The 71,798-nt window shown below is 48.2% G+C and overlaps 1 protein-coding gene across 1 annotated transcript; it reads left to right on the top strand.

Annotated features, from left to right (window-relative positions):
* Positions 1-12,777: 12,777 nt before the first annotated feature.
* On the top strand, positions 12,778-60,228 carry LOC148436234 (uncharacterized). Its single transcript, XM_088465164.1, has 10 exons — positions 12,778-12,926; positions 18,177-18,252; positions 18,369-18,466; positions 25,498-25,639; positions 37,467-37,505; positions 37,811-37,908; positions 38,072-38,171; positions 45,411-45,508; positions 45,672-45,771; positions 57,756-60,228. The coding sequence occupies exons 2-10, from the start codon at positions 18,222-18,224 to the stop codon at positions 59,420-59,422; spliced, it is 2,373 nt and encodes a 790-aa protein (XP_088321290.1). The 5' UTR covers positions 12,778-12,926; positions 18,177-18,221; the 3' UTR covers positions 59,423-60,228.
* Positions 60,229-71,798: the final 11,570 nt, after the last annotated feature.

Below are 71,798 nucleotides of genomic sequence, written 5' to 3'. Positions count from 1 at the left end.
ACACACACAGGCTGCTCCTCTCTATAGAACACACACACACACAGGCTTCTCCCCTCTATATAACACACACACAGGCTGCTCCTCTCTATATAACACACACACACACAGGCTTCTCCCCTCTATATAACACACACACACAGGCTGCTCCTCTCTATATAACACACACACACACAGGCTGCTCCTCTCTATATAACACACACACACAGGCTGCTCCTCTCTATATAACACACACACACAGGCTGCTCCCCTCTATATAACACACACACAGGCTGCTCCTCTCTATATAACACACACACACAGGCTGCTCCTCTCTATATAACACACACACACAGGCTGCTCCTCTCTATATAACACACACAGGCTGCTCCTCTCTATATAACATACACACAGGCTGCTCCTCTCTATATAAAACACACACACAGGCTGCTCCTCTCTATATAACACACACACAGGCTGCTCCTCTCTATATAACATACACACAGGCTGCTCCTCTCTATATAACACACACACACAGGCTGCTCCTCTCTATATAACACACACACAGGCTGCTCCTCTCTATATAACATACACACAGGCTGCTCCTCTCTATATAACACACACACAGGCTGCTCCTCTCTATATAACATACACACAGGCTGCTCCTCTCTATATAACACACACACACAGGCTGCTCCTCTCTATATAACACACACACAGGCTGCTCCTCTGTATATAACACACACACACAGGCTGCTCCTCTCTATATAACACACACACACAGGCTGCTCCTCTCTATATAACACACACACAGGCTGCTCCTCTCTATATAACACACACACACAGGCTGCTCCTCTCTATATAACACACACACACACAGGCTGCTCCTCTCTATATAACACACACAGGCTGCTCCTCTCTAGATAACACACACACACAGGCTGCTCCTCTCTATATAACACACACACACAGGCTGCTCCTCTCTATATAACACACACACACAGGCTGCTCCTCTCTATATAACACACACACACAGGCTGCTCCCCTCTATATAACACACACAGGCTGCTCCTCTCTATATAACACACACACACAGGCTGCTCCCTTCTATATAACACACACACACACAGGCTGCTCCCCTCTATATAACACACACACAGGCTGCTCCCCTCTATATAACACACACACACAGGCTGCTCCTCTCTATATAACACACACACACACACAGGCTGCTCCTCTCTATATAACACACACACACAGGCTTCTCCCCTCTATATAACACACACACACACACACACACACACACACACACACACACACACACACACACACACACACACACACACACACACACACACACACACACACACACACACAGGCTGCTCCTCTCTATATAACACACACACACACAGGCTGCTCCTCTCTATATAACACACACACACACAGGCTGCTCCTCTCTATATAACACACACACACACAGGCTGCTCCTCTCTATATAACACACACACACACAGGCTGCTCCTCTCTATATAACACACACACACACAGGCTGCTCCTCTCTATATAACACACACACACAGGCTGCTCCTCTCTATATAACACACACACACAGGCTGCTCCTCTCTATATAACACACACAGGCTGCTCCTCTCTATATAACACACACACACAGGCTGCTCCTCTCTATATAACACACACACACACAGGCTGCTCCTCTCTATATAACACACACACACAGGCTGCTCCTCTCTATATAACACACACACACAGGCTGCTCCCCTCTATATAACACACACAGGCTGCTCCTCTCTATATAACACACACACACAGGCTGCTCCCTTCTATATAACACACACACACACACACAGGCTGCTCCCCTCTATATAACACACACACAGGCTGCTCCCCTCTATATAACACACACACACAGGCTGCTCCTCTCTATATAACACACACACAGGCTGCTCCTCTCTATATAACACACACACACAGGCTGCTCCCCTCTATATAACACACACACACAGGCTGCTCCTCTCTATATAACACACACACACAGGCTGCTCCTCTCTATATAACACACACACACACACACAGGCTGCTCCTCTCTATATAACACACACACACACACACACACACAGGCTGCTCCTCTCTATATAACACACACACACAGGCTGCTCCTCTCTATATAACACACACACACACACAGGCTGCTCCTCTCTATATAACACACACACAGAGGCTGCTCCTCTCTATATAACACACACAGGCTGCTCCTCTCTATATAACACACACACACAGGCTGCTCCTCTCTATATAACACACACACAGGCTGCTCCTCTGTATATAACACACAAACACAGGCTGCTCCTCTCTATATAACACACACACACACAGGCTGCTCCTCTCTATATAACACACACACAGGCTGCTCCTCTCTATATAACACACACACACAGGCTGCTCCCCTCTATATAACACACACACACACAGGCTGCTCCTCTCTATATAACACACACACACAGGCTGCTCCTCTCTATATAACACACACACAGGCTGCTCCTCTCTATATAACACACACACACACACAGGCTGCTCCTCTCTATATAACACACACACAGGCTGCTCCCCTCTATATAACACACACACACAGGGTGCTCCTCTCTATATAACACACACACAGGCTGCTCCTCTCTATATAACACACACACACAGGCTGCTCCCCTCTATATAACACACACAGGCTGCTCCTCTCTATATAACACACACACACAGGCTGCTCCCTTTTATATAACACACACACACACACAGGCTGCTCCCCTCTATATAACACACACACAGGCTGCTCCCCTCTATATAACACACACACACAGGCTGCTCCTCTCTATATAACACACACACACAGGCTGCTCCTCTCTATATAACACACACACAGGCTTCTCCCCTCTATATAACACACACACACACAGGCTGCTCCTCTCTATATAACACACACACACACACAGGCTGCTCCTCTCTATATAACACACACACAGGCTGCTCCTCTCTATATAACACACACACACACAGGCTGCTCCTCTCTATATAACACACACAGGCTTCTCCTCTCTATATAACACACACACACACACAGGCTGCTCCTCTCTATATAACACACACACAGGCTGCTCCCCTCTATATAACACACACACACAGGCTGCTCCTCTCTATATAACACACACACACAGGCTGCTCCTCTCTATATAACACACACACACAGGCTGCTCCTCTCTATATAACACACACACACACACAGGCTGCTCCTCTCTATATAACACACACACACACACACAGGCTGCTCCTCTCTATATAACACACACACACAGGCTGCTCCTCTCTATATAACACACACACACACAGGCTGCTCCTCTCTATATAATACACACACAGAGGCTGCTCCTCTCTATATAACACACACACACAGGCTGCTCCTCTCTATATAACACACACACACAGGCTGCTCCTCTCTATATAACACACACACAGGCTGCTCCTCTGTATATAACACACACACAGGCTGCTCCTCTCTATATAACACACACACACACAGGCTGCTCCCCTCTATATAACACACACACAGGCTGCTCCTCTCTATATAACACACACACACAGGCTGCTCCTCTCTATATAACACACACACACAGGCTGCTCCTCTCTATATAACACACAGACACAGGCTGCTCCTCTCTATATAACACACACACACAGGCTGCTCCTCTCTATATAACACACACACACACACACAGGCTTCTCCCCTCTATATAACACACACACACACAGGCTGCTCCTCTCTATATAACATACACACATGCTGCTCCTCTCTATATAACACACACACACAGGCTGCTCCTCTCTATATAACACACACACACAGGCTGCTCCTCTCTATATAACACACACACACAGGCTGCTCCTCTCTATATAACACACACACACAGGCTGCTCCTCTCTATATAACACACACACAGGCTGCTCCTCTCTATATAACACACACACACACACAGGCTTCTCCCCTCTATATAACACACACACACACACAGGCTGCTCCTCTCTATATAACACACACACAGGCTGCTCCTCTCTATATAACATACACACACACACAGGCTGCTCCTCTCTATATAACACACACACACACACAGGCTTCTCCCCTCTATATAACACACACACACACACACACAGGCTGCTCCTCTCTATAGAACACACACACACACAGGCTTCTCCCCTCTATATAACACACACACAGGCTGCTCCTCTCTATATAACACACACACACACAGGCTTCTCCCCTCTATATAACACACACACACAGGCTGCTCCTCTCTATATAACACACACACACACAGGCTGCTCCTCTCTATATAACACACACACACAGGCTGCTCCTCTCTATATAACACACACACACAGGCTGCTCCCCTCTATATAACACACACACAGGCTGCTCCTCTCTATATAACACACACACACAGGCTGCTCCTCTCTATATAACACACACACACAGGCTGCTCCTCTCTATATAACACACACAGGCTGCTCCTCTCTATATAACATACACACAGGCTGCTCCTCTCTATATAAAACACACACACAGGCTGCTCCTCTCTATATAACACACACACAGGCTGCTCCTCTCTATATAACATACACACAGGCTGCTCCTCTCTATATAACACACACACACAGGCTGCTCCTCTCTATATAACACACACACAGGCTGCTCCTCTCTATATAACATACACACAGGCTGCTCCTCTCTATATAACACACACACAGGCTGCTCCTCTCTATATAACATACACACAGGCTGCTCCTCTCTATATAACACACACACACAGGCTGCTCCTCTCTATATAACACACACACAGGCTGCTCCTCTCTATATAACATACACACAGGCTGCTCCTCTCTATATAACATACACACAGGCTGCTCCTCTCTATATAAAACACACACACAGGCTGCTCCTCTCTATATAACACACACACAGGCTGCTCCTCTCTATATAACATACACACAGGCTGCTCCTCTCTATATAACACACACACACAGGCTGCTCCTCTCTATATAACACACACACAGGCTGCTCCTCTCTATATAACATACACACAGGCTGCTCCTCTCTATATAACACACACACACAGGCTGCTCCTCTCTATATAACACACACACACAGGCTGCTCCTCTCTATATAACACACACACACAGGCTGCTCCTCTCTATATAACACACACAGGCTGCTCCTCTCTATATAACACACACACACACAGGCTTCTCCTCTCTATATAACACACACAGGCTGCTCCTATCTATATAACACACACAGGCTGCTCCTCTCTATATAACATACACACACAGGCTGCTCCTCTGTATATAACACACACACACAGGCTGCTCCTCTCTATATAACACACACACACAGGCTGCTCCTCTCTATATAACACACACACACAGGCTGCTCCTCTCTATATAACACACACACACAGGCTGCTCCTCTCTATATAACACACACACACAGGCTGCTCCTCTCTATATAACACACACAGGCTGCTCCTCTCTATATAACACACACACACAGGCTGCTCCTCTCTATATAACACACACACACACAGGCTGCTCCTCTCTATATAACACACACACACAGGCTGCTCCTCTCTATATAACACACACACACAGGCTGCTCCCCTCTATATAACACACACAGGCTGCTCCTCTCTATATAACACACACACACAGGCTGCTCCCTTCTATATAACACACACACACACACAGGCTGCTCCCCTCTATATAACACACACACAGGCTGCTCCCCTCTATATAACACACACACACAGGCTGCTCCTCTCTATATAACACACACACACACACAGGCTGCTCCTCTCTATATAACACACACACACACACACACACACACAGGCTGCTCCTCTCTATATAACACACACACACACAGGCTGCTCCTCTCTATATAACACACACACAGGCTGCTCCTCTCTATATAACACACACACACACACAGGCTGCTCCTCTCTATATAACACACACACACAGGCTGCTCCTCTCTATATAACACACACACACAGGCTGCTCCTCTCTATATAACACACACACACAGGCTGCTCGTCTCTATATAACACACACAGGCTGCTCCTCTCTATATAACACACACACACAGGCTGCTCCTCTCTATATAACACACACACACACAGGCTGCTCCTCTCTATATAACACACACACACAGGCTGCTCCTCTCTATATAACACACACACACAGGCTGCTCCCCTCTATATAACACACACAGGCTGCTCCTCTCTATATAACACACACACATAGGCTGCTCCCTTCTATATAACACACACACACACACACACACACACACAGGCTGCTCCCCTCTATATAACACACACACAGGCTGCTCCCCTCTATATAACACACACACACAGGCTGCTCCTCTCTATATAACACACACACAGGCTGCTCCTCTCTATATAACACACACACACAGGCTGCTCCCCTCTATATAACACACACACAGGCTGCTCCTCTCTATATAACACACACACACAGGCTGCTCCTCTCTATATAACACACACACACACACACACACACAGGCTGCTCCTCTCTATATAACACACACACACACACACACACACACACACACAGGCTGCTCCTCTCTATATAACACACACACACAGGCTGCTCCTCTCTATATAACACACACACACACAGGCTGCTCCTCTCTATATAACACACACACAGAGGCTGCTCCTCTCTATATAACACACACAGGCTGCTCCTCTCTATATAACACACACACACAGGCTGCTCCTCTCTATATAACACACACACAGGCTGCTCCTCTGTATATAACACACAAACACAGGCTGCTCCTCTCTATATAACACACACACACACAGGCTGCTCCTCTGTATATAACACACACACAGGCTGCTCCTCTCTATATAACACACACACACACAGGCTGCTCCCCTCTATATAACACACACACACAGGCTGGTCCTCTCTATATAACACGCACACACACAGGCTGCTCCCCTCTATATAACACACACACAGGCTGCTCCTCTCTATATAACACACACACACAGGCTGCTCCTCTCTATATAACACACACACACAGGCTGCTCCTCTCTATATAACACACACACACAGGCTGCTCCTCTCTATATAACACACACACACAGGCTGCTCCTCTCTATATAACACACACACACACACAGGCTTCTCCCCTCTATATAACACACACACACACACAGGCTGCTCCTCTCTATATAACATACACACACACACAGGCTTCTCCCCTCTATATAACACACACACACAGGCTGCTCCTCTCTATATAACACACACACACACACACACAGGCTTCTCCCCTCTATATAACACACACACACAGGCTGCTCCTCTCTATATAACATACACACACAGAGGCTGCTCCTCTCTATATAACACACACACACACACAGGCTTCTCCCCTCTATATAACACACACACACACACACACACACAGGCTGCTCCTCTCTATAGAACACACACACACACAGGCTTCTCCCCTCTATATAACACACACACAGGCTGCTCCTCTCTATATAACACACACACACACAGGCTTCTCCCCTCTATATAACACACACACACAGGCTGCTCCTCTCTATATAACACACACACACACACAGGCTGCTCCTCTCTATATAACACACACAGGCTGCTCCTCTCTATATAACACACACAGGCTGCTCCTCTCTATATAACACACACACACAGGCTGCTCCTCTCTATATAACACACACACACAGGCTGCTCCCCTCTATATAACACACACACAGGCTACTCCTCTCTATATAACACACACACACAGGCTGCTCCTCTCTATATAACACACACACACAGGCTGCTCCTCTCTATATAACATACACACAGGCTGCTCCTCTCTATATAAAACACACACACAGGCTGCTCCTCTCTATATAACACACACACACAGGCTGCTCCTCTCTATATAACACACACACAGGCTGCTCCTCTCTATATAACATACACACAGGCTGCTCCTCTCTATATAACACACACACAGGCTGCTCCTCTCTATATAACACACACACACAGGCTGCTCCTCTCTATATAACACACACACACAGGCTGCTCCTCTCTATATAACACACACAGGCTGCTCCTCTCTATATAACACACACACACACACACACAGGCTTCTCCTCTCTATATAACACACACAGGCTGCTCCTATCTATATAACACACACAGGCTGCTCCCCTCTATATAACACACACACACAGGCTGCTCCTCTCTATATAACACACACACACAGGCTGCTCCTCTCTATATAACACACACACACAGGCTGCTCCTCTCTATATAACACACACAGGCTGCTCCTCTCTATATAACACACACACACAGGCTGCTCCCCTCTATATAACACACACACACAGGCTGCTCCTCTCTATATAACACACACACACACACAGGCTGCTCCTCTCTATATAACACACACACACAGGCTGCTCCCCTCTATATAACACACACACACAGGCTGCTCCTCTCTATATAACACACACACACAGGCTGCTCCTCTCTATATAACACACACACAGGCTGCTCCTCTCTATATAACACACACACACAGGCTGCTCCTCTCTATATAACACACACACAGGCTGCTCCTCTCTATATAACACACACACACAGGCTGCTCCTCTCTATATAACACACACACACAGGCTGCTCCCCTCTATATAACACACACACACACAGGCTGCTCCTCTCTATATAACACACACACACAGGCTGCTCCTCTCTATATAACACACACACAGGCTGCTCCTCTCTATATAACACACACACACACACACACACACACACACACACACACACACACACACACACACACACACACACACACACACACACACACAGGCTGCTCCTTTCTATATAACACACACACACACAGGCTGCTCCTCTCTATATAACACACACACACACAGGCTGCTCCTCTCTATATAACACACACACACAGGCTGCTCCTCTCTATATAACACACACACACAGGCTGCTCCGCTCTATATAACACACACACAGGCTGCTCCTCTCTATATAATACACAGGCTGCTCCTTTCTATATAACACACACACACAGGCTGCTCCTCTCTATATAACACACACACACAGGCTGCTCCTCTCTATATAACACACACACACAGGCTGCTCCTCTCTATATAACACACACACACAGGCTGCTCCTCTCTATATAACACACACACACACAGGCTTCTCCCCTCTATATAACACACACACACACAGGCTGGTCCTCTCTATATAACACACACACACAGGCTGCTCCCCTCTATATAACACACACAGGCTGCTCCTCTCTATATAACACACACACACAGGCTGCTCCTCTCTATATAACACACACACACACACACACACACACAGGCTGCTCCTCTCTATATAACACACACACACAGGCTGCTCCTCTCTATATAACACACACACAGGCTGCTCCTCTCTATATAACACACACACAGGCTGCTCCTCTCTATATAACACACACACACAGGCTGCTCCCCTCTATATAACACACACACACACAGGCTGCTCCTCTCTATATAACACACACACACACAGGCTGCTCCTCTCTATATAACACACACACAGGCTGCTCCTCTCTATATAACACACACACACACACACACAGGCTGCTCCCCTCTATATAACACACACACACAGGGTGCTCCTCTCTATATAACACACACACACAGGCTGCTCCTCTCTATATAACACACACACACAGGCTGCTCCCCTCTATATAACACACACAGGCTGCTCCTCTCTATATAACACACACACACAGGCTGCTCCCCTCTATATAACACACACACACACACAGGCTGCTCCCCTCTATATAACACACACACACAGGCTGCTCCTCTCTATATAACACACACACACAGGCTGCTCCTCTCTATATAACACACACACCCAGGCTTCTCCCCTCTATATAACACACACACACACACACAGGCTGCTCCTCTCTATATAACACACACACACACAGGCTGCTCCTCTCTATATAACACACACACACACAGGCTGCTCCTCTCTATATAACACACACACACACACACAGGCTGCTCCTCTCTATATAACACACACAGGCTTCTCTCTATATAACACACACACACACACACAGGCTGCTCCTCTCTATATAACACACACACAGGCTGCTCCTCTCTATATAACACACACACACACACAGGCTGCTCCTCTCTATATAACACACACACACACACACACACACACACACACACACACACACACACACACACACACACACACGCTGCTCCTCTGTATATAACACACACACACAGGCTGCTCCTCTCTATATAACACACACACACACACAGGCTGCTCCTCTCTATATAACATACACACACAGGCTGCTCCTCTCTATATAACACACACACACACACAGGCTGCTCCTCTCTATATAACACACACACACACACAGGCTGCTCCCCTCTATATAACACACACACACAGGCTGCTCCTCTCTATATAACACACACACACACAGGCTGCTCCTCTCTATATAACACACACACACACAGGCTGCTCCTCTCTATATAACACACACACAGGCTGCTCCTCTCTATATAACACACACACACAGGCAGCTCCTCTCTATATAACACACACACACACAGGCTGCTCCTCTCTATATAACACACACAGGCTGCTCCTCTCTATATAACACACACACACAGGCAGCTCCTCTCTATATAACACTCACACACACACAGGCTGCTCCTCTCTATATAACACACACACACACAGGCTGCTCCTCTCTATATAACACACACACACAGGCTGCTCCCCTCTATATAACACACACACAGGCTGCTCCTCTCTATATAACACACACACACAGGCTGCTCCCCTCTATATAACACACACACAGGCTGCTCCTCTCTATATAACACACACAGGCTGCTCCCCTCTATATAACACACACACAGGCTGCTCCTCTCTATATAACACACACACAGGCTGCTCCTCTCTATATAACACACACACACACACACACACAGGCTGCTCCTCTCTATATAACACACACACACAGGCTGCTCCTCTCTATATAACACACACACAGGCTGCTCCTCTCTATATAACACACACACACAGGCTGCTCCCCTCTATATAACACACACACACAGGCTGCTCCTCTCTATATAACACACACACACAGGCTGCTCCCCTCTATATAACACACACACAGGCTGCTCCTCTCTATATAACACACACAGGCTGCTCCTCTCTATATAACACACACACAGGCTGCTCCCCTCTATATAACACACACACACAGGCTGCTCCTCTCTATATAACACACACACACAGGCTGCTCCTCTCTATATAACACACACACACACAGGCTGCTCCTCTCTATATAACACACACACACACAGGCTGCTCCCCTCTATATAACACACACACAGGCTGCTCCTCTCTATATAACACACACACACAGGCTGCTCCTCTCTATATAACACACACACACACACAGGCTTCTCCCCTCTATATAACACACACACACACAGGCTGCTCCTCTCTATATAACACACACACACAGGCTGCTCCTCTCTATATAACACACACACAGGCTGCTCCTCTCTATATAACACACACACACACAGGCTGCTCCTCTCTATATAACACACACACAGGCTGCTCCTCTCTATATAACACACACAGAGGCTGCTCCTCTCTATATAACACACACACAGGCTGCTCCTCTCTATATAACACACACACAGGCTGCTCCTCTCTATATAACACACACACAGGCTGCTCCTCTCTATATAACACACACACACAGGCTGCTCCTCTCTATATAACACACACACACACAGGCTGCTCCTCTCTATATAACACACACACACACAGGCTGCTCCTCTCTATATAACACACACACAGGCTGCTCCCCTCTATATAACACACACAGGCTGCTCCTCTATATATAACATACACACACAGGCTGCTCCTCTCTATATAACACACACACAGGCTGCTCCTCTCTATATAACACACACAGAGGCTGCTCCTCTCTATATAACACACACACAGGCTGCTCCTCTCTATATAACACACACACAGGCTGCTCCTCTCTATATAACACACACACAGGCTGCTCCTCTCTATATAACACACACACACAGGCTGCTCCTCTCTATATAACACACACACACAGGCTGCTCCTCTCTATATAACACACACACACACAGGCTGCTCCTCTCTATATAACACACACACAGGCTGCTCCCCTCTATATAACACACACAGGCTGCTCCTCTATATATAACATACACACACAGGCTGCTCCCCTCTATATAACACACACACAGGCTGCTCCTCTCTATATAACACACACACACAGGCTGCTCCCCTCTATATAACACACACACAGGCTGCTCCTCTCTATATAACACACACTTAGGGGTTGCAGTTGGGGACTTTGGGGGGAAATCACTCAGCTACAGACCACAGGAAAATGGCTGCTGTGCAGAGCCCTAAATAGGAAAATGTATTAGAAGGACTCCAACAACATGGCTGCCAGGCTCCTGCACTGAGGACACATTCTGTAATTATTGATTACAACAACGGACCTCATCACAAGTCACTAATCAGGACGGCACATGCCAGTGAACCCTCTTTGTGTAGCTGCTGGGACGCGCTGTGGTAGATGTAGGAGCTGCGGCCGCCATTTTCCTGTGGTCCGTCCTCTGGTATCAGCTAGATCCCCTTCAATTTCTGTACCCTGACGTCATCGCGTGTGTCCCGGCTGTACCCGGTGCTGGAGGCTGCAGCTGTAACAGGTAACACAGGCCGGTCCCTGATTATTACTCTCCCCCTCCCTATTATTACTCTCCTCCTCCCTATTATTATTACTCTCCTCCTCCCTATTATTACTCTCCCCTCCCCTATTATTATTACTCTCCCCTCTCCTAGTATTATTACTCTCCCTCTCCTAGTATTATTACTCTCCCCCTCCCTATTATTACTCTCCTCCTCCCTATTATTATTACTCTCCTCCTCCCTATTATTACTCTCCCCTCCCCTATTATTATTACTCTCCTCCCTATTATTACTCTCCTCACCCCTATTATTACTCTTCTCCTCCCCTATTATTACTCTCCCCTCCCCTATTATTATTACTCTCCTCCTCCCCTATTATTACTCTCCCCTCCCCTATTATTATTACTCTCCTCCTCCCTATTATTACTCTCCTCCCTCTCCTAGTATTATTACTCTCCCCCTCCCTATTATTACTCTCCCCCTCCCTATTATTACTCTCCTCCCTCTCCTAGTATTATTACTCTCCTCCTCCCCTATTATTACTCTCCCCCTCCTAGTATTATTACTCTCCCCCTCCCTATTATTACTCTCCTCCCTCTCCTAGTATTACTCTCCCCCTCCTATTATTACTTTTCCCCTCCCCTATTATTACTCACCCCCTCCTAGTATTATTACTCTCCCTCTCCCTATTATTACTCTCCTCCCTATTATTACTCTTCCCCTCCCTATTATTACTCTCCTCCCTATTATTACTCTCCCCCTCCCCTATTATTACTCTCCCCCTCCCCTACTATTACTCTCCTTCCTCCCTATTATTACTCTCCTCCTCCCTGTTATTACTCTCCCCCTCCCCTATTATTACTCTCCCCCTCCTAGTATTATTACTCTCCCCCTCCTAGTATTATTACTCTCCCCCTCCCTATTATTACTCTCCTCCCTCTCCTAGTATTATTACTCTTCTCCCTATTATTACTCTCCCCCTCCTACTATTATTACTCTCCCCCTCCCTATTATTACTCTCCTCCCTCTCCTAGTATTATTACTCTCCTCCTCCCCTATTATTACTCTCCCCCTCCTAGTATTATTACTCTCCCCCTCCCTTTTATTACTCTCCTCCCTCTCCTAGTATTATTACTCTCCTCCTCCCCTATTATTACTCTCCCCCTCCTAGTATTATTACTCTCCCCCTCCTATTATTACTTTTCCCCTCCCCTATTATTACTCTCCCCCTCCTAGTATTATTACTCTCCCTCTCCCTATTATTACTCTCCTCCCTATTATTACTCTTCCCCTCCCTATTATTACTCTCCTCCCTATTATTACTCTCCCCCTCCCCTATTATTACTCTCCCCCTCCCCTACTATTACTCTCCTTCCTCCCTATTATTACTGTCCTCCTCCCTGTTATTACTCTCCCCCTCCCCTATTATTACTCTCCCCCTCCTCTATTATTACTCTCCTCCCTATTATTACTTCCTCCCTCCCCTATTATTACTCTCCTCCTCCCTATTATTACTCTCATCCTCCCTGTTATTACTCTCCTCCCTCCCTGTTATTACTCTCCTCCCTCCCTATTATTACTCTCCTCTTCCCTTTTATTACTCTCCCTCTCCCTATTATTACTCTCCTTATTATTACTCTCCCCCTCCCCTATTATTACTCTCCTCCCTCCCTATTATTTCTCTCCTCCTTCCTATTATTACTGTCCTCCCTCCCTATTATTACTCTCCTCCTCCCTATTATTACTCTCCCCCTCCCCTATTATTACTCTCCTCCTCCCTATTATTTCTATCCCACTCCTTTGTTATTACTCTCCACCTCCCCTATTATTACTCTCCCCCTCCCCAATTATTACTCTCCTCCCTATTATTACTCTCCCCTCCCCTTTTATTACTCTCCCCCTCCCCTATTATTACTCTCCCCCTCCCCAATTATTACTCTCCTCCTCCCTATTATTACTCTCCCCCTCCCCTATTATTACTTTCCTCCTCCCTATTATTACTCTCCCCCTCCCCTATTATTACTCTCCTCCTCCCTATTATTACTCTCCCCTCCCCTATTATTACTCTCCTCCTCCCTATTATTACTCTCTTCCCTCCCTATTATTACTCTTCTCTTACCTATTATTACTCTCCTCCTCCTCTATTATTACTCTCCTTTCTGTTATTACTCTCCCCCTCCTCTATTATTGCTCTCCTCCCGTATTATTACTCTCCCCCTCCCCTATTATTACTCTCCTCCTCCTCCCTATTATTACTCTATTTTCTATTATTACTATCCCCCTCCTGTATTATTACTCTCCCCCTCCCCTATTATTACTCTCCTCCTCCCTATTATTACTCTCCTCCTCCCTATTACTCTCCCACTCCCTATTATTACTCTCCCACTCCCCTATTAGTACTCTCCTCCCTCCCTATTATTACTCTCCCACTCCCCTATTATTACTTTCCTCCTCCCTATTATTACTCTCCCCCTCCCGTATTATAACTCTCCTCCTCCCTATTATTACTCTCCTCCCTCCCTTTTATTACTCTTCTTTCTTTTATTACTCTCCCCCTCCTGTATTATTACTCTCCCCCTCTTCTATTATTACTCTCCTCTCCTATTATTACTCTCCTCCCTCCCTATTATTTCTCTCCCCCTCCTCTATTATTACTCTCCTCCTCCCCTATTATTACTCTCCCCCTCTATTATTACTATTGTTGCTCTCCTCCACCCCTTTTACTCTCCTTTCTAATATTACTCTCCCCCTACTGTATTATTACTCTCCCCCTCCTCTATTATTACTCTCCTTCTCCCCTATTATTACTCTCCTCCCTCCCTATTATTACTCTCCTTTCTATTATTACTCTCCCCCTCCTCTATTATTACTCTCCTCCTCCCTTATTATTACTCTTCTCCCTCCCTATTATTACTCTCCTTTCTATTAATACTCTCCCCCTCCTCTATTAGTACTCTCCTCCTCCCCTATTATTACTCTCCTCCCTCCTATTATTACTCTTGTTTCTTTTATTACTCTCCTCCCTCCTATTATTATTCTCCTTTCAGTTATTACTGCTGGGAATGGGACATTATACAGTAACACCAGGGGATGTGTCTGGGTGATGACTGGAGAAGTGACTGCTGGGAATAGGACATTATACAGTAACACCAGGGGATGTGTCTGGGTGATGACTGGAGAGGTGACTGCTGGGAATGGGACATTATACAGTAACACCAGGGGACGTGTCTGGGTGATGACTGGAGAGGTGACTGCTGGGAATGGGACATTATACAGTAACACCAGGGGATGTGTCTCGGTGATGACTGGAGAGGTGACTGCTGGGAATGGGATATTATACAGTAACACAAGGGGATGTGTCTGGGTGATGACTGGAGAGGTGACTGCTGGGAATGGGACGTTATACAGTAACATCGGGGGATGTGTCTGGGTGATGACTGGAGAGGTGACTGCTGGGAATGGGACATTATACAGTAACCCCAGGGGATGTGTCTGGGTGATGACTGGAGAGGTGACTGCTGGGAATGGGACGTTATACAGTAACATTGGGGGATGTGTCTGGGTGATGACTGGAGAGGTGACTGCTGGGAAGCGGACATTATACAGTAACACCGGGGGATGTGTCTGGGTGATGACTGGAGAAGTGACTGCTGGGAATAGGACATTATACAGTAACACCAGGGGATGTGTCTGGGTGATGACTGGGGAGGTGACTACTGGCAATGGGACATTATACAGTAACACCAGGGGGTATGTGTCTGGGTGATGACTGGAGAAGTGACTGCTGGGAATAGGACATTATACAGTAACACCGGGGGATGTGTCTGGGTGATGACTGGAGATGTGACTGCTGGGAATGGGACATTATACAGTAACACCAGGGGATGTGTCTGGGTGATGACTGGAGAAGTGACTGCTGGGAATAGGACATTATACAGTAACACCGGGGGATGTGTCTGGGTGATGACTGGAGATGTGACTGCTGGGAATGGGACATTATACAGTAACACCGGGGGATGTGTCTGGGTGATGACTGGAGAAGTGACTGCTGGGAATAGGACATTATACAGTAACACCGGGGGATGTGTCTGGGTGATGACTGGAGAGGTAACTGCTGGGAATGGGACATTATACAGTAACACCGGGGGATGTGTCTGGGTGATGACTGGAGAGGTGACTGCTAGGATTGGGACATTATACAGTAACACCAGGGGATGTGTCTGGGTGATGACTGGAGAGGTGACTGCTGGGAATGGGACATTATACAGTAACACCAGGGGATGTGTCTGGGTGATGACTGGAGAGGTAACTGCTGGGAATAGGACATTATACAGTAACACCTGGGATGTGTCTGGATGATGACTGGAGAGGTGACTGCTGGGAATGGGACATTATACAGTAACACCAGGGGATGTGTCTGGGTGATGACTGGAGAGGTGACTGCAGGGAATGGGACATTATACAGTAACACCAGGGGATGTGTCTGGGTGATGACTGGAGAGGTGACTGCTAGGAATGGGACATTATACAGTAACACCAGGGGATGTGTCTGGGTGATGATTGGAGAGGTGACTGCTGGGAATGGGACATTATACAGTAACACCAGGGGATGTGTCTGGGTAATGACTGCTGGGAACCGAACATTATACAGTAACACCTGGGGATGTGTCTGAGTGATGACTGGAGAGGTGACTGCTGGGAATTGGACATTATACATTAACACCAGGGGATGTGTCTGGGTGATGACTGGAGAGGTGACTGCTGGGAATGGGACATTATACAGTAACACCAGGGCATGTGTCTGGGTGATGACTGGAGAGGTGACTGCTGGGAATGGGACATTATACAGTAACACCAGGTGATGTGTCTGGGTGATGACCGGAGAGGTGACTGCTGGGAATGGGACATTATACAGTAATACCAGGGGATGTGTCTGGGTGATGACCGGAGAGGTGACTGCTGGGAATGGGACATTATACAGTAATACCAGGGGATGTGTCTGGGTGATGACCGGAGAGGTGACTGCTGGGAATGGGACATTATACAGTCACACCAGGGGATGTGTCTGGGTGATGACTGGAGAGGTGACTGCTGGGAGTGGGATACTATACAGTAACACCAGGGGATATGTCTGGGTGATGACTGGGGAGGTGACTGCTGGGAATGGGACATTATACAGTAACACCAGGGGATGTGTCTGGGTGATGACTGTATCATTGTGTCAGGTTCCTATAAGGTGTCAGGATGTCACTGTCTATGTCTCCATGCAGGAGGGGGAGTATATAGAGGAACACAGGGGTCTGTACAAGGACGTGATGGAGGATCACCAGCCCCTCACATCACTGGGTAAGAGGAGACTGTCATTATTGTACAGGGGAGAGCAGGTATGGGGACCCCCTATATACACACCCCCTGATAATCACATATATACAATGTACTCAGTCACTGTGTGTCTCCCACAGATGGACTCAGTTACAGAAATACCCCAGAGAGATGTCCCCGTCCTCTTTATGCCCAGGATTGTACAGAAGAGAATCACAGGATCCCACAGGAGGATCAGGTAGGTGGGATTTAGTGTCTCGCCAATATACCAAAGTGACTGTCACTATATGATGTGTAGAGAAACTATATTGGTCCATAGGGTCCACAGAAATTACCTTGGGTATGTAGGTGGAGTGATCTAGGCACCAAACAAGCTCTCAGCTCCCTGGGTCCTCCTCCATACATACCCCGCCCCAGGCTACAGGCACTCAGTTTCTTCTGATTGGTGCAGGAGCACCATGCGGTCAGTGGGACTGCGGTAGTAGTCCCCAAACAAGTTTTTTTTTTTTCTCCGAGTGGCGGTGCGTGCTGACGGAAGGGAGACCTGAAGCAGCTTAGCGTCCGGATAGATGCTTGTGTCGTCGCTCCGTCTTCCCCCCCTGCGGGCCGCAATGCTGATGAGGGTGCTGGTGATTTCGGCGGACTTAAACAGCCCAGGACTGCAACCGGGAACATCGGGGATGCAGGTAAGAGTTTCCCCGCGGCCGCTGACGTGGAGGATCATGTGTGGCAGTCCGTGCCTCCGGCGATGGAGAAGCTGACGTGGAGGATCATGTGTGGCAGTCCGTCCTTCCGGCGATTGAGACGCTGACGTGGAGGATCATGTGTGGCAGTCCGTCCTTCCGGCGATGGAGACGCTAACGTGGAGGATCATGTGTGGCAGTCCGTGCCTCCGGCGATGGAGACGCTGACGTGGAGGATCATGTGTGGCAGTCCGTCCTTCCGGCGATGGAGACGCTGACGTGGAGGATCATGTCTGGCAGTCCGTGCCTCCGGCGATGGAGATGCTGACGTGGAGGATCATGTGTGGCAGTCCGTGCCTCCGGCGGGGGAGACTCTGACGTGGAGGATCATGTGTGGCAGTCCGTGCCTCCGGCGATGGAGAAGCTGACGTGGAGGATCATGTGTGGCAGTCCGTCCTTCCAGCGATGGAGACGCTGACGTGGAGGATCATGTGTGGCAGTCCGTCCTTCCGGCGATGGAGACGCTGACGTGGAGGATCATGTGTGGCAGTCCGTGCCTCCGGCGATGGAGACGCTGACGTGGAGGATCATGTGTGGCAGTCCGTCCTTCCGGCGATGGAGACGCTGACGTGGAGGATCATGTCTGGCAGTCCGTGCCTCCGGCGATGGAGATGCTGACGTGGAGGATCATGTGTGGCAATCCGTGCCTCCGGCGGGGGAGACTCTGACATGGAGGATCATGTGTGGCAGTCCGTGCCTCCGGCGATGGAGACGCTGACGTGGAGGATCATGTGTGGCAGTCCGTGCCTCCGGCGGTGGAGACGCTGACGTGGAGGATCATGTGTGGCAGTCCGTTCCTCCGGCGATGGAGACGCTGACATGGAGGATCATGTGTGGCAGTCCGTGCCTCCGGCGATGGAGAAGCTGACGTGGAGGATCATGTGTGGCAGTCCGAACTTCCGGCGATGGAGAAGCTGACGTGGAGGATCATGTGTGGTAGTCCGTGCCTCCGGCGATGGAGACGCTGACGTGGAGGATCATGTGTGGCAGTCCGTGCCTCCGGCGGTGGAGACGCTGACGTGGAGGATCATGTGTGGCAGTCCGTGCCTCCGGCGATGGAGACGCTGACGTGGAGGATCATGTGTGGCAGTCCGTGCCTCCGGCGATGGAGAAGCTGACGTGGAGGATCATGTGTGGCAGTCCGTCCTTCCGGCGATGGAGAAGCTGACGTGGAGGATCATGTGTGGCAGTCCGTGCCTCCGGCGGTGTAGACGCTGACGTGGAGGATCATGTGTGGCAGTCCGTGCCTCCGGCGGTGTAGACGCTGACGTGGAGGATCATGTGTGGCAGTCCGTGCCTCCGGCGATGGAGAAGCTGACGTGGAGGATCATGTGTGGCAGTCCGTGCCTCCGGCGGTGGAGACGCTGACGTGGAGGATCATGTGTGGCAGTCCGTGCCTCCGGCGATGGAGACGCTGACGTGGAGGATCATGTGTGGCAGTCCGTGCCTCCGGCGATGGAGAAGCTGATGTGGAGGATCATGTGTGGCAGTCCGTCCTTCCGGCGATGGAGAAGCTGACGTGGAGGATCATGTGTGGCAGTCCGTGCCTCCGGCGGTGTAGACGCTGACGTGGAGGATCATGTGTGGCAGTCCGTGCCTCCGGCGAGGGAGACGCTGACGTGGAGGATCATGTGTGGCAGTCCGTGCCTCCGGCGATGGAGACGCTGACGTGGAGGATCATGTGTGGCAGTCCGTGCCTCCGGCGGTGGAGACGCTGACGTGGAGGATCATGTGTGGCAGTCCGTGCCTCCGGCGATGGAGAAGCTGACGTGGAGGATCATGTGTGGCAGTCCGTCCTTCCGGCGATGGAGAAGCTGACGTGGAGGATCATGTGTGGCAGTCCGTGCCTCCGGCGGTGTAGACGCTGACGTGGAGGATCATGTGTGGCAGTCCGTGCTTCCGGCGATGGAGAAGCTGACGTGGAGGATCATGTGTGGCAGTCCGTGCCTCCGGCGATGGAGACGCTGACGTGGAGGATCATGTGTGGCAGTCCGTGCCTCCGGCGGTGGAGACGCTGACGTGGAGGATCATGTGTGGCAGTCCGTGCCTCCGGCGATGGAGGCGCTGACGTGGAGGATCATGTGTGGCAGTCCGTGCCTCCGGCGGTGGAGACGCTGACGTGGAGGATCTTGTGTGGCAATCCGTGCCTCCGGCGATGGAGACGCTGACGTGGAGGATCATGTGTGGCATTTCGTGCCTCCGGCGATGGAGACGCTGACGTGGAGCATCATGTGTGGCATTCCGTGCCTCCGGCGATGGAGACGCTGACGATGAGGATCATGTGTGGCAGTCCGTGCCTCCGGCGGTGGAGACGCTGAAGTGGAGGATCATGTGTGGCAGTCCGTGCCTCCGGCGGTGGAGACGCTGACGTGGAGGATCATGTGTGGCAGTCCGTGCCTCCGGCGGGGGAGACGCTGACGTGGAGGATCATGTGTGGCAGTCCGTGCCTCCGGCGGTGGAGACGCTGACGTGGAGGATCATGTGTGGCAGTCCGTGCCTCCGGCGATGGAGGCGCTGACGTGGAGGATCATGTGTGGCAGTCCGTGCCTCCGGCGGTGGAGACGCTGACGTGGAGGATCTTGTGTGGCAATCCGTGCCTCCGGCGATGGAGACGCTGACGTGGAGGATCATGTGTGGCATTTCGTGCCTCCGGCGATGGAGACGCTGACGTGGAGCATCATGTGTGGCATTCCGTGCCTCCGGCGATGGAGACGCTGACGATGAGGATCATGTGTGGCAGTCCGTGCCTCCGGCGGTGGAGACGCTGAAGTGGAGGATCATGTGTGGCAGTCCGTGCCTCCGGCGGTGGAGACGCTGACGTGGAGGATCATGTGTGGCAGTCCGTGCCTCCGGCGGGGGAGACGCTGACGTGGAGGATCATGTGTGGCAGTCCGTGCCTCCGGCGATGGAGAAGCTGACGTGGAGGATCATGTGTGGCAGTCCGTGCCTCCGGCGGTGGAGACGCTGATGTGGAGGATCATGTGTGGCAGTCCGTGCCTCCGGCGGGGGAGACGCTGACGTGGAGGATCATGTGTGGCAGTCCGTGCCTCCGGCGGTGGAGACGCTGATGTGGAGGATCATGTGTGGCAGTCCGTGCCTCCGGTGATGGAGGCGCTGACGTGGAGGATCATGTGTGGCAGTCCGTGCCTCCGGCGGTGGAGACGCTGACGTGGAGGATCATGTGTGGCAGTCCATGCCTCCGGCGGTGGAGACGCTGATGTGGAGGATCATGTGTGGCAGTCCGTGCCTCCGGCGGTGGAGATGCTGACGTGGAGGATCATGTGTGGCAGTCCGTGCTTCCGGCGGGGGAGACTCTGACGTGGAGGATCATGTGTGGCAGTCCGTGCCTCCGGCGATGGAGACGCTGACGTGGAGGATCAAGTGTGGCAGTCCGTGCCTCCGGCGGTGGAGACGCTGACATGGAGGATCATGTGTGGCAGTCCGTGCCTCCGGCGATGGAGACGCTGACGTGGAGGATCATGTGTGGCAGTCCGTGCCTCCGGCGGTGGAGACGCTGACGTGGAGTATCATGTGTGTCATCCCAATGAGCCTATACTCTAATATTATACTGTGTATCCCAACGCACCCATACTCTAATATTATACTGTGTATCCCAATGAGCCTATTCTCTAATATTATACTTTGTATCTCAATGAGCCTATACTCTAATATTATACTGTATCATCCCAATGAGCCTATGCTCTAATATTATACTGTATCATCCCAATGAGCCTATACTCTAATATTATACTGTGTATCCCAATGCACCCATACTCTAATATTATACTGTATCATCCCAATGAGCCTATACTCTAATATTATACTGTGTATCCCAATGAGCCTATACTCTAATATTATACTGTGTATCCCAATGAGCCTATACTCTAATATTATACTGTGTCATCTCAATGAGCCTATACTCTAATATTATACTGTGTCATCCCAATGAGCCTCTGCTCTAATATTATACTGTATCATCCCAATGAGCCTATACTCTAATATTATACTGTGTCATCCCAATGAGCCTATACTCTAATATTATACTGTATCATCCCAATGAGCCTATACTCTAATATTATACTGTGTCATCTCAATGAGCCTATACTCTAATATTATACTGTTTCATCCCAATGAGCCTATGCTCTAATATTATACTGTATCATCCCAATGAGCCTATACTCTAAGATTATACTGTGTCATCCCAATGAGCCTATACTCTAAGATTATACTGTATCATCCCAATGAGCCTATACTCTAATATTATACTGTATCATCACAATGAGCCTATACTCTAATATTATACTGAGCAATCCCAATGAGCCTATACTCTAATATTATACTGTATCATCCCAATGAGCCTATACTCTAATATTATACTGTATCATCCCAATGAGCCTATACTCTAATATTATACTGTATCATCCCAATGAGCCTATACTCTAATATTATACTGTGTCATCCCAATGAGCCTATACTCTAATATTATACTGTATCATCCCAATGAGCCTATACTCTAAGATTATATTGTGTATCCCAATGCACCCATACTCTAATATTATACTGTATCATCCCAATGAGCCTATACTCTAATATTATACTGTGTATCCCAATGAGCCTATACTCTAATATTATAATGTGTCATCCCAATGAGCCTATACTCTAATATTATACTGTATCTTCCCAATGAGCCTATAGTCTAATATTATACTGTCATCTCAATGAGCCTATACTCTAATATTATACTGTATCATCCCAATGAGCCCATACTCTAATATTATACTGTCATCCCAATGCACACATACTCTAATATTATACTGTGTATCCCAATGAGCCTATACTCTAATATTATACTGTGTATCCCAATGAGCCTACACTCTAATATTATACTGTGTATCCCAATGAGCCTATACTCTAATATTATACTGTGTCATCCCAATGAGCCTATATTCTAATATTATACTGTGTATCCCAATGAGCCTATACTCTGATATTATACTGTGTCATCCCAATGAGTCTATACTCTAATATTATACTGTGTCATCTCAATGAGCCTATACTCTAATATTATACTGTGTCATCCCAATGAGCCTCTGCTCTAATATTATACTGTATCATCCCAATGAGCCTATACTCTAATATTATACTGTGTCATCCCAATGAGCCTATACTCTAATATTATACTGTATCATCCCAATGAGCCTATACTCTAATATTATACTGTGTCATCTCAATGAGCCTATACTCTAATATTATACTGTTTCATCCCAATGAGCCTATGCTCTAATATTATACTGTATCATCCCAATGAGCCTATACTGTAATATTATACTGTGTCATCCCAATGAGCCTATACTCTAATATTATACTGTATCATCACAATGAGCCTATACTCTAATATTATACTGAGCAATCCCAATGAGCCTATACTCTAATATTATACTGTATCATCCCAATGAGCCTATACTCTAATATTATACTGTATCATCCCAATGAGCCTATACTCTAATATTATACTGTGTCATCCCAATGAGCCTATACTCTAATATTATTCTGAGCAATCCCAATGAGCCTATACTCTAATATTATACTGTATCATCCCAATGAGCCTTTACTGTAATATTATACTGTATCATCCCAATGAGCCTATACTCTAATATTATACTATATCATCCCAATGAGCCTATACTCTAATATTATACTGTGTCATCCCAATGAGCCTATACTCTAATATTATACTGTGTCAACTCAATGAGCCTATACTCTAATATTATACTGTGTCATCTCAATGAGCCTATACTCTAATATTATACTGTATCATCCCAATGAGCCTATACTCTAATATTATACTGTGTATCCCAATGAGCCTATACTCTAATATTATACTGTGTATCCCAATGAGCCTATACTCTAATATTATACTGTCATCTCAATGAGCCTATACTTCTAATATTATACTGTGTCATCCCAATGAGCCTATACTCTAATATTATACTGTCATCCCAATGAGCCTATACTCTAATATTATACTGTGTCATCCCAATGCACCCATACTCTAATATTATACTGTATCATCCCAATGCACCCATACTCTAATATTATACTGTATCATCCCAATGAGCCTATACTCTAATATTATACTGTGCATCCCAATGAGCCTATACTCTAATATTATACTGTGTCATCCCAATTAGCCTATACTCTAATATTATACTGTCATCCCAATGAGCCTATACTCTAATATTATACTGTGTCATCCCAATGAGCCTATACTCTAATATTATACTGTATCATCCCAATGCACCCATACTCTAATATTATACTGTGTATCCCAATGAGCCTATACTCTAATATTATACTGTGTCATCCCAATGAGCCTATACTCTAATATTATACTGTATCATCCCAATGCACCCATACTCTAATATTATACTGTGTATCCCAATGAGCCTATACTCTAATATTATACTGTATCATCTCAATGATGTCATACATTCTAACGTGTTATGTTATTCTGTGGTTTAATTAGGATGAATATTTGACTGAATTTAAGATAGAAGGTGAGGAGGAGATGTGTGTGACTGATATTAAGGTAGAAGATACAGAAGAGACGTATGTGATGGGTGATCAGCAGTGTAAGGAGGAGGATATCTCTACAGATATCAGCACAGGTGAGTAATAAACACTTATTACAGAATAGAGTCACATATTCTCCTTGTACAGTCACTACAGCAATCTCTTATCCTGCCCCCTCTTCTGTCACTCATGGTCCTCCCGATGCCGGGATGCATTTAGATATTGTGGTGCCCAGGACAAATAAAGAAGCAGAGCCCCGATCCTTCCCGTTACTCCCCCAGCTACTCTCTCATGGGATAAGTTGGACTAAGACTCCACAAGGCACCTGGACTCGGCCCCTCACATGCCATGCTTCCAGGAGGCCGGACTGCAGAACCCTCTGACCCGGCAATGAGAGCAGCAGTGCTAGTCTAGTGTGAGTCCCTACTCACCGGCCAGGCAGGAGCTGCACCATGCTTCCAGGAGGCCAGTCTGCAGAACCCTCTGACCCAGCAATGAGAGCAGCAGTGCTAGTCTAGTGTGAGTCCCTCCTCACCGGCCAGACAGGAGCTGCACCATGCTTCCAGGAGGCCGGACTGCAGAACTCTCTGACCCGGCAATGAGAGCAGCAGTGCTAGTCTAGTGTGAGTCCCTCCTCACCAGCCAGACAGGAGCTGCACCATGCTTCCAGGAGGCCGGACTGCAGAACCCTCTGACCCGGCAATGAGAGCAGCAGTGCTAGTCTAGTGTGAGTCCCTACTCACCGGCCAGGCAGGAGCTGCACCATGCTTCCAGGAGGCCGGACTGCAGAACTCTCTGACCCGGCAATGAGAGCAGCAGTGCTAGTCTAGTGTGAGTCCCTACTCACCGGCCAGGCAGGAGCTGCACCATGCTTCCAGGAGGCCGGACTGCAGAACCCTCTGACCCGGCAATGAGAGCAGCAGTGCTAGTCTAGTGTGAGTCCCTACTCACCGGCCAGACAGGAGCTGCACCATGCTTCCAGGAGGCCGGACTGCAGAACCCTCTGACCCGGCAATGAGAGCAGCAGTGCTAGTCTAGTGTGAGTCCCTACTCACCAGCCAGACAGGAGCTGCACCATGCTTCCAGGAGGCCGGACTGCAGAACTCTCTGACCTGGCAATGAGAGCAGCAGTGCTAGTCTAGTGTGAGTCCCTCCTCACCGGCCAGACAGGAGCTGCACCATGCTTCCAGGAGGCCGGACTGCAGAACTCTCTGACCAGGCAATGAGAGCAGCAGTGCTAGTCTAGTGTGAGTCCCTCCTCACCGGCCAGGCAGGAGCTGCACCATGCTTCCAGGAGGCCGGACTGCAGAACCCTCTGACCCGGCAATGAGAGCAGCAGTGCTAGTCTAGTGTGAGTCCCTTCTCACCGGCCAGGCAGGAGCTGCACCATGCTTCCAGGAGGCCGGACTGCAGAACTCTCTGACCCAGCAATGAGAGCAGCAGTGCTAGTCTAGTGTGAGTCCCTACTCACCGGCCAGGCAGGAGCTGCACCATGCTTCCAGGAGGCCGGACTGCAGAACTCTCTGACCCAGCAATGATAGCAGCAGTGCTAGTCTAGTGTGAGTCCCTACTCACCGGCCAGGCAGGAGCTGCACCATGCTTCCAGGAGGCCGGACTGCAGAACCCTCTGACCCAGCAATGAGAGCAGCAGTGCTAGTCTAGTGTGAGTCCCTCCTCACCGGCCAGGCAGGAGCTGCACCATGCTTCCAGGAGGCCGGACTGCAGAACTCTCTGACCCGGCAATGAGAGCAGCAGTACTAGTCTAGTGTGAGTCCCTACTCACCGGCCAGGCAGGAGCTGCACCATGCTTCCAGGAGGCCTGACTGCAGAACTCTCTGACCCGGCAATGAGAGCAGCAGGGCTAGTCTAGTGTGAGTCCCTACTCACCGGCCAGACAGGAGCTGCACCATGCTTCCAGGAGGCCGGACTGCAGAACTCTCTGACCCGGCAATGAGAGCAGCAGTACTAGTCTAGTGTGAGTCCCTACTCACCGGCCAGGCAGGAGCTGCACCATGCTTCCAGGAGCCCGGACTGCAGAACCCTCTGACCCAGCAATGAGAGCAGCAGTGCTAGTCTAGTGTGAGTCCCTACTCACCGGCCAGACAGGAGCTGCACCATGCTTCCAGGAGGCCGGACTGCAGAACTCTCTGACCCGGCAATGAGAGCAGCAGTGCTAGTCTAGTGTGAGTCCCTCCTCACCGGCCAGACAGGAGCTGCACCATGCTTCCAGGAGGCCGGACTGCAGAACTCTCTGACCCGGCAATGAGAGCAGCAGTGCTAGTCTAGTGTGAGTCCCTACTCACCGGCCAGGCAGGAGCTGCACCATGCTTCCAGGAGGCCGGACTGCAGAACCCTCTGACCCGGCAATGAGAGCAGCAGTGCTAGTCTAGTGTGAGTCCCTTCTCACCGGCCAGGCAGGAGCTGCACCATGCTTCCAGGAGGCCGGACTGCAGAACCCTCTGACCCAGCAATGAGAGCAGCAGTGCTAGTCTAGTGTGAGTCCCTCCTCACCAGCCAGACAGGAGCTGCACCATGCTTCCAGGAGGCCGGACTGCAGAACTCTCTGACCCGGCAATGAGAGCAGCAGTGCTAGTCTAGTGTGAGTCCCTACTCACCGGCCAGGCAGGAGCTGCACCATGCTTCCAGGAGGCCGGACTGCAGAACCCTCTGACCCAGCAATGAGAGCAGCAGTGCTAGTCTAGTGTGAGTCCCTCCTCACCAGCCAGACAGGAGCTGCACCATGCTTCCAGGAGGCCGGACTGCAGAACCCTCTGACCCGGCAATGAGAGCAGCAGTGCTAGTCTAGTGTGAGTCCCTTCTCACCGGCCAGGCAGGAGCTGCACCATGCTTCCAGGAGGCCGGACTGCAGAACTCTCTGACCCAGCAATGAGAGCAGCAGTGCTAGTCTAGTGTGAGTCCCTACTCACCGGCCAGGCAGGAGCTGCACCATGCTTCCAGGAGGCCGGACTGCAGAACTCTCTGACCCAGCAATGATAGCAGCAGTGCTAGTCTAGTGTGAGTCCCTACTCACCGGCCAGGCAGGAGCTGCACCATGCTTCCAGGAGGCCGGACTGCAGAACCCTCTGACCCAGCAATGAGAGCAGCAGTGCTAGTCTAGTGTGAGTCCCTCCTCACCGGCCAGACAGGAGCTGCACCATGCTTCCAGGAGGCCGGACTGCAGAACTCTCTGACCCGGCAATGAGAGCAGCAGTACTAGTCTAGTGTGAGTCCCTACTCACCGGCCAGGCAGGAGCTGCACCATGCTTCCAGGAGGCCTGACTGCAGAACTCTCTGACCCGGCAATGAGAGCAGCAGGGCTAGTCTAGTGTGAGTCCCTACTCACCGGCCAGACAGGAGCTGCACCATGCTTCCAGGAGGCCGGACTGCAGAACTCTCTGACCCGGCAATGAGAGCAGCAGTACTAGTCTAGTGTGAGTCCCTACTCACCGGCCAGGCAGGAGCTGCACCATGCTTCCAGGAGGCCGGACTGCAGACCTCTCTGACCCGGCAATGAGAGCAGCAGTGCTAGTCTAGTGTGAGTCCCTACTCACCGGCCAGGCAGGAGCTGCACCATGCTTCCAGGAGGCCGGACTGCAGAACTCTCTGACCCGGCAATGAGAGCAGCAGTACTAGTCTAGTGTGAGTCCCTACTCACCGGCCAGGCAGGAGCTGCACCATGCTTCCAGGAGGCCGGACTGCAGACCTCTCTGACCCGGCAATGAGAGCAGCAGTGCTAGTCTAGTGTGAGTCCCTACTCACCGGCCAGGCAGGAGCTGCACCATGCTTCCAGGAGGCCGGACTGCAGAACCCTCTGACCCGGCAATGAGAGCAGCAGTGCTAGTCTAGTGTGAGTCCCTACTCACCGGCCAGGCAGGAGCTGCACCATGCTTCCAGGAGGCCGGACTGCAGAACTCTCTGACCCGGCAATGAGAGCAGCAGTGCTAGTCTAGTGTGAGTCCCTACTCACCGGCCAGGCAGGAGCTGCACCATGCTTCCAGGAGGCCGGACTGCAGAACCCTCTGACCCGGCAATGAGAGCAGCAGTGCTAGTCTAGTGTGAGTCCCTACTCACCAGCCAGGCAGGAGCTGCACCATGCTTCCAGGAGGCCGGACTGCAGAACTCTCTGACCCGGCAATGAGGGCAGCAGTGCTAGTCTAGTGTGAGTCCCTACTCACCGGCCAGGCAGGAGCTGCACCATGCTTCCAGGAGGCCGGACTGCAGAACCCTCTGACCCAGCAATGATAGCAGCAGTGCTAGTCTAGTGTGAGTCCCTACTCACCGGCCAGGCAGGAGCTGCACCATGCTTCCAGGAGGCCGGACTGCAGAACCCGCTGACCTGGCAATGAGAGCAGCAGTGCTAGTCTAGTGTGAGTCCCTACTCACCGGCCAGGCAGGAGCTGCACCATGCTTCCTGGAGGCCGGTCTGCAGAACTCTCTGACCCAGCAATGAGAGCAGCAGTGCTAGTCTAGTGTGAGTCCCTACTCACCGGCCAGGCAGGAGCTGCACCATGCTTCCTGGAGGCCGGACTGCAGAACTCTCTGACCCAGCAATGAGAGCAGCAGTGCTAGTCTAGTGTGAGTCCCTACTCACCGGCCAGGCAGGAGCTGCACCATGCTTCCTGTTGGCCGGACTGCAGAACTCTCTGACCCAGCAATGAGAGCAGCAGTGCTAGTCTAGTGTGAGTCCCTACTCACCGGCCAGGCAGGAGCTGCACCATGCTTCCAGGAGGCCGGTCTGCAGAACTCTCTGACCCGGCAACGACAGCAGCAGTGCTAGTCTAGTGTGAGTCCCTCCTCACCGGCCAGGCAGGAGCTGCACCATGCTTCCAGGAGGCCGGTCTGCAGAACCCTCTGACCCGGCAATGAGAGCAGCAGTGCTAGTCTAGTGTGAGTCCCTACTCACCGGCCAGGCAGGAGCTGCACCATGCTTCCAGGAGGCCGGACTGCAGAACCCTCTGACCCGGCAATGAGAGCAGCAGTGCTAGTCTAGTGTGAGTCCCTACTCACCGGCCAGGCAGGAGCTGCACCATGCTTCCAGGAGGCCGGACTGCAGAACTCTCTGACCCAGCAATGAGAGTAGCAGTGCTAGTCTAGTGTGAGTCCCTACTCACCGGCCAGGGAGGAGCTGCACCATGCTTCCAGGAGGCCGGACTGAAGAACTCTCTGACCCAGCAATGAGAGCAGCAGTGCTAGTCTAGTGTGAGTCCCTACTCACAGGCCAGGCAGGAGCTGCACCATGCTTCCAGGAGGCCGGACTGCAGAACTCTCTGACCCGGCAATGAGAGCAGCAGTGCTAGTCTAGTGTGCGTCCCTACTCACCGGCCTGGCAGGAGCTGCACCATGCTTCCAGGAGGCCGGACTGCAGAACCCTCTGACCCGGCAATGAGAGCAGCAGTGCTAGTCTAGTGTGAGTCCCTACTCACCGGCCAGGCAGGAGCTGCACCATGCTTCCAGGAGGCCGGACTGCAGAACCCTCTGACCCGGCAATGAGAGCAGCAGGGCTAGTCTAGTGTGAGTCCCTACTCACCGGCCAGGCAGGATCTGCACCATGCTTCCAGGAGGCCTGACTGCAGAACTCTCTGACCCGGCAATGAGAGCAGCAGGGCTAGTCTAGTGTGAGTCCCTACTCACCGGCCAGACAGGAGCTGCACCTTGCTTCCAGGAGGCCGGACTGCAGAACTCTCTGACCCAGCAATGAGAGCAGCAGTGCTAGTCTAGTGTGAGTCCCTACTCACCAGCCAGGCAGGAGATGCACCATGCTTCCTGGAGGCCGGACTGCAGAACCCTCTGACCCAGCAATAAGAGCAGCAGTGCTAGTCTAGTGTGAGTCCCTACTCACCGGCCAGGCAGGAGCTGCACCATGCTTCCAGGAGGCCGGACTGCAGAACTCTCTGACCCAGCAATGAGAGCAGCAGTGCTAGTCTAGTGTGAGTCCCTACTCACCGGCCAGACAGGAGCTGCACCATGCTTCCATTAGGCCGGACTGCAGAACTCTCTGACCCAGCAATGAGAGCAGCAGTGCTAGTCTAGTGTGAGTCCCTACTCACCGGCCAGGCAGGAGCTGCACCATGCTTCCAGGAGGCCGGACTGCAGAACTCTCTGACCTGGCAATGAGAGCAGCAGTGCTAGTCTAGTGTGAGTCCCTACTCACCGGCCAGGCAGGAGCTGCTCCATGCTTCCAGGAGGCCGGTCTGCAGAACTCTCTGACCCGGCAATGAGAGCAGCAGTGCTAGTCTAGTGTGAGTCCCTACTCACAGGCCAGGCAGGAGCTGCACCATGCTTCCAGGAGGCTGGACTGCAGAACCCTCTGACCCAGCAATGAGAGCAGCAGTGCTAGTCTAGTGTGAGTCCCTACTCACCGGCCAGGCAGGAGCTGCACCATGCTTCCAGGAGGCCGGACTACAGAACCCTCTGACCCGGCAATGAGAGCAGCAGTGCTAGTCTAGTGTGAGTCCCTACTCACCGGCCAGACAGGAGCTGCACCATGCTTCCAGGAGGCCGGACTGCAGAACTCTCTGACCTGGCAATGAGAGCAGCAGTGCTAGTCTAGTGTGAGTCCCTACTCACCGGCCAGGCAGGAGCTGCACCATGCTTCCAGGAGGCCGGTCTGCAGAACTCTCTGACCCAGCAATGAGAGCAGCAGTGCTAGTCTAGTGTGAGTCCCTACTCACCGGCCAGGCAGGAGCTGCACCATGCTTCCAGGAGGCCGGACTGCAGAACTCTCGTTATGTGTGTACGCACCTTTAGATATACATTAATAATAAGGGATTAAGACTTTCTGGTGGATGGGCCATCCAAGTTGGACGCATTTTTTCTAAGCTCCATGTTGCCTCCATGAATTCAACTTCATCTGGGGCATTTTAAAGCTGTGCAAAAACCCCCTATACCAGTCTGGGGATCAGGCATACGTGCCGATCCAGACTTTGTTCAGTACCCTACCATCTACGATCCCTATAAGTCCTGTCCGAATTGTTGGGTCTTATGGCCGGAGCCATCTTGCTCTGTCTCAACTGTGCCTTGACCTGAAACCTAGCAGAGGGACCTCATTGGTGGCTTTGGGGGTGCGGTGGTTTGGTGGACCCTTCAGACTGACTCGAGCCTGCTGCTGATTTTCACTTTGACATTCCTGAGGCGTGCCGTCTCTCTGGTTCCATGGAGATGTTGTCCAGTCTCCTCCCGGGGTGTCCTCGGTTACTAGTTCTGACCATCTGTTCTCCTGTGTTTTACCACCTGCTGGCCTGTCTCTTCTGCTCCTCTGGGACAATTCCATCTAGGTGCATACCCGCAGCCCCATTCCCTCATCAGCAGGGACATGTCTCCACCCTGGCTGGAGACTTGGGCAGTGATGTCCCCAAGGCACGCATTGTCCAGCAACAGCTACACTGACTCCTCCCACTGGCTGGTGCTACGGGCCATGGTCCACTTACCAGCGCCTTATCATCTATGGACTGCATGCTATTATTGAAGAACGTTTTATGTCTTTAGGTTTCCTCGTCTGCGGCAGCCATTACCCTTGAGTCTAACACTGTACGTATTGCTACTGTTGAACAGAGGGTCAGTGATGAGGATTGGGTCACCACTCTCCAAAAAAAGCTCCTCTCCCAATCCTCCACTATGGCTGCCCTGGAAGTAAAGGTTGATCCACCTTGAAAATAGTCTTCGCTGACACAATTTGAGATTTGTGGGGGTTCCTGAGATTGTTCAGGGGGTAGATTTGCTAGATTTCCTCTAACGTGACTCTCTTGCAGCCCTTACTTTAAGTGACTCCCTGGCCTCTGTTATTATCGATTGTGCTCACAGGCCTAGGTCCTGAACAGCCTGGTGGGGGTGATAGGCCTAGAGCCATTATAGCGACATATCAGGAGACAAGAAGGCTATCTTGGGGGCTTATAGAAAAAACATCTTCTGCTGTAGTCGGGAATCATAAGGTTCTAAACCTCCAAGACCCCACTCAACGTATTTTTGTTTGGACATCATTTGCATTTTGCCCTTGCTTATCCGACTTAATAGCAATGTCCAACAACATACTTTTGACGATGTAGCTACTTCCAGGGCAGCTATTGACCAGCTTCAGATGCCTGATCGATGGGTCACCATCTCTTTCAACAATTTTTGATGATCACTATTGAGCTTAACTCATTGTTCTGGTTTAGATTGTTTGTTTTTGATGTTGCATGTTTTGTATTCGGTAATTTCTCTATGTGCTGTAAGCGATGGCCACTGTTTTCCGATGAAAACTTTGTAGATAGAGTTTTATTGGAATATTCTTTGTTCCATTTTCGTCCTGTGTTATAGACAGAATGTTTATATTGTATCGGTTATTTGCTATTGTTTATTTAGTGTATTCTGTGGGTCTCCCGGAGGCGGCGGTTTTGTTTTTCTGGTTGTTACCTCGGCCGTGCTCCGAGGTAATTTCTCTTTCGGTAAACGTTAGCGCAGTTCCACCGGTGTCTTTAGTTTGATGGCGATTCCGCTTTCTAACGTTACCAAAATGACTACTGCTTTACGTTCCGCGATACGAATTGTCTTGTGGAATGTGGGGGAACTTATCTCTCCCGATAAAAGGAAACGAGAATTCTCTCACCAAAGACTTTACCCTCATTCAGGAGACACATAGGGGGGTATTCAATTAGGCTGCGAAAAGCCGTGATGACCGTCATTTTCGCCTGGTTCACTTATCCCCATATTCAATTTCAAAGACTTTTCGCAGGTGCGAAAAGTCTTTGTTAAAAAATGGGGATAAGTTTTCACCATGTTATACATGGCGAAAAAAAAGTGCAGAATTGGGGTTTAGGGGTGCAGAATAAAAAAAATAACCTGCAGCCTTTAAAATGTCCCCTTAATTTAATCTGGGTAAAAAGAAAAATAAAAAAATTCCTTAGGACACCCCAAAAAAATTACTTTAATTTTGGGGTTGATAAAAAAAAATGTTGGGGGACACAATAAAAAAATAGCGAAATAGCCGCGGGGGGGGGGTCCCCAAATATGCGGCAGGTGTTTTCTTCATTGCGGGTGGTTGCGGCAGGTGCATTCTTTCTTTTTTTTTTTCAATATAAATTTTTTATTGTTAAAGTTTTTCAGATAAAAAATAAATTGTTAGATACAAAATAAAATATAAAGAAAGAAAAACGCAGGCGCATTCTTGAAGAATTTAAAAAAATGACCTCAGGGGCTCCAAAATATGCTTGCGCCCATTTTCATGTACCCCAAATTTGATGGGCATAGTTATTTAAAAAAAAAAATAAAAAAATAGATAAATGCTATTCTTCACACCTTCTTCACAGGCGCATTTATGCACCTGCCGCGGCTATTTAAAACCCCCGACTACCTTCAGCAGCCCAAATTGGGGGTACCCATAGTGATCCCCCATGTCAGACCATCTTTAGGGGGGTGCCAGGATGAATTCCCAAAAATTCCCAGGACTTTTCAATATTTACCGTTCCGCCGGGTCCTGTTTTCACCGGATCCTAATTGAATACGGGGATAAAGCGGGCTTATCCCAGAAAAAGCAGCAATGGTGGCGAAAAGACCGTCCTCTGACTTTTCGCCTGTAATTGAATACCCCCATAGTTGTGCAGATAGCCCCTCCACCTTGCGGGCTGCCTGGATGGGGTAGTATGTCACTGCTTCTTATACCAAAATGACCAGAGGGGTGGCGGTACTTTTTAATAAGAATCTACATTATACGGTAGATCACGATGTTCACCCAATCTATCGTACACGATGATTTGCATAGTCATTAGATCGAGTGCGATATAACACAGATGCATGTAGTATGGACCAGGGAGATCCGTGCTACATGCATCTGTTTCATTGGCACAGAGCACGGTCGGGTCAGTGAGACCCGTCTGTGCTGCTGCGGTACAAAATAAAAAATAAAGACCTGTGTAAAAAAAGAAAAAAATTGGCGTGCCCTCCTAAAAAAAAAAGAGCAACCAGACCCGGGATTTTAGTGACCCAGTGCTGGTTGTGCTTAAATACAGGGGAAAAATTACGTAGGGGTCCCCTGTACTTAAACACAACCAGCACCGGGCTAGTCAGAACCAGCCCTGGTTGCCAAAATATGTGGGGCAAACGGCGTAGAGGGTCCCCCGTACTTTGCGCAACCAGCATTGGGCTCTGATCCGGTCCTGATTCTCGAAATACAGGGGAAAAGTAGGCAATCCAGGGGGTCTTGGCAAAATAAATAAACGGAAATACGCGATCCAGCGGACAATAGTACCGTCTTGTAAGGACGGTACGTCCCGAATGAGAGCTCAGCTGCGGGGTATCACTATGAAAACCCCGCCGCTGAGCACTCATTGGCTGAAAGAGGCGAGCCTTCCACCTCTCAGCCAATGAGCGGTTCCCAACATTGAATTTTTTTTATTTTTAGCCAAGACCCCATGGATTGCCTACTTTGGAACGAAGAGGACCCGAACTTCACATAGGAGACGGTGAGTATGGATATTATTTTTTACAGGTACCCTATGGATTCTACTGGAGAAGGGCATTGATGGGATACATAGGTGAGTATGTGTACATGTGTGTGTGCATGTATGTTTAATAAACTTATACTTTGTACGGTTTGTGTCCCGTGTTTATTTTAATATTGCTTTTGCTGTGGAACTGCAGGTACTAGCGGGCCTGTAATGGCCTGTACGCTGGTACTTGTGGTTCCCCAAGTACCAGCATGCGGGGGAGGTTTGCTGGGATCTGTAGTTCCACAGCAAAAGACATTTTTACTTTTATCAAATGCCCTACACTATCAAGCCGGCACCCACCGCTCCAGGGGTGTCGGGGATAGTCCCGAGCTATCAGCCTAGGCCCGGGGTGCCCTGGGGAGGGGAACCCCTATATCCCTGGCCTGAATTGCGGTCAGGCTTAATGCTTCGGCTGCGGGGGGCCCGGTGAAAGGGCTCCCCTGGCTGTGGTATTATCCCCCAGCTAGAAAAAGTCCGGTGCTGGTTCTGGATAATACAGGGGGACCCTACTAATTTTTTTTCCCCCTGTATTTCCAGAACCAGGACCGGATCAGAGCCCAGTGCTGGTTGCGCAAAGTACAGGGGGACCCCTACGTCGTTTGTCCCCTGTATTTAAGTATAACCAGCGCTTGGTCACTAAAAGCTCGGGGCTGGTTGCTCTTTTTGGTGGGGGGAGTGAGGGGCACGCCATTTTTTTTTCTTTTTTTCACAGGATTTTTTATTTTTTTTACCACAGCAGCACAACAGGGTGTCAATGACACAGATGCAAGTAGCACGGATCTCCCTTGTCCGTGCTGCATGCATCGCTGTTGTGCATGATGTACACAAACACCGTACGATGTTTGTCACATCGTACACGATAGGTCGAAATCTTACTGCAAGTTCAGTTGATCTACGATGGCGATACATGACGTCGGGGACGCGCATCATAATCGTACTGGAATACACCACTTTTTACACGATTGGTTGTAATAAATGATCGAAAATGGCCAAACCGTGTAAAAAATTTGGACCGTGTATGGGCACCTTTACTCTGCTTAATGTCTATTCCCCAAAAGAACCCAACATTGACTACTTTCTGGCCTTTTCACAATTGTTGCCACAATGTGACACCCCACATTTAATAAAAGAGGAGACCACCTTAATAGCTGACCCTCAGTTAGACAAGTCTTTGGTGGCTAGGTCCTCAACACAATGGAGCAATATTAATTCGCTTAAGAGGGCCCACTCTCTCTCAGACCCCTGGCGCCTTCTTAATCCGTGTAAATTAATGAATACACCTTTCAATCTCGTGTTCATAGGTCTTTTTCACATATAAACTATATACTGGCTGCCGATCGACGTTTTTCTCGTATTCTTTCTGCCTCTATTCATGATATTGTGATCCCTGACCACGTCCGGTCTCGCAGTCTCAGGTTTCATGTCCGGATTTCTCCTTATGGCTCTTTTCCTATTACAGGGCGCAATCAGAGGACTTTCTCACTCAGAGATGGGATGGGTACGTAGACGACGACTTGGATCATTGGGGTAATCAGATCTGGGGAACTGGTTCTTTGTATTATCTCACATCTGGATCAGCATAAAATAAATATTCTCACTAAATATGGCTAACCGCACGGGGCCACACACCGCGCCCTACGAAACTATGTAGATGCACCCAAAGCTGCTAATTTGGAGATAAATATGACTTCTCTGCATTTATCGGAGACCTTTATCCTTCTCATGGTATAACTGGTTATTATACACACATCATCTGATAATCACATATATACAATGTACTCAGTCACTGTGTGTCTCCTACAGATGGACCCAGTAACAGAAATACCCCAGAGAGATGTCCCCATCCTCTTTATTCACAGGATTGTACAGAGGAGAATCACAGGATCCCACAGGAGGATCAGGTTGGTGGGATTTAGGGTCTCACCAATATACCAAAGTGACTGTCACTATATGATCTGTACAGAAGCTGTGTGTGTCTTATATACTGATGTTATACTGTGTCATCTCTGGTAATGAAATCATATATTATTAACGTGTTGTATTATTGTTCTGTGGATTAATTAGGGTGAATATCTGACTGATATTAAGATAGAGGAAGTAGAGACGTATGTGAGGGGTGATCAGCAGTGTAAGGAGGAGGAAATCCCTACAGATATCAGCACTGGTGAGTAATAAACACTTATTACAGAATAGAGTCACATATTCTCCTTGTTCAGTCACTACAGCAATCTCTTATCCTACACCCTCCTCTGTCACTACAAACTAATGAGGGGAATATGTCTGCCCAGTGGGGGAGTCAGGAGCCATCTGCCCCTATTATACTCCTGCTCTCCCCCTCACATCATGTCACTGTGTGTTACCAGCCCAGAGATCTGACCAGTCTCCTCCCCACTCTCTCTGGTGTATCTCATACATCAGGAGCCATCAGCCCCTATTATACTCCTGCTCTCCTCCTCACATCATGTCACTGTGTGTTACCAGCCCAGAGATCTGACCAGTCTCCTCCCCACACTCTCTGGTGTATCTCATACATCAGGAGCCATCAGCCCCTATTATACTCATGCTCTCCCCCTCACATCATGTCACTGTGTGTTACCAGCCCAGAGATCTGACCAGTCTCCTCCCCACACTCTCTGGTGTATCTCATACATCAGGAACCATCAGCCCCTATTATACTCCTGCTCTCCTCCTCACATCATGTCACTGTGTGTTACCAGCCCAGAGATCTGACCAGTCTCCTCCCCACACTCTCTGGTGTATCTCATACATCAGGAGCCATCAGCCCCTATTATACTCCTGCTCTCCCCCTCACATCATGTCACTGTATGTTACCAGCCCAGAGATCTGACCAGTCTCCTCCCCACACTCTCTGGTGTATCTCATACATCAGGAGCCATCAGCCGCTATTATACTCCTGCTCTCCCCATCATATCATGTCACTGTGTGTTACCAGCCCAGAGATCTGACCAGTCTCCTCCCCACACTCCCTGATGTATCTCATACATCAGGAGCCATCAGCCCCTATTATACTCCTGCTCTCCTCCTCACATCATGTCACTGTGTGTTACCAGCCCAGATATCTGACCAGTCTCCTCCCCACACTCTCTGGTGTATCTCATACATCAGGAGCCATCAGCTCCTATTATACTCCTGCTCTCCTCCTCACATCATGTCACTGTGTGTTATCAGCCCAGAGATCTGACCAGTATCCTCCCTACACTCTCTGGTGTATCTCATACATCAGGAGCCATCAGCCCCTATTTTACTCCTGCTCTCCCCGTCACATCATGTCACTGTGTGTTACCAGCCCAGAGATCTGACCAGTCTACTCCCCACACTCTCAGGTGTATCTCATACATCAGGAACCATCAGCCCCTATTATACTCCTGCTCTCCTCCTCACATCATGTCACTGTGTGTTACCAGCCCAGAGATCTGACCAGTCTCCTCCCCACACTCTCTGGTGTATCTCATACATCAGGAGCCATCAGCCCCTATTATACTCCTGCTCTCCCCCTCACATCATGTCACTGTGTGTTACCAGCCCAGAGATCTGACCATTCTCCTCCCCACACTCTCAGGTGTATCTCATACATCAGGAGCCATCAGCCCCTATTATACTCCTGCTCTCCCCCTCACATCATGTCACTGTGTGTTACCAGCCCAGAGATCTGACCAGTCTACTCCCTATCCTGGTGTCTGCTCCAAAAAACCAAAGAACCTTGTTTTCTTTCTCAATGCAAGACTGGATCGATCGATTTCAGATGGAATCTTGAGGTTGATGGTCACATATTTCCTCTTTATAGACATAAAGGATGCCTAGCTCCTTGTCCCTATCTGGAAGGCTCATTATTTACTCCACAGAATCCCACTATCAATTCAGTGCTCTTGATTTCAGTTTAGCCATGGTTTAGCAAGTTTTTACGAATCTCATGCCGATCCCTGTGCCGGAAAGAGGGTATTACAGTTTTACCCTGCTTGGGCAACTCCTAGTAATTGTGGACTCAGCTCTCTTTGTTGTAGGAACATAGCTGGTTCCTGAACTTCATCTGGTGCCCTGTCAATGCATGCTGTCCCTGGGATTGATCTTTGACACCAGTCTTCAGAGGGTGTTCCTCTGGAAGACCAAACATGTTCTCTTCAAGGTTTGGTCCGGAGGGTCCTGACCATGGATCACCCATCGTTTCTGTTGTGCATTAATTCGATGGAGAAGATTGTTTCCACCTTTGAGACCATGCAGTAATCTAGGTTTCACTACGGGGCCAACAAACACATGGCCTTTTACCTGCTCACACTATTGCTGAGTACTCATCTGTCTCATCAGTGGTGGCTGGTCGCAGAGAATCTCAGCAGGGACAGATATTTGCCCACTCCCTACTGGGTAATTGTGACCACAGAGCTTGCACTTTGGCCTGTGGGGACTTCAGTCCCTGCAGGCATCTGCCCTTCACATCACTATTCTGGATTTAGAGGCTACTTTTCTTTGCATGTCTGATCTTTGGGACAGGCCAGTTCAGATCCAATCAGACAATGTCACAACTGTGGGCAATGATGGAACCTGCTTGGATCTTATCTTGGACAAAGACTTCTTACCCGTGATCTCTGCTGTGTGGTGGAAAATTGGGAAGCAGAGTTACTCAGCAGGAGCATGATATTGCCAGGTAAGTGGTCTCTTGACCAGGAGATCTTCCACCAGCTGGTCTAACGGTGGGGTCTACCAGAGGAGTGGAAGATCTACATTTTGTGGTGCGAAAAAAATAGGTTAGTTTACTTGAGTGCTTCTACACCAGCACCTGGAACCGCTCGTTCCATAAAGGGTCCTACCACCGGCACCTGGAACGCCTACTACTGGGTATGTGTGGACACTCTGCTGTTGCCACAGAAATCCCGTGGTCCAGTCTGCACTGAGTAGCTGGCAAACTATTCCCACATAGAGACACTGGGCTCAATCCAGAGCAGCCTGAGTGTGAGTAACCCTTTGTGCTATGCTGGTGGTCACAGGATACAAGCAGATGCAGGTGTCTTAAAGCAAATAGATATTTTTTTGCTCCACAGTATACAAGATGTTCTTCAGAAGTACAGTCCTCTCTCATAGGATACACACATTCAGGGCGCACAGGCCATACTATGATACATTACCATGGGGAGCCCGCCCTGACCACTAAGACTAGTACACAAATCAGAAAGCAAACAGCTCATTAAATAGAACATGCCACAATACATTAAACACCCTGTAAAATATATATATATATATATATATATATACTCTGCACCAGACTTAACACAACACAGCTGCAGAGCTTTCCAGTAATGTGCTGTATATTATACATGTGATATATCTCTGCATTGTTACACTGGGGCACAGGACTGTATATTATACATGTGATCTATCTCTGCATTGTTACACTGGGGCACAGGACGGTATATTATACATGTGATCTATCTCTGCATTGTTACACTGGGGCACAGGACTGTATATTATACATGTGATCTATCTCTGCATTGTTACACTGGGGCACAGGACTGTATATTATACATGTGATCTATCTCTGCATTGTTACACTGGGGCACAGGACGGTATATTATACATGTGATCTATCTCTGCATTGTTACACTGGGGCACAGGACGGTATATTATACATGTGATCTATCTCTGCATTGTTACACTGGGGCACAGGACTGTATATTATACATGTGATCTATCTCTGCATTGTTACACTGGGGCACAGGACGGTATATTATACATGTGATCTATCTCTGCATTGTTACACTGGGGCACAGGACGGTATATTATACATGTGATCTATCTCTGCATTGTTACACTGGGGCACAGGACTGTATATTATACATGTGATCTATCTCTGCATTGTTACACTGGGGCACAGGACGGTATATTATACATGTGATCTATCTCTGCATTGTTACACTGGGCCACAGGATGGTATATTATATATGTGATATATCTGCATTGTTACACTGGGGCACAGGACTGTATATTATACATGTGATCTATCTCTGCATTGTTACACTGGGGCACAGGACTGTATATTACATGTGATCTATCTCTGCATTGTTACACTGGGGCACAGGACGGTATATTATACATGTGATCTATCTCTGCATTGTTACACTGGGGCACAGGACGGTATATTATACATGTGATCTATCTCTGCATTGTTACACTGGGGCACAGGACTGTATATTATACATGTGATCTATCTCTGCATTGTTACACTGGGGCACAGGACTGTATATTATACATGTGATCTATCTCTGCATTGTTACACTGGGGCACAGGACTGTATATTATACATGTGATCTATCTCTGCATTGTTACACTGGGGCACAGGACGGTATATTATACATGTGATCTATCTCTGCATTGTTACACTGGGGCACAGGACTGTATATTATACATGTGATCTATCTCTGCATTGTTACACTGGGGCACAGGACTGTATATTATACATGTGATCTATCTCTGCGTTGTTACACTGGGGCACAGGACGGTATATTACACATGTGATCTATCTCTGCATTGTTACCCTGGGGCACAGGACTGTATATTATATATTGTTATTATATATTCTGGTCCTGGTGCCATTAGCTCATTTGAAAGTCCTTGCTGGACATTTCGCTCAACATCGGAGGTTTGAGTGGCGATAAAGTATCGGGCGCGTGCCCGCTTATCCCCGTATTCAATTTAAAAGGTGCGGAATCGGCACCCGGCGAAAATCTAACTGACTGGCGAAATGTCCTCTGAATTTTCGGTAATTGATCCTGTCACACACCAAAATATGTCCTGACATGGGGAATCACTATAGGTACCCCCGATTTGGCCTTCTGCATATTGTCGGGATTTTTAAATAGCCGCGGCAGATTATTATTATTATTATCATTTATTTATATGGCGCCACAAGTGTTCCGCAGCGCCTTACACAGCACATAAACAAGTTGTAGACAAGCGACTTACAGAACAATACAATACAGGACATGGATAATATATATTGCTACATTAGTGACCATAACACCCAGGTAAGCAACCAAGTGTTAGGTGCCCTAGTGGGGAGTAAGAAGTAGATGACACTAAAGTAGGGAGAAGTACAAGAGGGTAGAGGGCTCTGCTCGTAAGAGCTTACATTCTAAAAGGGGAGGGGAAGACAGACAGGGGTGACACAGATGGGGTAGATGGGGAGGAGCATGTACCAGCAAGTTAGGATAAGAGCTGGAAGGCTTTGATGAAGTAGTGGGTCTTGAGAGCCCGTTTGAAGGATTGCAAACAGGTGGAGAGTCTGATGGGGAGTTGGAGAGAGTTCCAGAGGTGGGGAGCAGTGCGGGCAAAATCTTGGAGGCGGGAGTGGGAGGAAGTAATCAGTTGGCATGAAAGGCGGCATTAGTTGAACGAAGAGGGCGGAGAGGAGCGTGAAGGGAGATGAGATCAGAGATGTATATGGGAGAAGATTGGGTGAGCGAGCGTGAGAACCTTAAATTGGGTTCTAAAAGGGAAGGGGAGCCAGTGGAGAGCTTGTAGGAGAGGGGAGGCAGATGTAGAGCGCTTGGAGAGGAAGATAAGTCGTGCAGCAGCATTAAGGATAGACTGGAGAGGAGAGAGATGGGAGTTGGGGAGGCCAGATAGGAGGAGGTTACAATAGTCCAATCTGGCGATGACCAGTGAGTGTATGAGGGTTTTAGTAGCATCCTGGGTGAGATAGGGTCTGATCTTAGAAATATTTTTAAGATGAAAGCGACAGGACTGTGAAAGGCTCTGGATATGTGGTTTGAAGGAGAGGGATGAGTCCAGGATAACTCCAAGACAGCGAACCTTGGGACTAGATGAGATAGTTATTCCATCAATTGATAAAGAAATAGTGGGAAGTGAGGTGATGTGGGAGGGTGGGAAGATGATCAGCTCTGTCTTAGACATATTAAGTGTAAGAAATCGCTGGGACATTCAGGAAGAGACAGCAGAGAGACAGTTGGAGATACGAGTCAGAAGAGAGGGGGAGAGATCAGGGGAGGAAAGGTAGATCTGAGTATAATCAGCATAGAGATGATAATGGAGGTCAAAAGAGCTGATGAGTTCACCTAGAGAGGAAGTATAGAGGGAGAATAGGAGAGGACCAAGAACAGAATCTTGGGGAACACCTACTGTAAGAGGCTGTGGGGGGGAAGAGAAGTCGTGAGAGGAAACTGAGAAAGATCGGTCAGAGAGGTAGGATGACAGCCAGGAGAGGGCAGTGTCACGTAGACCAAGGGAGTGAAGGATATTCAGCAGGAGAGGGTGATCCCCAGTGTCAAAAGCAGCAGAGAGATCAAGGAGAATAAGGAGAGTAGTGGCCTTTGGATTTGGCAGTAAGGAGGTCATTGCTGACTTTCGTGAGGGCAGTATCAGTGGAGTGGAGAGAACAGAAGCCAGACTGAAAAGGGTCAAGGAGGGAGTGGGAGGAAAGAAAAGTGGTGAGGCGGTTGTAGACAGTCCGCTCAAGGAGTTTGGAGGCAAAAGGGAGGAGAGAGATGGCTGATGTTTTTTCTTGACTTTGAAGAAGTGGTGAAGAAGAGTCCCAAAAAAAAACCTATGCCCATCAAATTTGGGGTACATGAAAATGGGGATAACCATATTTTTAAGTCCCTAAAGTGCATTTTGAAAATTCTTCAAAATTCCACCTGCCGCTACCACCCGCATTCTTTTAAACACCTGCCGCATACTTGGGAACCCCCCTGAATTAATTTCGTTATTTAAAAACTTGTTCCCCATATTATTTTTATTTATTTATTTTTAACCCCAAAATTAAAATAATATTTTTAGGGTGTCCCTATATTTTTTTTTTTTTACTTTTTTTGACACAGTTAATTTTTAGGGGCTATTCCCAGGGGTGCAGGCTATTTTTTTTAAGCCTGCGCCCCTAAACCCCAATTCTGCATTTTTTTTTGCCATGTAAAACATGGTGAAAACTTATCCCTGTTTTTTTTTCAAAGACTTTTCGCAAAGGTGAAAAGTTTTTGAAATTGAATACGGGGATAATTCAAACATGCGAATATGACATCATCGCCGATTCCAATTTTTCGCAGCCAAATTGAATATGGCCCTTAGGCTGCAGACCAGGGGCTGCAAAAGAGAGGCACTTCTGTCTAAGTTATAGTAGTCTAAAAAGTGCCAGCTCCTTCTTACCCCTCTCACAATCCAAGGTGAGTGGTGTCCCCCTGATGGAGAGAAAAGGTATTTAACAGTAAGTACAAATATCCTGTATCCCTCTTATGCTGTTTAGGTTACTGTACACACATCACTGGGTAAGAGGATACTGTCATTTATTGTACAGGGGGGATCAGGTATGAGGACCCCTATATACATATCACCTGATAATCACATATATACAATGTACTCAGTCACTGTGTCTCTCCTACAGATGGACCCAGTAACAGAAATACCCCAGAGAGATGTCCCCGTCCTCTTTATTCCCAGGATTGTACAGAGGAGAATCACAGGACCCCACAGGAGCATCAGGTAGGTGGGATTTAGGGTCTCACCAATATACCAAAGTGACTGTCACTATATGATCTGTACAGAAGCTGTGTGTGTCTTATATACTGATATTATATGGTTTACTCTCTGGTAATGAAATCAGACATTATTAACGTGTTATATTATTGTTCTGTGGATTACTTAGGGTGAATATCTGACTGATATTAAGATAGAGGAAGTAGAGACGTATGTGAGGGGTGATCAGCAGTGTAAGGAGGAGGAAATCCCTACAGATATCAGCACTGGTGAGTAATAAACACTTATTACAGAATAGAGTCACATATTCTCCTTGTTCAGTCACTACAGCAATCTCTTATCCTACACCCTCCTCTGTCAGTACAAACTAATAAGGTAAATGTAATCAACCCTTATTAGACTCCTATTCCCCTAATCCTATCATGTCACTGTGTATTACCAGCCAGAAGATCTGACCAGTCTCCTCCCCACATTCTCTGGTGTATCTCATACATCAGGAGCCATCAGCCCCTATTACACTCCTGCTCTCCTCCCCACATCATGTCACTGTGTGTTACCAGCCAGAAGATCTGACCAGTCTGCTCCCCACACTCTCTGGTGTATCTCATACATCAGGAGCCATCAGCCCCTGTTATACTCCTGCTCTCCTCCTCACATCATGTCACTGTGTGTTACCAGCCCAGAGATCTGACCAGTCTCCTCACCACACTCTCTGCTGTATCTCATACATCAGGAGCCATCAGCCCCTATTATAGTCCTGTTCTCCTCCTCACATCATGTCACTGTGTGTTACCAGCCCAGAGATCTGACCAGTCTCCTCCCCACACTCTCTGGTGTATCTCATACATCAGGAGCCATCAGCCCCTATTATACTCCTGCTCTCCTCCTCACATCATGTCACTGTGTGTTACCAGCCCAGAGATCTGACCAGTCTCCTCCCCACATTCTCTGGTGTATCTCGTACATCAGGAGCCATCAGCCCCTATTATACTACTGCTGTCCCCTCACATCATGTCACTGTGTGTTACCAGCCCAGAGATCTGACCAGTCTCCTCCCCACACTCTCTGGTGTATCTCGTACATCAGGAGCCATCAGCCCCTATTATACTCCTGCTCTCCCCCCTCACATCATGTCACTGTGTGTTACCAGCCCAGAGATCTGACCAGTCTCCTCCCCACACTCCCTGTTGTATCTCATACATCAGGAGCCATCAGCCCCTATTATACTCCTGCTCTCCTCCTCACATCATGTCACTGTGAGTTACCAGCCCAGAGATCTGACCAGTCTCCTCCCCACACTCTGGTGTATCTCATACATCAGGAGCCATCAGCCCCTATTATACTCCTGCTCTCCCCCTCACATCATGTTACTGTGTATTACCAGCTCAGAGATCTGACCAGTCTCCTCCCCACACTCTCTGGTGTATCTCATACATCAGGAGCCATCTGCCTCTGTTATGCGCCTGCTCTCCCCCTCACATCATGTCACTGTGTGTTACCAGCCCAGAGATCTGACCAGTCTCCTCCCCACACTCTCTGGTGTATCTCATACATCAGGAGCCATCAGCCCCTATTATACTCCTGCTCTCCTCCTCACATCATGTCACTGTGTGTTACCAGCCCAGAGATCTGACCAGTCTCCTCCCCACTCTCTCTGGTGTATCTCATACATCAGGAGCCATCAGCCCCTATTATACTCCTGCTCTCCCCCTCACATCATGTCACTGTGTGTTACCAGCCCAGAGATCTGACCAGTCTCCTCCCTACACTCTCTGGTGTATCTCATACATCAGGAGCCATCAGCCCCTATTATACTCCTGCTCTCCCCCTCACATCATGTCACTGTGTGTTACCAGCCCAGAGATCTGACCAGTCTCCTCCCCACACTCTCTGGTGTATCTCATACATCAGGAGCCATCAGCCCCTATTATACTCCTGCTCTCCTCCTCACATCATGTCACTGTGTGTTACCAGCCCAGAGATCTGACCAGTCTCCTCCCCACTCTCTCTGGTGTATCTCATACATCAGGAGCCATCAGCCCCTATTATACTCCTGCTCTCCCCCTCACATCATGTCACTGTGTGTTACCAGCCCAGAGATCTGACCAGTCTCCTCCCCACACTCTCTGGTGTATCTCATACACCAGGAGCCATCAGCCTCTATTATACTCCTGCTCTCCCCCTCCCATCATGTCACTGTGTGTTACCAGCCCAGAGATCTGACCAGTCTCCTCACCACACTCTCTGCTGTATCTCATACATCAGGAGCCATCAGCCCTTATTATACTACTGTTCTCCTCCTCACATCATGTCACTGTGTGTTACCAACCCAGAGATCTGACCAGTCTCCTCACCACACTCTCTGGTGTATCTCATACATCAGGAGCCATCAGCCCCTATTATACTCCTGCTCTCCCCCTCACATCATGTTACCGTGTATTACCAGCTCAGAGATCTGAACAGTCTCCTCCCCACACTCTCTGCTGTATCTCATACATCAGGAGCCATCTGCCTCTGTTATGCTCCTGCTCTCCCCCTCACATCATGTCACTGTGTGTTACCAGCCCAGAGATCTGACCAATCTCCTCCTTACACTCTCTGGTGTATCTCATACATCAGGATCCATCAGCCCCTATTATACTCCTGCTCTCCCCCTCACATCATGTCACTGTGTGTTACCAGCCCAGAGATCTGACCAGTCTCCTCCCCGCACTCTCTGGTGTATCTCATACATCAGGAGCCATCAGCCCCTATTATACTTCTGCTCTCCTACTCACATCATGTCACTGTGTGTTACCAGCCCAGAGATCTGACCAGTCTCCTCCCCACACTCTTTCTGATGTATCTCATACATCAGGAGCCATCAGCCCCTATTATACTCCTGCTCTCCTTCTCACATCATGTCACTGTGTATTACCAGCCCAGAGATCTGACCAGTCTCCTCCCCACTCTCTCTGGTGTATCTCATACATCAGGAGCCATCAGCCCCTATTATACTCCTGCTCTCCCCCTCACATCATGTCACTGTGTGTTACCAGCCCAGAGATCTGACCAGTCTCCTCCCCACACTCTCTGGTGTATCTCATACACCAGGAGCCATCAGCCTCTATTATACTCCTGCTCTCCCCCTCCCATCATGTCACTGTGTGTTACCAGCCCAGAGATCTGACCAGTCTCCTCACCACACTCTCTGCTGTATCTCATACATCAGGAGCCATCAGCCCCTATTATAGTCCTGTTCTCCTCCTCACATCATGTCACTGTGTGTTACCAACCCAGAGATCTGACCAGTCTCCTCACCACACTCTCTGGTGTATCTCATACATCAGGAGCCATCAGCCCCTATTACACTCCTGCTCTCCTCCCCACATCATGTCACTGTGTGTTACCAGCCAGAAGATCTGACCAGTCTGCTCCCCACACTCTCTGGTGTATCTCATACATCAGGAGCCATCAGCCCCTGTTATACTCCTGCTCTCCTCCTCACATCATGTCACTGTGTGTTACCAGCCCAGAGATCTGACCAGTCTCCTCACCACACTCTCTGCTGTATCTCATACATCAGGAGCCATCAGCCCCTATTATAGTCCTGTTCTCCTCCTCACATCATGTCACTGTGTGTTACCAACCCAGAGATCTGACCAGTCTCCTCACCACACTCTCTGGTGTATCTCATACATCAGGAGCCATCAGCCCCTATTATACTCCTGCTCTCCTCCTCACATCATGTCACTGTGTGTTACCAGCCCAGAGATCTGACCAGTCTCCTCCCCACATTCTCTGGTGTATCTCGTACATCAGGAGCCATCAGCCCCTATTATACTACTGCTGTCCCCTCACATCATGTCACTGTGTGTTACCAGCCCAGAGATCTGACCAGTCTCCTCCCCACACTCTCTGGTGTATCTCGTACATCAGGAGCCATCAGCCCCTATTATACTCCTGCTCTCCCCCCTCACATCATGTCACTGTGTGTTACCAGCCCAGAGATCTGACCAGTCTCCTCCCCACACTCCCTGTTGTATCTCATACATCAGGAGCCATCAGCCCCTATTATACTCCTGCTCTCCTCCTCACATCATGTCACTGTGAGTTACCAGCCCAGAGATCTGACCAGTCTCCTCCCCACACTCTGGTGTATCTCATACATCAGGAGCCATCAGCCCCTATTATACTCCTGCTCTCCCCCTCACATCATGTTACTGTGTATTACCAGCTCAGAGATCTGACCAGTCTCCTCCCCACACTCTCTGGTGTATCTCATACATCAGGAGCCATCTGCCTCTGTTATGCGCCTGCTCTCCCCCTCACATCATGTCACTGTGTGTTACCAGCCCAGAGATCTGACCAGTCTCCTCCCCACACTCTCTGCTGTATCTCATACATCAGGAGCCATCTGCCTCTGTTATGCTCCTGCTCTCCCCCTCACATCATGTCACTGTGTGTTACCAGCCCAGAGATCTGACCAATCTCCTCCTTACACTCTCTGGTGTATCTCATACATCAGGATCCATCAGCCCCTATTATACTCCTGCTCTCCCCCTCACATCATGTCACTGTGTGTTACCAGCCCAGAGATCTGACCAGTCTCCTCCCCGCACTCTCTGGTGTATCTCATACATCAGGAGCCATCAGCCCCTATTATACTTCTGCTCTCCTACTCACATCATGTCACTGTGTGTTACCAGCCCAGAGATCTGACCAGTCTCCTCCCCACACTCTTTCTGATGTATCTCATACATCAGGAGCCATCAGCCCCTATTATACTCCTGCTCTCCTTCTCACATCATGTCACTGTGTATTACCAGCCCAGAGATCTGACCAGTCTCCTCCCCACTCTCTCTGGTGTATCTCATACATCAGGAGCCATCAGCCCCTATTATACTCCTGCTCTCCCCCTCACATCATGTCACTGTGTGTTACCAGCCCAGAGATCTGACCAGTCTCCTCCCCACACTCTCTGGTGTATCTCATACACCAGGAGCCATCAGCCTCTATTATACTCCTGCTCTCCCCCTCCCATCATGTCACTGTGTGTTACCAGCCCAGAGATCTGACCAGTCTCCTCACCACACTCTCTGCTGTATCTCATACACCAGGAGCCATCAGCCCCTATTATACTCCTGTTCTCCTCCTCACATCATGTCACTGTGTGTTACCAACCCAGAGATCTGACCAGTCTCCTCACCACACTCTCTGGTGTATCTCATACATCAGGAGCCATCAGCCCCTATTATACTCCTGCTCTCCCCCTCACATCATGTTACTGTGTATTACCAGCTCAGAGATCTGACCAGTGTCCTCCCCACACTCTCTGCTGTATCTCATACATCAGGAGCCATCTGCCTCTGTTATGCTCCTGCTCTCCCCCTCACATCATGTCACTGTGTGTTACCAGCCCAGAGATCTGACCAATCTCCTCCTTACACTCTCTGGTGTATCTCATACATCAGGATCCATCAGCCCCTATTATACTCCTGCTCTCCCCCTCACATCATGTCACTGTGTGTTACCATCCCAGAGATCTGACCAGTCTCCTCCCCACACTCTCTGGTGTATGTCATACATCAGGAGCCATCAGCCCCTATTATACTTCTGCTCTCCTACTCACATCATGTCACTGTGTGTTACCAGCCCAGAGATCTGACCAGTCTCCTCCCCACACTCTTTCTGATGTATCTCATACATCAGGAGCCATCAGCCCCTATTATACTCCTGCTCTCCTTCTCACATCATGTCACTGTGTATTACCAGCCCAGAGATCTGACCAATCTCCTCCGCACACTCTCTGGTGTATCTCATACATCATGAGCCATCAGCCCCTATTATACTCCTGCTCTCCTCCTCACATCATGTCACTGTGTGTTACCAGCCCAGAGATCTGACCAGTGTCCTCACCACACTCTCTGCTGTATCTCATACATCAGGAGCCAACAGCCCCTATTATACTCCTGTTCTCCTCACATCATGTCACTGTGTGTTACCAACCCAGAGATCTGACCAGTCTCCTCCCCACACTCTCTGGTGTATCTCATACATCAGGAGCCATCAGCCCCTATTATACTCCTGCTCTCCCCCTCACATCATGTCACTGTGTGTTACCAGCCTAGAGATCTGACCAGTCTCCTCCCCACACTCTCTGGTGTATCTCATACATCAGGAGCCATCAGCCCCTATTATACTCCTGCTCTCCTCCTCACATCATGTCACTTTTTGTTACCAGCCCAGAGACCTGACCAGTGTCCTCACCACACTCTCTGCTGTATCTCATACATCAGGAGCCATCAGCCCTTATTATACTACTGTTCTCCTCCTCACATCATGTCACTGTGTGTTACCAACCCAGAGATCTGACCAGTCTCCTCACCACACTCTCTGGTGTATCTCATACATCAGGAGCCATCAGCCCCTATTATACTCCTGCTCTCCCCCTCACATCATGTTACTGTGTATTACCAGCTCAGAGATCTGACCAGTGTCCTCCCCACACTCTCTGCTGTATCTCATACATCAGGAGCCATCTGCCTCTGTTATGCTCCTGCTCTCCCCCTCACATCATGTCACTGTGTGTTACCAGCCCAGAGATCTGACCAATCTCCTCCTTACACTCTCTGGTGTATCTCATACATCAGGATCCATCAGCCCCTATTATACTCCTGCTCTCCCCCTCACATCATGTCACTGTGTGTTACCATCCCAGAGATCTGACCAGTCTCCTCCCCACACTCTCTGGTGTATGTCATACATCAGGAGCCATCAGCCCCTATTATACTTCTGCTCTCCTACTCACATCATGTCACTGTGTGTTACCAGCCCAGAGATCTGACCAGTCTCCTCCCCACACTCTTTCTGATGTATCTCATACATCAGGAGCCATCAGCCCCTATTATACTCCTGCTCTCCTTCTCACATCATGTCACTGTGTATTACCAGCCCAGAGATCTGACCAATCTCCTCCGCACACTCTCTGGTGTATCTCATACATCATGAGCCATCAGCCCCTATTATACTCCTGCTCTCCTCCTCACATCATGTCACTGTGTGTTACCAGCCCAGAGATCTGACCAGTGTCCTCACCACACTCTCTGCTGTATCTCATACATCAGGAGCCAACAGCCCCTATTATACTCCTGTTCTCCTCACATCATGTCACTGTGTGTTACCAACCCAGAGATCTGACCAGTCTCCTCCCCACACTCTCTGGTGTATCTCATACATCAGGAGCCATCAGCCCCTATTATACTCCTGCTCTCCCCCTCACATCATGTCACTGTGTGTTACCAGCCTAGAGATCTGACCAGTCTCCTCCCCACACTCTCTGGTGTATCTCATACATCAGGAGCCATCAGCCCCTATTATACTCCTGCTCTCCTCCTCACATCATGTCACTTTTTGTTACCAGCCCAGAGACCTGACCAGTGTCCTCACCACACTCTCTGCTGTATCTCATACATCAGGAGCCAACAGCTCTGCTCTCTGCCTATTATACGTCTGCTCTCCTACTCACATCATGTCACTGTGTGTTACCAGCCCAGAGATCTGACCAGTCTCCTCCCCACACTCTTTCTGATGTATCTCATACATCAGGAGCCATCAGCCCCTATTATACTCCTGCTCTCCTTCTCACATCATGTCACTGTGTATTACCAGCCCAGAGATCTGACCAGTCTCCTCCCCACTCTCTCTGGTGTATCTCATACATCAGGAGCCATCAGCCCCTATTATACTCCTGCTCTCCCCCTCACATCATGTCACTGTGTGTTACCAGCCCAGAGATCTGACCAGTCTCCTCCCCACACTCTCTGGTGTATCTCATACACCAGGAGCCATCAGCCTCTATTATACTCCTGCTCTCCCCCTCCCATCATGTCACTGTGTGTTACCAGCCCAGAGATCTGACCAGTCTCCTCACCACACTCTCTGCTGTATCTCATACACCAGGAGCCATCAGCCCCTATTATACTCCTGTTCTCCTCCTCACATCATGTCACTGTGTGTTACCAACCCAGAGATCTGACCAGTCTCCTCACCACACTCTCTGGTGTATCTCATACATCAGGAGCCATCAGCCCCTATTATACTCCTGCTCTCCCCCTCCCATCATGTCACTTTTTGTTACCAGCCCAGAGACCTTACCAGTCTCCTCACCACACTCTCTGCTGTATCTCATACATCAGGAGCCATCAGCCCTTATTATACTACTGTTCTCCTCCTCACATCATGTCACTGTGTGTTACCAACCCAGAGATCTGACCAGTCTCCTCACCACACTCTCTGGTGTATCTCATACATCAGGAGCCATCAGCCCCTATTATACTCCTGCTCTCCCCCTCACATCATGTTACTGTGTATTACCAGCTCAGAGATCTGACCAGTCTCCTCCCCACACTCTCTGCTGTATCTCATACATCAGGAGCCATCTGCCTCTGTTATGCTCCTGCTCTCCCCCTCACATCATGTCACTGTGTGTTACCAGCCCAGAGATCTGACCAATCTCCTCCTTACACTCTCTGGTGTATCTCATACATCAGGATCCATCAGCCCCTATTATACTCCTGCTCTCCCCCTCACATCATGTCACTGTGTGTTACCATCCCAGAGATCTGACCAGTCTCCTCCCCACACTCTCTGGTGTATCTCATACATCAGGAGCCATCAGCCCCTATTATACTTCTGCTCTCCTACTCACATCATGTCACTGTGTGTTACCAGCCCAGAGATCTGACCAGTCTCCTCCCCACACTCTTTCTGATGTATCTCATACATCAGGAGCCATCAGCCCCTATTATACTCCTGCTCTCCTTCTCACATCATGTCACTGTGTATTACCAGCCCAGAGATCTGACCAATCTCCTCCGCACACTCTCTGGTGTATCTCATACATCATGAGCCATCAGCCCCTATTATACTCCTGCTCTCCTCCTCACATCATGTCACTGTGTGTTACCAGCCCAGAGATCTGACCAGTGTCCTCACCACACTCTCTGCTGTATCTCATACATCAGGAGCCAACAGCCCCTATTATACTCCTGTTCTCCTCACATCATGTCACTGTGTGTTACCAACCCAGAGATCTGACCAGTCTCCTCCCCACACTCTCTGGTGTATCTCATACATCAGGAGCCATCAGCCCCTATTATACTCCTGCTCTCCCCCTCGCATCATGTCACTTTTTGTTACCAGCCCAGAGACCTGACCAGTGTCCTCACCACACTCTCTGCTGTATCTCATACATCAGGAGCCAACAGCCCCTATTATACTCCTGTTCTCCTCACATCATGTCACTGTGTGTTACCAACCCAGAGATCTGACCAGTCTCCTCCCCACACTCTCTGGTGTATCTCATACATCAGGAGCCATCAGCCCCTATTATACTCCTGCTCTCCCCCTCGCATCATGTCACTGTGTGTTACCAGCCCAGAGATCTGACCAGTCTCCTCCCCACACTCCCTGATGTATCTCATACATCAGGAGCCATCAGCCCCTATTATACTCCTGCTCTCCCCCTCACATCATGTCACTGTGTGTTACCAGCCCAGAGATCTGACCAGTCTCCTCCCCACACTCTCTGGTGTATCTCATACATCAGGAGCCATCAGCCCCTATTATACTCCTGCTCTCCTTCTCACATCATGTCACTGTGTGTTACCAGCCCAGAGATCTGACCAGTCTCCTCCCCACACTCTCTGGTGTATCTCATACATCAGGAGCCATCAGCCCCTATTATACTCCTGCTCTCCCCCTCACATCATGTCACAGAGACATATGGGATAAAGAGGGGATAGAGCTATATGGGATAAAGAGTGGAGGTAAGAGATGACGGGTGGGAGAGAGAGCTGGGATGAAAAGGAAAGAAAAATGTATGGTCCAGAGATGAGAAGAACATTGGAAGAGAGAGGGAAGGAAGAGAATGGGGAGACGGCGAGAGGGAAGGAAGAGAAGGGGGAGACGGCGAGAGGGAAGGAAGAGAAGGGGGAGACGGCGAGAGGGAAGGAAGAGAAGGGGGAGACGGCGAGAGGGAAGGAAGAGAAGGGGGAGACGGTGAGATGGGAGGAACAGAAGGGGGAGACGGTGATATGGAAGGAAGAGAAGGGGGAGACGGCGATATGGAAGGAAGAGAAGGGGGAGACGGCGATATGGAAGGCAGAGAAGGGGGAGACGGCTATATGGAAGGAAGAGAAGGGGGAGACGGCGAGATGGAAGGAAGAGAAGAGGGAGATGGCGAGATGGAAGGAAGAGAAGGGGGAGACGGCGAGATGGAAGGAAGAGAAGGGGGAGACGGCGAGATGGAAGGAAGAGAAGGGGGAGACGGCGAGATGGAAGGAAGAGAAGTTGGAGACGGTGATATGGAAAGAAGAGTAGAGGGAGACGGTGAGAGGGAAGGAAGAGAAGGGGGAGACGGCGAGATAGAAGAAAGAGAAGGGGGAGACGGCGAGATGGAAGGAAGAGAAGAGGGAGACGGCGAGATGGAAGGAAGAGAAGGGGGAGACGGCGAGACGGAAGGAAGAGAAGGGGGAGACGGTGAGATGGAAGGAAGAGAAGGGGGAGATGGTTAGAGGGAAGAAAGAGAAGGGGGAGACGGGGAGATGGAAGGAAGAGAAGGGGGAGACGGTGAGAGGGAAGGGGGAGATGGTGAGAGGGAAGGAAGAGAAGGGGGAGACGGTGATATGGAAGGAAGAGAAGAGGGAGATGCTGAGAGGGAAGGAAGAGAAGGGGGGGACGGTGAGATGGAAGGAAGAGAAGGGGGAGACGGTGATATGGAAGGAAGAGATGGGGGAGACGGTGATATGGAAGGAAGAGAAGGGGGAGACGGTGATATGGAAGGAAGAGAAGGGGGAGACGGTGAGATGGAAGGAAGAGAAGGGGGAGACGGTGAGATGGAAGGAAGAGAAGGAGGAGACGGTGAGATGGAAGGAAGAGAAGGGGGAGACGGTGAGATGGAAGGAAGAGAAGGGGGAGACGGGGAGATGGAAGGCAGAGAAGGGGGAGACGGGGATATGGAAGGCAGAGAAGGGGGAGACGGCGATATGGAAGGAAGAGAAGGGGGAGACGGCGAGATGGAAGGAAGAGAAGAGGGAGACGGCGAGATGGAAGGAAGAGAAGGGGGAGACGGCGAGATGGAAGGAAGAGAAGGGGGAGACGGCGAGATGGAAGGAAGAGAAGGGGGAGACGGCGAGATGGAAGGAAGAGAAGGGGGAGACGGCGAGATGGAAGGAAGAGAAGTTGGAGACGGTGATATGGAAAGAAGAGTAGAGGGAGACGGCGAGAGGGAAGGAAGAGAAGGGGGAGACGGCGAGATGGAAGGAAGAGAAGGGGGAGACGGTGAGATGGAAGGAAGAGAAGGAGGAGACGGTGAGATGGAAGGAAGAGAAGGGGGAGACGGTGAGATGGAAGGAAGAGAAGGAGGAGACGGTGAGATGGAAGGAAGAGAAGGGGGAGACGGTGAGATGGAAGGAAGAGAAGGGGGAGACGGGGATATGGAAGGCAGAGAAGGGGGAGACGGCGATATGGAAGGCAGAGAAGGGGGAGACGGCGAGATGGAAGGAAGAGAAGAGGGAGACGGCGAGATGGAAGGAAGAGAAGGGGGAGACGGCGAGATGGAAGGAAGAGAAGGGGGAGACGGCGAGATGGAAGGAAGAGAAGGGGGAGACGGTGAGATGGAAGGAAGAGAAGGGGGAGACGGTGAGATGGAAGGAAGAGAAGGAGGAGACGGGGAGGTGGGAGGAATAGAAGGTGGAGACGGTGAGATGGAAGAAAGAGAAGGAGGATACGGTGAGATGGAAGGAAGAGAAGGAGGATACGGTGAGATGGAAGGAAGAGAAGGGGGAGACGGTGAGAGGAAAGGAAGAGAAGGAGGAGACGGTGAGATGGAAGGAAGAGAAGGAGAACACGGTGAGATGGAAGAGAAGGGGGAGACAGTGAGATGGATGGAAGAGGTGGCAATTTTCTACTTCTAATTCCTATTTCACTGTACTCTGGTTGCTCTCCTTCCCTTTTGTCTACAATGAAGTTTCAGCCACAAATAGTAACAGGACTCTACACAAGAAATGTTACTTGGAAGTCTGTATTTTGATTTGGTTGTAGTTGTCCAGGGAGGCACTGTAATCTGTGGCTGCAATGTGCTTCTACAAGAGTCATATTTGCTTTTTGTAAACACGTTCTTACCGTTCTACATGTACAAATAAAAAAAAAAACATCTCGAATGCACTTGGAGTAAATAACTTTACTCCATTTACCTTTATCTTATTTCCAGCAGACACACACACAAGCAGGAATATCTCATGGGGACATTTATTTCCAGACATTGAAATAGAAGATAACAAAAACATCATACGAAATTCTGCTGATGGAATCCCCGTAAATCTGAATATACATCCAGTACGTCACAGTGGAGCTATATCATCTGATCCCTCTAATCATGAAGAATGTTCTACCAGTAATTTGGATTCTGTTACAAATCGAACTCATACTGGTGACACAGTCTTCTACTGTCCTGAATGTGGGAAACGTTTTAAAAATCAGTCATTTTTAGCTAGACACCAGAGAACCCATAAAAGTAAGAAGCTATACCCATGTTCTGATTGTGGGAAATGTTTTAAATACCTGTCAATTTTTGTTAGACATCAGAAAACCCACAAATGTAAGAAACTATATACATGTTCTGAGTGTGGGAAATGTTTCGCGTATAGATCACGTTTTAACAAACATTGGAGAATTCACACAGGTGAGAAACCATTTCTATGTTCTGAGTGTGGGAAATGTTTTACACGTAAATCCGATCTTGTTACACATCAGAGAAGTCACACAGGTGAGAGGCCATTTCCCTGTTCTGAGTGTGGAAAATGTTTTACGCAGAAATCATATCTTGTTGAACATCAGAGAATTCACACAGGTGAGAAACCATTTCTATGTTCTGAGTGTGGGAAATGTTTTACACAGAAATCCTATCTTGTTGAACATCGGAGAATTCACACAGGTGAGAGGCCATTTCCATGTTCTGAGTGTGGGAAATGTTACACAAAAGAAAAATATCTTGTTGAACATCAGAGAATTCACACAGGTGAGAAACCATTTCCATGTTCGGAGTGTGGGAAATGTTTTACGTATAGATCAGGTTTTAATAAACATTGGAAAATTCACACAGGTGAGAGGCCATTTCCATGTTCGGAGTGTGGGAAATGTTTTACACGAAAAACATATCTTGCTGAACATCAGAGAATTCACACAGGTGAGAAACCATTTCCATGTTCGGAGTGTGGGAAATGTTTTACACACAAAACACATCTCCTTGAACATCAAAAAATTCATAGAGGTGAGAAACCATTTCTGTGTTCTAAGTGTGGGAAATGTTTTACACAGAAAACACATCTTTTTGAACATGAGAGAAGTCACACTGGTGCAAAACCATTTCCATGTGCTGAATGTGGTAAATGTTTTACTCGAAAAACATATCTTATTGAACATCAGAGAACTCACACAGGTGAGAAGCCATTTTCTTGTTCTGAGTGTGATAAATGTTTTACACAGAAATCATATCTGGTTACACATCAGAGAAGTCACACAGGTGAGAAGCCATTTCCATGCTCTGAGTGTGGCAAATGTTTTACACACAAATCAAGTCTTGTTGCACATGAGAGAATTCACACAGGTGAGAAACCTTTTCCATGTTCTGAGTGTGGGAAATGTTTTGCACAAAAATCGGAGCTTGTTATACATCAGAGACGTCACACAGGTGAGAGGCCATTTTCATGTTCTGAGTGTGGGAAATGTTTTACAGAGAAATCAGAGCTTGTTATACATCAGAGAATTCACACAGGTGAGAAACCATTTTCATGTTCTGAGTGTGGGAAATGTTTTACATACAGATCAACTCTTGTTACACACAAGAGAAGTCACACAGGAGAAAAGCCATTCCCATGAGCTGATTGATTAATGCCGTTGATATTTTTAATGTCATTTAAACAATAAAGTATAAATGCATTTACGGAGTGTATGCTCACACGTATATGTTTGATAACTTGGTTATTGAGGGTAAATGAAAATTCAAGTCACATTGCTGCAATGTAATTACCATCTGCAGACATAGAACTTCTGTTATGAGCGTAAGACTAGAACAGATTACTAATATGTAGATTTGTAGTTCCCTAATTCTATGGAATATTGGCATCATTCAGACCACATGTTATATAGGGTCCATGGTAATTTATAATCTCAGCAATGGGCTGGAGATATAATGGAACACTATTACTGTATATTATGTTTGGTCATACTCTAATTGAAGGTATAGTTCTGTAATATGTTGATTTATAATAAAATATAATACTAAATACAGGATGAATCTTATAAGATTAATATCTTAATGAAAAGTGTATGCGGTTATTAGGTGGGCTGAATTCCATGGGAATATGTCCTATCCAAGCACTAGGAATCAGTGTATTAGTTGTATTCTAAAGAATTCCACCAAAATGGCTGCTTGCGCCATGTGTCAGGGACAGTTGTGGCTAATTGATGTCATGCTCTATACTTGCTGCCCATGTGTTATTATGACTCATAATTTGTACATTGGTGAATAGACTATGTTTTGCGTTGTTTGATTTTAGTTTGTATCTATACTCTATTCCTCTGTATAGTGAACATGAAATAACAGAACATTGTATATATCCGGACATGATATACAATTGTGTGATGAGTATACAAACTAATAAAATCCAATTAGTAGAAATTTTCATCTTGGTTTTCTGAAGTTATTTCAACAAGAGAAAAGTAAAATGTCGGAAGGAAGCAACTGATATATAATATAATGCATAATAATAATAATATAATTATAAAATAAACATTTATATAATGTATAATGAGGGTGTGTGGATATTTTCCAGCTCTTCAATGCCTTCTACTCTGCTTGTTAATCTACTGACAACTGCATAGTCCACTGGTTCCAGAGCTCACTAGTGCCTCCAGTGCATACTCCGCTGGTTCCAGAGCTCACTAGTGCCTCCAGTGCATACTCCGCTGGTTCCAGAGCTCACTAGTGCCTCCAGTGCATACTCTGCTGGTTCCACAGCTCACTAGTGCCTCCAGTGCATACTCCGCTGGTTCCAGAGCTCACTAGTGCCTCCAGTGCATACTCCGCTGGTTCCACAGCTCACTAGTGCCTCCAGTGCATACTCCGCTGGTTCCAGAGCTCACTAGTGCCTCCAGTGCATACTCTGCTGGTTCCACAGCTCACTAGTGCCTCCAGTGCATACTCCGCTGGTTCCAGAGCTCACTAGTGCCTCCAGTGCATACTCTGCTGGTTCCAGAGCTCACTAGTGCCTCCAGTGCATACTCCGCTGGTTCCAGAGCCCATCAGGAAATTCCCTCACGCTGTCTCCAGTTAAAACTATATTTACATAGTAATGCTTCCACTGCAGGCAACTACTGCTTGTGTCACCCTCCAAGTTACCCTCAGAGTTGCACCTGGGTTCTGCCCAGTGGACCTGCAAATATACTGCAGAAAAGACCAAATTCCCTTGCGGGAATCCATGGTGAATACCTTTACCATGTTTGTTAGATTCTGTGCCAATGTTGTTTTTGGTGTGTGCATTCACATAATCCTTAAATCTCTTCAGGAAATTGGACTTTCATGGATCTTATAACTTCATTCGAATCTAGGAGGGTGAGGAATGTTCCATGCTATGAATGGACACTACCAGTATTTGGTCATGCCCTTTGGTTTATGCAACACACCTGCTGTCTTCCAGGGTTTCATGATTGGGGTCTTTTCAGATATCCTAAACATCTGTGGTATACTACTTGGATTACATTTTTTTTTCTCAAGATCTAAAGTCACATTGTTCTCATGTTTCTAAAGTTCTGAGTTGCCTGCAGAATCATCATCTGTCATGTAATTTGGTAAAATGTCTCTCCAAGAAAACAAAAATGCCTTTTCTATGTTATATTGTGTCCAGTACTCGTTTCAGATGGACCCTAAGATACCAAACATTTTGGATTAGCCACAACTGCAAGATCTTAAAGCAATACAAGAGTCCCTGGGGTTTGCCAACTATTATAGACCATTAATTCAAGGATACTCTACTATAGTGACACCCATCACAGCTTTAACCAAAAACCAAGCCAATCCTAAGGAGAAGTATATGGTGGCAGTGCCATCTTTTCAAATAATGAAGAAGGCTTAATCTACATCTCCATTCCTTCATCCAGACATCTTCCTTCCATTCCTCCTGAAGGTAGATGCCTCTCCTGAAGGGGTAGAATCTGTGTTATCTCAAACATCCACTGATTGCAAACTCGATTCTTGTTGCTTCTTTTCCAAAACATTTTCCCCAGCTGAAAGAAACTTTACAATAATTATTGACCATGTAACTGGCTTTTGAAGAATGATGGTATCTCCTTGAAGAAGCCAAGTTCCCAGTGGCTATCTTCATGGACCTCAAACATCTTTTATATCTAGACAAGAAAAAGGAAAAATTCCCTCAGCACTCTACAATGAGTCTTGAATACTACATAAAAGAAATACAGAGATCTTGGTTCGTATGTATTTGTAGACATATGTTTAAACCACCAGACCGAAACTAGGCTTCTCTGATGTAGTGGTCCCTAATGCTACGTGATAATAGCACCCACTTTGGGTCATATTATTGCATACTGTTAGGCCACATGATAATAGAACATACATTAATATATCTAAATTGAGAGACAACTCACCTGGAGGAAACCCCAAATCCTCCAATTGGCACTACAGGAACCAGCACACTCTCCAAATGCTGATCCCATCCATGCCTCTCAGAAGTAATATAAAATGGTGGTTGCTCAAATCAACTTAATGGCCCTTCACAGGTGCATGAAAAGGGAGGGGTTAATCTAGACAAGATATTAATTTTCTAGATTAACCCCTCCCTATTGATGTACCTATGAAGGACCATTAAGTTGATTTGAGCAACCACAATTTGCTATATTTTATATCTACAAACTGCTCAGTGTTTAAACCCTCGCCAGACACTCTGGTCTCTTTTTCTCTCACAACATTTCCGTCCTGGACCAAAGAACCGTCAAGTTGAAGTTCTGTCTAGAGCCTTTCATCCTGTTGATCAAAAGTCTCCTATGCCTCAACTCATTCTGGACCCTGCAAGCATATGCCTGGTGTCTGCTACTTCAATTTCTAAAATTCTTTCAGGGAAAACTTTTGTTGCATCTAATCTTCATGTCAAATTACTTTCTTGGGCATATTTTCTGGGCACTCAGGAGAAAGGAAAACTCTGAAGCTACTACGAGACTATTCGTGACCATTTCTTTCTAAGGACATTAACAATATGTTGCAGCCTGCACATAATGCGCACAGAACAAAACATGTTAGTCTCCCTATGGAGCTCTATGATCTTTGACGATTGTTACTAAATCCTGGACTCATCTCATTATGGATTTCATTACAGACCTTTCAAAGTCAAGAAAATGTTATACCATCTATCATAATAGACTGGTTTTCAAAAAATGGCTCATTTAGTTTCTCTGACCAGTCTTCCCTCAGCTCCTACTTTGGCAAAATTGTTTATTAAAGAGATCTTTCAGCTACATGGCTGCCCCAAGGAAATTAAGGGCCATGGAAAGAGTCAACCAAGATCTCAAATTATGTCAATAGACCTTCATGAATCTGGTGGGTCTCGCCCCACTGGGTGCCACCATTTTGCCGGCACCTCCTCCTCCAGTTTGGCCTCTAGCGGCCACCATCTACAGCCATGGCCAAAAGTTTTGACAATGACACAAGTATTGGTTTTCACAAAGTTTGCTGCTTCAGTGTTTTTTGACCTTTTTGTCAGATGTTACTATGATATACTGAAGTAAAATGACAAGCATTTCATAAGTGTCAAAGGCTTTTAATGACCATTACATTGTTTTTGCAATATTTGCAGTGTTGACCCTTCTTTTTCAAGACCTTGCAATCGCCCCGGCATGCTTCTGGGCCACATACAGACTGATGGCCGCCCATTCTTGCCTAATCAATGCTCGGAGTTGTCAGAATTTGTGGGTTTTTGTTTGTCCACCCACCTCTTGAGGATTACCACAAGTTCTCAATGGGATTAAGGTCTGGGGATTTTCCTGGCCATGGACTCAAAATTTTGATGTTTTGTCCCTCGAGCCACTTAGTTATCTCTTTTTCCTTATGGCAAGGTGCTCCATCATGCTAGAAAAGGCATTGTTCATCACCAAACTGTTCTTGGATGGTTGGGAGAAGTTGCTCTTGGAGGATGTTTTGGTACCATTCTTTATTCATGGCTGTGTTCTTAGGCAAAATTGTGAGTGAGCCCACTCCCTTGGCTGAGAAGCAACCCCACACATGAATGGTCTCAGGATGCTCTATTGTTGGCATGCCAGGGCGAATAAGTCTTGAAAAAGATGGGTCAACTCTGCAAATATTGACTCTTTGAATAAACTTAATGTATTTGTCAATAAAAGCCTTTGACACTTATGAAATGCTTGTAATTTTACTTCAGTATACCATAGTAACATCTGACAAAAAGGTCTAAAAGCACTGAAGCAGCAAACTTTGTGAAAACCAATACTTGTGTCATTCTCAAAACTTTTGGCCATGGCTGTAGATGGGACCCATACAAGTTATCTCGGGAGGCTTACCTGCTGGGTTGCTCTGCTGTAATGGGCGTTCTCCTTCCCTATTTAGATGGCTCTCAGTCTAGCTGCTGTGTTATTACTATGGTTTTCTACCTCCTGTAGATACTCTGCTGGATATTCTCCTGCTCTCCAGTGTCTCATGTGATGGACCAAATAATTAATTTTAAGCAAATACCATTCTATGTATCACTGTTCTGAGAGATATGGGTGGGATCAGTAGTTGGATGGTATGCTGATCCTTGTAGTGCCATATTTGGGGACATGCTGAGATGTTTAGTTTTACAGCAGCTGCAGGGACATATCTCGATCACCCCATGCTCACTGGAGAGGACTATACAAGACTAGTACATCCAGCCCTTCCATACTAGCCCAAGGATAGATATTACCCCATGTAGTAGCCCTATATGGGGCTCTTTGCCAACTGCAAGCCTTATAGTCTTATTTAATCCTTATAGTGCTAATTTCAGACAGGCAACAATGAAAGATTCTAAAACATTGCACCACGTATCAAGTAACAGATCAGGATAAAGATGTGTAGTATTTAATGTTCCCTGTAAGGATGATTCTTGTTTTCTGGAGGGGGCACAACTGGGTCATTGAGTAAATAGCTGTGACTTGGTAAATAGTGGTAAAGAGCGGTAATAATGTAAAAAAAAGAAATTAGCTCTTTTGTGCATGTTGGCTACATGAATCTATATTGAATACCAATGATACGTTACAACCAACAGTGGTAATAGTGAGAGCGAATGGTCCGACCAAAGTATATATCTTCCAAAAATATTTATTCCAAATGGAGATACAATGAGCAAGTACCTTCTCAAAGGCTTGTTTCAGTTTCCAAAGTCTTATGCGTTTCACAGGTCACTGCCTGATTCTTCAGATACGGAAAAGTGCCGATGATAAAAGTGGCAGCTTGTTGTGTGTCCGAATTAGTTAGCCAGCAGCTTTCTAATTGTTGCAGTGAAATTCTACTCATAGTCAAATGTGGGTATTATATATGATCAGAACAATTAAATATAGGATAACAAAACACAATGATAAAAACCAAAGACATCAGAGGGTGGGATAGAGAGAATCATTCTGGCAATCGATGATGGGTTGCACAAGGCAAGTAGGACACAAATCACCATCGGTGTTTATGACCTAACTAAGTGGGCAGACGGGCAGCATCAGAATAACCGGTGGAAAAATGTAGACAGAAAGATAGCATGGATAGTGCTAGGTGAAGAGAAAAAGTAAAGAGGGTCCTGTTTGTGAGGGTCTACAGTCTAAGAGAGAGAGTGGGTGGTTATAGATGCTAGTAGAGAGTTATGATGAGTTGATAGGCTTGTATGAAGTGAGTCTAGCGGGCTCGGTTGAAGGTGTTGCGGCTGGAATAAGTGATAAAGGGGCAGCATGGGAAAATCTCAGATGTGAAGAGAGGGAGGGCTTGTGGACAAAATAAGATCGGGGATACAGGAGGAAGTTGAGCAATTGAAGGTTTTAATTGTGTAGGGGTTTATATTATTCTGTGGTGTAAAGGGAGCCGTGAAGCAGTTTGCAGATGAGCGCAGCAGGTTAGACTGCAGTAGGGAGAAATGAGTGTGAGGAAATCCAGGGAGGAGGAAATTGCATTAGTCTAGGCAGAAAATGATAAGTGCATGAATGAGTGTTTTGGTGGCATCCTTGGTAAAGGTATAATGCGAAAGATATTGAGAAGGTGGAGGGGACAAGATTGCGAGAGACCATGGAAAATGAAGGAGAGGGAGGAGTTGATGATGTCCAGACAGCAGACTTGAGGGACAGGGGAGAGTGTGGTTGCGATTACCAACAGATAGACTGCCCCACTACTATCAATGACCCCCTCACCTCCCCTATTCTAAGTAGAGGAGACCGAGGAGCAGTTAAGAAGAAGACAACTAGGAAAAGAGAGTTGAAGAGACCAAAGGACTAGAGTATCTGAAGAAAGAGTGGGTGATTCACAGTATGAGAGGCTGAAGATAGGATGCATAGAGAATAGAACATTTTATTTCTCAGTAATAAGACCATTTGTGACTTTATAAAAGCCATTTCCATGGAGTGAAGGGAGCGTCAACCAAACTAAAAAGGGTCGAGGCGGAAAGTGGTGAGGCAGCTATAGATGAGCCTGTCAATGATTTTGGAGGCAAAGAGAAGTCTGTCAAGAGAGGGTTTTTTCTATAACTGATGTGATGAGAGCATGCTTGAAGGAGATGAACCCACCATATGAAAGGGACAGATTGAAGAGGTGAACAAGGCAGGACCAGGCATCACGAGCAGAGGAGGTGAGAAGGAATGGGGTTAAGGGTGCAAGTAGAGGAGTTATAGGATAAAAGATCATGGAATTTCTCCCCCAGTTGTAGGGAAGGACAGGGTGGACAGGCAGTTGGACTTAGGAAAAGGTGGAGCTGGAAATTGAGGGGATTAGGTGGCAAAATCAAGGGCATTGATGAGTAAGGGTGGAGTGGGGAGCAGAGGAGGGTTTGAAGGTAGCAAATAGGCTTTGGGTTAGGAAGGTTAAAAGCAAGTAAAGGTCTAAATAAAATTTGGAAAGTGCTGATCAGTTAACAAGAAAGTTACTTCCTCCAGTGCCAGTGGTGGCAGCGGGAGACTATAGCGATGTGATGTACAAGGGGTGTATAGAGAGAGAGGTTGGAATCACACAGGGAGGGTTAGCACTGTAGGCTGTAGTGGTAGGGTCTCTGCCTTGTATCGCTACTGTCCTGCAATACACTAGTTCTCACTGTCCACCCAGAACATTATCAAGAGTTTCCTAGTGGTGTAGACCTACACATTGTCATTTACCCTGCAAATTTTAGAAGGGAGTTGTAGGCTCAAACTAGGTACTTTAAAATGTGTTCTTCAGAATGAACTAAACACATTATAATTAACTATTATATATATAGTGCTGCAAGGGGTGCACAGCACCTTGCAAAGTACAGTATATAAACAGAAAAACAGTGCTAACATGACTAGAAAGACATACAGTACGAAACATTGTAGAACATTGGATACAAGTTATATAAACATTGTAACATATGCAGTCAAAATACCCACAGATGCACGAGCAGCTGATCCCAATGGTACAGTGCCACTATTGCCAATAGGGAGATATTGGTAAAAATCAGGGAAGAGGTCCCCATTTTTTATAGCTTAAAATCTATATGGGAGGGGCAGATAGACAGAGGTAACACAGAGGGAGACTGAGCAAAGAGCATAAAGCGGGTGTTTAGGATGAGAGGAGTAAAGCCTGGGAGAGGGAAAGAGTTCTAGTGGTTGGGAAAGGCACAGTAGAAGTCTTAGAGGTGGGAGTAGGTAATAGGTTGGGAAGAGAGACAAGACTCATTGGAAGTGCGCAGTGGGCGCGCAGGAGATGAGGTCAGAGATGTAGGGGGAAGACAATTGGTTGAGGGCTTTGTAGGTAACTGTTAAGGAGTTTGAATTGTGTTCTGAAGGGGAGCCAATGAAGAGGGGAGGCAGAAGCGGTATGTTTGGAGATGAAGATTCATTGTGCATCCACAGGAAGAACAGATTGAAGTGGAGATGGGACTTGGGAAGACCAGATAGGAGGTTACAGTAGTCCAGTCTGGAGATGGCCAGTATGTAGCTGAGGGTCTTTCTTACATACAGGGTGAGAAAGGGTCTGACTCCGGAGATCTTTTGAAGGTGAAAGTGGCAAGACTGGGAGAGGGACTGAAAGTGGGACTTGAAGCAGAAGGTGGAGTCAAGGATAACTTGAAGACAGCTGACTTGTGGGATAGAATGGTGAGGTTAATGATGGTTAGTGAAATGGAGGGAGGTGAGGGAACTCGAGATGGTGGGAAGGTGATCAGCTCATTCTTAGACATGTTAAGATCAATTTAAGAAAGCACTGGGACATCCAGGAGTAAATGGCAGATAGACAGTGGAAGAAATGAGAGAGAGGGGAAGAGTTCAGGGGAGGAGTGATAGATCTGAGTGTTATTGGAGACCAAAAGAGCTGATGAGCTCACCTGGGGAGGAAGTATAAAGAAAAAAGAGAAGGGAACCAAAAACAGAGTATTGGGGAACTCCAATTGGTAGAGGAACAGGGTGAAAAGTAAAGTTTGAGACAGAGGAGTGGTCAGAGAGATAGTGTCACTCACAGCGGGAAGACACAGTCCATCCGGACTGTTCTGGTGGCATGAGGGTCCCGGACGGCAACTCGTCACCTGTTGTTCTGTTCGGCATTGGTTTTACTGGCTCCAGCTCGGCTCTTCTTCCCAATGCTCCTCCATATTGCCGTCATTTTCCACACTTCAGCATTTAGCAGCTGCCATCTTGCTGGAGCCCAGTTTAAAAACCTATGGGGATTAACCAACTGGGCTGCTCTGCTCCAATGGGCATCCTACTTCCAATTTGGGCACCCAATTTAAACCCCACTCTCCCACATGACAATGTTCTTGTCTGCACTTGTGTTAGACAACCTGGCTGCTAAAGTCATGTACTGTGTATATTCTGCTGGATTCTCAAGATACTTATTTTTGGACCTTCCTCCTGTGGATACTTGCTGGCTTCTCAAATTACTGCCGTGGTTACTCTACTGTATTTTCAAGCCTTGCTATCCTTGCCATTGCATTCCCTCCAGCTGTCTCCTATAGATTCCCTGGCTATAAAATACTCACCTCCCTTGGGCTTTACAGCCAAATTTCCCTTTTGGGAATGCCTGGTGAACACCAGGAACCTGTTAGACTCTAAACCTCTGGGTAGTTCCGGAATGTGTAAAGACGCCAAATCCTATTTACACTAGTGCACAGGTTCTCAAACTCAGTCCTCAGGACCCCAAACAGTGCATGTTTTCCAGGTCTCCTCACAGAATCACACAAGTAGAAATTATTAGCCCCACCTGTGGATCTTTTAAAATGTGTCAGTCAGTAATGGCTACACCTGTGCACCTGCTGGGTGACCTGGAAAAATATGAGATATGGTAAGAACTTACCTTTGTTATCTCTATTTCTACGAAGTCCATAGGGTTCCACAGGATACCTTGGGTATAGGTGATGACATCAGGCATCGGGCACCATAGAGTTAAGTTTTCAGCCTCCCTGGATGCATCAGTGTCCCCTCCTATACCCCGCCCCCGAGCCAAGGCATCTCAGTTACGTACCAAGCCATAGGCCGGAGAAGGAAGAGAGAGAAGAAAGATCTGGACACACACAAGAATCACATTCTCACCAGAGGGAGACGGAAAAACCGGTGACCAGAGTAAAGCCCATCTGCAGCACAGGTGCGACAGGGCGGGAGTCCTGTGGAACCCTATGGACTTCGTAGAAATAGAGATAACAAGTTCTTACCATATCTCATATTTTCTACATCAGGGTCCATAGGATACCTTGGGGATGTCCCAAAGCAGTATCCTTTAAGGGTGTTGACGCTCCTGTGCTGAAAGGAGAATCCGCCGCCCGAAGGAAGCATCCTGAGAGGCAAAGGTGTCAAACGCGTAATACCTCACAAAGGTATGGTCAGAGGACCACGTGGCAGCCTTGCAGATCTGGACTGCAGAGGCACCACGTCGAGCTGCCCACGAAGGACCCACAGACCTAGTGGAATGAGACCTCACAGATGGAACCGGAAGGCCTTCATGAAGATAAGCTTCAGAAATTGCCATACGAATCCAACCTGCCAAAGTTTGCTTTGAAGCAGCCCAACCCTTTTTACGGAAGCCATAGAGGACAAACAAGGCGTCCGACTTCCTAAACGAAGTGCGGTCAACATAAATCCTTAAGGCCCGCACCACGTCCAAAGTGGCCTCACCCACTGAAAGGTCAGGTGAATTGAAAGCCGGCACAACGATTTCCTCGTTGATGTGGAAACTTGAAACAACTTTAGGAAGGAATCCAGGACGAGTGCGCAGCACCGCCCTGTTCCTATGAAAAATCAGAAAAGGGGGTCTACAATAGAGAGAGCCCCTAAGTCAGAAACACGTCTGGCCGAAGCAATGGACAGTAGGAAAATTGTTTTAGCTGTCAGCTATTTAAGGTCCACTGAGCCCAGTGGTTCAAACGGCGGTCCATGGAGAGCCCTCAGGACCACAGCTAAATCCCAAGGCACCACCGGTGGAACAAAAGGTGGCTGAATTCGGAGAACACCTTGCATAAAGGTGCGCACATCAGGGATTGCAGCAATCCTACGATGGAACCAGATGGACAGGGCAGACACCTGCACCTTCAGAGACGCAAGGCGAAGCCCATGGTCCAGTCTCTCCTGTAGGAAAGCTAACACTCTAGAAAGACGGAACTCCCGAGGAGCATAACCTCTCGGTCGACACCACTGGAAGAACGTATGCCACACACGATGGTATATCCTTGCAGAAGATGGTTTCCGAGCCCTTAGCATAGTTTGCACTACAGAGCTGGAAAACCCCCTGGACCTTAACATGGCCGTCTCAACAGCCACGCCGTCAAAGACAGCCGAGTCAGGTCCGGGTGAAGACAAGGACCCTGTGACAGTAGGTCCGGTCGTAACGGCAACCGCAGAGGAATGTCCACTGACAGCCCCTGGAGGTCTGAGAACCAGTGCCGCCTGGGCCACGCGGGAGCTATCAACAGGAGCGTCCCTCCTTACTGTTTGAATTTCCGGATTACCCGTGGAAGGGAAAACGGAGGAAAGAGATAAGCAAACCGGAACGTCCACTGGACGGACAGAGCATCCACCAGAGACGTCTTTTCATCTCTTGTGCGAGACCCGTACACCGGCAACTTGTTGTTGTGCCGTGACGCCATGAGGTCGATCTCTGGAAGACCCCACCTGTCCACCAGAAGTTGAAAGACGTCCTGGTGCAGAGACCATTCCCCCGGATGAACGTCCTGGCGACTGAGAATGTCCGCCTCCCAGTTGAGGACTCCCGGGATGAATACTGCTGATATGGGCGGGAGATTGCGCTCCGCCCAAACCAGGATGCGGGACACCTCTACGAGTGCCGCCCAACTTCGGGTTCCTCCTTGCCGATTTATGTAGGCCACGGTGGTGGCGTTGTCCGACTGGACCTGCACGGGGTGACCTTGGAGAACCCGATGTGCCTGCTGGAGAGCATTGAAAACCGCGCGGAGTTCCAAGATGTTTATTGGAAGCTCTGTTTCCGCCTGAGTCCATCTGCCCTGGAACAAGTGTGGACCAGTGACAGCTCCCCAGCCCCGAAGGCTGGCGTCCGTACAACAGGACCCAATTCGCCACCCAGAATGGACGACCCTTGTTGAGATGGGTCGTCTGCAACCACCAGGCTAGGGACAGGCGAACCTCCGGAGTGAGCACCATCGTCTGGGACTTTAGACTCTGAGGCAGTCCATTCCATTTGAACAGGATCAATTGCTGCAGAGGTCTGGAGTGAAACTGGGCATATTCCACCATGTCGAATACTGACACCATGGAGCCCAGTAACCTCATCGCCGATTGCAGAGACACACAGCGACTCTGCAGACAACTGCGCACCCTTAACTGTAAGGCAGAGATCTTTTCCCCTTCACAAAGATCCTTTGCTGTCTGGAGTCCAATAAGGCTCCGAGGTGCAGAATCCTCTGAGACTGGATCAGGGTGGACTTCTGCCAGTTTATTAACCAGCCGTGCCGTTGCAGTAGCGCAATGGTCAGGTCCAAGTGACGTAGAAGGAGCTCTGGAGATCCTGCTACCAACAGGAGGTTGTCTAGGTACGGCAACATGC

The sequence above is a fragment of the Taudactylus pleione genome, unplaced genomic scaffold (assembly GCF_031769625.1).
Source record: "Taudactylus pleione unplaced genomic scaffold, aTauple2 ptg001883l, whole genome shotgun sequence".
NCBI lineage: Eukaryota > Metazoa > Chordata > Amphibia > Anura > Myobatrachidae > Taudactylus > Taudactylus pleione.
The sequence above is the reverse complement of the archived record's forward strand: the minus strand, read 5'-3'. Positions and strand labels throughout refer to the sequence as shown.

What these genes read in the sequence shown, in the direction of transcription:
- LOC148436234 (XM_088465164.1), top strand. Translation starts at nt 18,222, where the DNA reads ATGGAGGATCACCAGCCCCTCACATCACTGG. An exon ending in CCCTACAGATATCAGCACTG is followed by an intron (nt 38,172 to 45,410) that starts GTGAGTAATAAA and finishes TCTCTCCTACAG; the next exon opens with ATGGACCCAGTAACAGAAAT. An exon ending in CCCTACAGATATCAGCACTG is followed by an intron (nt 45,772 to 57,755) that starts GTGAGTAATAAA and finishes TCTTATTTCCAG; the next exon opens with CAGACACACACACAAGCAGG.